This window comes from Pelobates fuscus, chromosome 11 (genome assembly GCF_036172605.1).
Source record: "Pelobates fuscus isolate aPelFus1 chromosome 11, aPelFus1.pri, whole genome shotgun sequence".
Taxonomy (NCBI): Eukaryota; Metazoa; Chordata; class Amphibia; order Anura; family Pelobatidae; genus Pelobates; species Pelobates fuscus.
In genome coordinates this window covers 66,929,499-66,998,039 of record NC_086327.1, presented here as the reverse complement: position 1 = coordinate 66,998,039, position 68,541 = coordinate 66,929,499, and positions in this window count along the sequence as shown.

Genomic DNA, 68,541 nt, shown 5'->3' with positions numbered 1-68,541 from the left:
TGCTTTTACAAAGAAAAAAAGGTTTTCAGTGTAAGCTAATAGCAGTGAGTGTCCTTAAAGCGGGTGTCAGGCCTTCAGCGTGTGCTCTGCAGACCTCTGCCAGTGTACTTTGCCAGTTGCCACTCATATCTGGTGTCTCTTTAGCATGCTTTTACAAAGAAAAAAAGGTTTTCAGTGTAAGCTAATAGCAGTCAGTGTCCTTAAATCGGGTGTCAGGCCTCCTTCAGAGTGTGCTCTGCAGACCTCTGCCAGTGTACTTTGCCAGTTGCCACTCATATCTGGTGTCTCTATAGCATGCTTTTACAAAGAAAAAAAGGTTTTCAGTGTAAGCTAATAGCAGTAAGTGTCCTTAAAGCGGGTGTCAGGCTTCCTTCAGCGTGTGCTCTGCAGACCTCTGCCCGTGTACTTTGCCACTCATATCTGGTGTCTCTATAGCGTGCTTTTACAAAGAAAAAACATTTTTCAGTGTAAGCTAATAGCAGTCAGTGTCCTTAAAGCGGGTGTCAGGCCTCCTTCAGCGTGTGCTCTGCAGATCTCTGCCCGTGTACTTTGCTAGTTGCCACTCATATCTGGTGTCTCTATAGCGTGCTTTTACAAAGAAAAAAAGTTTTTCAGTGTAAGCTAATAGCAGTCAGTGTCCTTAAAGCGGGTGTCAGGCCTCCTTCAGCGTGTGCTCTGCAGACCTCTGCCCGTGTACTTTGCCACTCATATCTGGTGTCTCTATATCGTGCTTTTACAAAGAAAAAAAGGTTTTCAGTGTAAGCTAATAGCAGTGAGTGTCCTTAAAGCGGGTGTCAGGCCTTCATCGTGTGCTCTGCAGACCTCTGCCAGTGTACTTTGCCAGTTGCCACTCATATCTGGTGTCTCTTTAGCATGCTTTTACAAAGAAAAAAAGGTTTTCAGTGTAAGCTAATAGCAGTCAGTGTCCTTAAATCGGGTGTCAGGCCTCCTTCAGAGTGTGCTCTGCAGACCTCTGCCAGTGTACTTTGCCAGTTGCCACTCATATCTGGTGTCTCTATAGCATGCTTTTACAAAGAAAAAAAGGTTTTCAGTGTAAGCTAATAGCAGTAAGTGTCCTTAAAGCGGGTGTCAGGCTTCCTTCAGCGTGTGCTCTGCAGACCTCTGCCCGTGTACTTTGCCACTCATATCTGGTGTCTCTATAGCGTGCTTTTACAAAGAAAAAACATTTTTCAGTGTAAGCTAATAGCAGTCAGTGTCCTTAAAGCGGGTGTCAGGCCTCCTTCAGCGTGTGCTCTGCAGATCTCTGCCCGTGTACTTTGCTAGTTGCCACTCATATCTGGTGTCTCTATAGCGTGCTTTTACAAAGAAAAAAAGGTTTTCAGTGTAAGCTAATAGCAGTCAGTGTCCTTAAAGCGGGTGTCAGGCCTCCTTCAGCGTGTGCTCTGCAGACCTCTGCCCGTGTACTTTGCCACTCATATCTGGTGTCTCTATAGCGTGCTTTTACAAAGAAAAAACATTTTTCAGTGTAAGCTAATAGCAGTCAGTGTCTTTAAAGCGGGTGTCAGGCCTCCTTCAGCGTGTGCTCTGCACATCTCTGCCCGTGTACTTTGCTAGTTGCCACTCATATCTGGTGTCTCTATAGCGTGCTTTTACAAAGAAAAAAAGTTTTTCGGTGTAAGCTTATAGCAGTCAGTGTCCTTAAAGCGGGTGTCAGGCCTCCTTCAGCGTGTGCTCTGCAGACCTCTGCCCGTGTACATTGCCACACATATCTGGTGCCTCTATAGCGTGGTTTTACAAATAAAAAAAGTTTTTCATTTAAGCTAATAGCAGTCAGTGTCCTTAAAGCGTGTGTCAGGCCTCCTTCAGCGTGTTCTCTGCAGACCTCTGCCCGTGTACATTGCCACTAATATCTGGTGTCTCTATAGCGTGCTTTTACAAATAAAAAAAGTTTTTCAGTGTAAGATAATAGCAGTCAGTGTCCTTAAAGCGGGTGTCAGGCCTCCTTCAGCGTGTGCTCTGCAGACCTATGCCCGTGTACTTTGCCAGTTGGCACTCATATCTGGTGTCTCTATAGCGTGCTTTTACAAAGAAAAAAAGTTTTTCAGTGTAAGCTAATAGAAGTCAGTGTCATTAAAGCGGGTGTCAGGCCTCTTTCAGCTTGTGCTCTGCAGACCTCTGCCCGTGTACTTTGCCACTCATATCTGGTGTCTCTATAGCGTGCTTTTACAAAGAAAAAAAGTTTTTCAGTGTAAGCTAATAGCAGTCAGTGTCCTTAAAGCGGGTGTCAGGCCTCCTTCAGCGTGTGCTCTGCAGACCTCTGCCCGTGTACTTTGCCACTCATATCTGGTGTCTCTATATCGTGCTTTTACGAAGAAAAAAAGGTTTTCAGTGTAAGCTAATAGCAGTGAGTGTCCTTAAAGAGGGTGTCAGGCCTTCAGCGTGTGCTCTGCAGACCTCTGCCCGTGTACTTTGCCACTCATATCTGGTGTCTCTTTAGCATGCTTTTACAAAGAAAAAAAGGTTTTCAGTGTAAGCTAATAGCAGTCAGTGTCCTTAAATCGGGTGTCAGGCCTCCTTCAGAGTGTGCTCTGCAGACCTCTGCCAGTGTACTTTGCCAGTTGCCACTCATATCTGGTGTCTCTATAGCGTGCTTTTACAAAGAAAAAAAGGTTTTCAGTGTAAGCTAATAGCAGTAAGTGTCCTTAAAGCGGGTGTCAGGCTTCCTTCAGCGTGTGCTCTGCAGACCTCTGCCCGTGTACTTTGCCAGTTGCCACTCATATCTGGTGTCTATATAGCGTGCTTTTACAGAGAAAAAAACTTTTTCAGTGTAAGCTAATAGCAGTCAGTGTCCTTAAAGCGGGTGTCAGGCCTCCTTCAGCGTGTGCTCTGCAGACCTCTGCCCGTGTACATTGCCACTCATATCTGGTGCCTCTATAGCGTGGTTTTACAAATAAAAAAAGTTTTTCAGTGTAAGCTAATAGCAGTCAGTGTCCTTAAAGCGGGTGTCAGGCCTCCTTCAGCGTGTTCTCTGCAGACCTCTGCCCGTGTACATTGCCACTAATATCTGGTGTCTCTATAGCGTGCTTTTACAAATAAAAAAAGTTTTTCAGTGTAAGCTTATAGCAGTCAGTGTCCTTAAAGCGGGTGTCAGGCCTCCTTCAGCGTGTGCTCTGCAGACCTCTGCCCGTGTACTTTGCCAGTTGCCACTCATATCTGGTGTCTCTATAGCGTGCTTTTACAAAGAAAACAAGTTTTTCAGTGTAAGATAATAGCAGTCAGTGTCCTTAAAGCGGGTGTCAGGCCTCCTTCAGCGTGTGCTCTGCAGACCTCTGCCCGTGTACTTTGCCACTCATATCTGGTGTCTCTATAGCGTGCTTTTACAAAGAAAAAAAGTTTTTCAGTGTAAGCTAATAGCAGTCAGTGTCATTAAAGCGGGTGTCAGGCCTCTTTCAGCTTGTGCTCTGCAGACCTCTGCCCGTGTACTTTGCCACTCATATCTGGTGTCTCTATAGCGTGCTTTTACAAAGAAAAAAAGTTTTTCAGTGTAAGCTAATAGCAGTCAGTGTCCTTAAAGCGGGTGTCAGGCCTCCTTCAGCGTGTGCTCTGCAGACCTCTTCCCGTGTACTTTGCCACTCATATCTGGTGTCTCTATATCATGCTTTTACAAAGAAAAAAAGGTTTTCAGTGTAAGCTAATAGCAGTGAGTGTCCTTAAAGCGGGTGTCAGGCCTTCAGCGTGTGCTCTGCAGACCTCTGCCAGTGTACTTTGCCAGTTGCCACTCATATCTGGTGTCTCTTTAGCATGCTTTTACAAAGAAAAAAAGGTTTTCAGTGTAAGCTAATAGCAGTCAGTGTCCTTAAATCGGGTGTCAGGCCTCCTTCAGAGTGTGCTCTGCAGACCTCTGCCAGTGTACTTTGCCAGTTGCCACTCATATCTGGTGTCTCTATAGCGTGCTTTTACAAAGAAAAAAAGGTTTTCAGTGTAAGCTAATAGCAGTAAGTGTCCTTAAAGCGGGTGTCAGGCTTCCTTCAGCGTGTGCTCTGCAGACCTCTGCCCGTGTACTTTGCCAGTTGCCACTCATATCTGGTGTCTCTATAGCGTGCTTTTACAGAGAAAAAAACTTTTTCAGTGTAAGCTAATAGCAGTCAGTGTCCTTAAAGCGGGTGTCAGGCCTCCTTCAGCGTGTGCTCTGCAGACCTCTGCCCGTGTACTTTGCTAGTTGCCACTCATATCTGGTGTCTCTTTAGCATGCTTTTACAAAGAAAAAAAGTTTTTCAGTGTAAGCTAATAGCAGTCAGTGTCCTTAAAGCGGGTGTCAGGCCTCCTTCAGCGTGTGCTCTGCAGACCTCTGCCAGTGTACTTTGCCTGTTGCCACTCATATCTGGTGTCTCTATAGCGTGCTTTTACAAAGAAAAAAAGGTTTTCAGTGTAAGCTAATAGCAGTCAGTGTCCTTAAAGCGGTTGTCAGGCCTCCTTCAGCGTGTGCTCTGCAGACCTCTGCCCGTGTACTTTGCCACTCATATCTGGTGTCTCTATAGCGTGCTTTTACAAAGAAAAAACATTTTTCAGTGTAAGCTAATAGCAGTCAGTGTCCTTAAAGCGGGTGTCAGGCCTCCTTCAGCGTGTGCTCTGCAGATCTCTGCCCGTGTACTTTGCTAGTTGCCACTCATATCTGGTGTCTCTATAGCGTGCTTTTACAAAGAAAAAAAGGTTTTCAGTGTAAGCTAATAGCAGTCAGTGTCCTTAAAGCGGGTGTCAGGCCTCCTTCAGCGTGTGCTCTGCAGACCTCTGCCCGTGTACTTTGCCACTCATATCTGGTGTCTCTATAGCGTGCTTTTACAAAGAAAAAACATTTTTCAGTGTAAGCTAATAGCAGTCAGTGTCTTTAAAGCGGGTGTCAGGCCTCCTTCAGCGTGTGCTCTGCACATCTCTGCCCGTGTACTTTGCTAGTTGCCACTCATATCTGGTGTCTCTATAGTGTGCTTTTACAAAGAAAAAAAGTTTTTCGGTGTAAGCTTATAGCAGTCAGTGTCCTTAAAGCGGGTGTCAGGCCTCCTTCAGCGTGTGCTCTGCAGACCTCTGCCCGTGTACATTGCCACACATATCTGGTGCCTCTATAGCGTGGTTTTACAAATAAAAAAAGTTTTTCAGTGTAAGCTAATAGCAGTCAGTGTCCTTAAAGCGGGTGTCAGGCCTCCTTCAGCGTGTTCTCTGCAGACCTCTGCCCGTGTACATTGCCACTAATATCTGGTGTCTCTATAGCGTGCTTTTACAAATAAAAAAAGTTTTTCAGTGTAAGATAATAGCAGTCAGTGTCCTTAAAGCGGGTGTCAGGCCTCCTTCAGCGTGTGCTCTGCAGACCTATGCCCGTGTACTTTGCCAGTTGGCACTCATATCTGGTGTCTCTATAGCGTGCTTTTACAAAGAAAAAAAGTTTTTCAGTGTAAGCTAATAGCAGTCAGTGTCATTAAAGCGGGTGTCAGGCCTCTTTCAGCTTGTGCTCTGCAGACCTCTGCCCGTGTACTTTGCCACTCATATCTGGTGTCTCTATAGCGTGCTTTTACAAAGAAAAAAAGTTTTTCAGTGTAAGCTAATAGCAGTCAGTGTCCTTAAAGCGGGTGTCAGGCCTCCTTCAGCGTGTGCTCTGCAGACCTCTGCCCGTGTACTTTGCCACTCATATCTGGTGTCTCTATAGCGTGCTTTTACAAAGAAAAAACATTTTTCAGTGTAAGCTAATAGCAGTCAGTGTCTTTAAAGCGGGTGTCAGGCCTCCTTCAGCGTGTGCTCTGCACATCTCTGCCCGTGTACTTTGCTAGTTGCCACTCATATCTGGTGTCTCTATAGCGTGCTTTTACAAAGAAAAAAAGTTTTTCGGTGTAAGCTTATAGCAGTCAGTGTCCTTAAAGCGGGTGTCAGGCCTCCTTCAGCGTGTGCTCTGCAGACCTCTGCCCGTGTACATTGCCACACATATCTGGTGCCTCTATAGCGTGGTTTTACAAATAAAAAAAGTTTTTCAGTGTAAGCTAATAGCAGTCAGTGTCCTTAAAGCGGGTGTCAGGCCTCCTTCAGCGTGTTCTCTGCAGACCTCTGCCCGTGTACATTGCCACTAATATCTGGTGTCTCTATAGCGTGCTTTTACAAATAAAAAAAGTTTTTCAGTGTAAGATAATAGCAGTCAGTGTCCTTAAAGCGGGTGTCAGGCCTCCTTCAGCGTGTGCTCTGCAGACCTATGCCCGTGTACTTTGCCAGTTGGCACTCATATCTGGTGTCTATATAGCGTGCTTTTACAGAGAAAAAAACTTTTTCAGTGTAAGCTAATAGCAGTCAGTGTCCTTAAAGCGGGTGTCAGGCCTCCTTCAGCGTGTGCTCTGCAGACCTCTGCCCGTGTACATTGCCACTCATATCTGGTGCCTCTATAGCGTGGTTTTACAAATAAAAAAAGTTTTTCAGTGTAAGCTAATAGCAGTCAGTGTCCTTAAAGCGGGTGTCAGGCCTCCTTCAGCGTGTTCTCTGCAGACCTCTGCCCGTGTACATTGCCACTAATATCTGGTGTCTCTATAGCGTGCTTTTACAAATAAAAAAAGTTTTTCAGTGTAAGCTTATAGCAGTCAGTGTCCTTAAAGCGGGTGTCAGGCCTCCTTCAGCGTGTGCTCTGCAGACCTCTGCCCGTGTACTTTGCCAGTTGCCACTCATATCTGGTGTCTCTATAGCGTGCTTTTACAAAGAAAACAAGTTTTTCAGTGTAAGATAATAGCAGTCAGTGTCCTTAAAGCGGGTGTCAGGCCTCCTTCAGCGTGTGCTCTGCAGACCTCTGCCCGTGTACTTTGCCACTCATATCTGGTGTCTCTATAGCGTGCTTTTACAAAGAAAAAAAGTTTTTCAGTGTAAGCTAATAGCAGTCAGTGTCATTAAAGCGGGTGTCAGGCCTCTTTCAGCTTGTGCTCTGCAGACCTCTGCCCGTGTACTTTGCCACTCATATCTGGTGTCTCTATAGCGTGCTTTTACAAAGAAAAAAAGTTTTTCAGTGTAAGCTAATAGCAGTCAGTGTCCTTAAAGCGGGTGTCAGGCCTCCTTCAGCGTGTGCTCTGCAGACCTCTTCCCGTGTACTTTGCCACTCATATCTGGTGTCTCTATATCATGCTTTTACAAAGAAAAAAAGGTTTTCAGTGTAAGCTAATAGCAGTGAGTGTCCTTAAAGCGGGTGTCAGGCCTTCAGCGTGTGCTCTGCAGACCTCTGCCAGTGTACTTTGCCAGTTGCCACTCATATCTGGTGTCTCTTTAGCATGCTTTTACAAAGAAAAAAAGGTTTTCAGTGTAAGCTAATAGCAGTCAGTGTCCTTAAATCGGGTGTCAGGCCTCCTTCAGAGTGTGCTCTGCAGACCTCTGCCAGTGTACTTTGCCAGTTGCCACTCATATCTGGTGTCTCTATAGCGTGCTTTTACAAAGAAAAAAAGGTTTTCAGTGTAAGCTAATAGCAGTAAGTGTCCTTAAAGCGGGTGTCAGGCTTCCTTCAGCGTGTGCTCTGCAGACCTCTGCCCGTGTACTTTGCCAGTTGCCACTCATATCTGGTGTCTCTATAGCGTGCTTTTACAGAGAAAAAAACTTTTTCAGTGTAAGCTAATAGCAGTCAGTGTCCTTAAAGCGGGTGTCAGGCCTCCTTCAGCGTGTGCTCTGCAGACCTCTGCCCGTGTACTTTGCTAGTTGCCACTCATATCTGGTGTCTCTTTAGCATGCTTTTACAAAGAAAAAAAGTTTTTCAGTGTAAGCTAATAGCAGTCAGTGTCCTTAAAGCGGGTGTCAGGCCTCCTTCAGCGTGTGCTCTGCAGACCTCTGCCAGTGTACTTTGCCTGTTGCCACTCATATCTGGTGTCTCTATAGCGTGCTTTTACAAAGAAAAAAAGGTTTTCAGTGTAAGCTAATAGCAGTCAGTGTCCTTAAAGCGGTTGTCAGGCCTCCTTCAGCGTGTGCTCTGCAGACCTCTGCCCGTGTACTTTGCCACTCATATCTGGTGTCTCTATAGCGTGCTTTTACAAAGAAAAAACATTTTTCAGTGTAAGCTAATAGCAGTCAGTGTCCTTAAAGCGGGTGTCAGGCCTCCTTCAGCATGTGCTCTGCAGATCTCTGCCCGTGTACTTTGCTAGTTGCCACTCATATCTGGTGTCTCTATAGCGTGCTTTTACAAAGAAAAAAAGGTTTTCAGTGTAAGCTAATAGCAGTCAGTGTCCTTAAAGCGGGTGTCAGGCCTCCTTCAGCGTGTGCTCTGCAGACCTCTGCCCGTGTACTTTGCCACTCATATCTGGTGTCTCTATAGCGTGCTTTTACAAAGAAAAAACATTTTTCAGTGTAAGCTAATAGCAGTCAGTGTCTTTAAAGCGGGTGTCAGGCCTCCTTCAGCGTGTGCTCTGCACATCTCTGCCCGTGTACTTTGCTAGTTGCCACTCATATCTGGTGTCTCTATAGTGTGCTTTTACAAAGAAAAAAAGTTTTTCGGTGTAAGCTTATAGCAGTCAGTGTCCTTAAAGCGGGTGTCAGGCCTCCTTCAGCGTGTGCTCTGCAGACCTCTGCCCGTGTACATTGCCACACATATCTGGTGCCTCTATAGCGTGGTTTTACAAATAAAAAAAGTTTTTCAGTGTAAGCTAATAGCAGTCAGTGTCCTTAAAGCGGGTGTCAGGCCTCCTTCAGCGTGTTCTCTGCAGACCTCTGCCCGTGTACATTGCCACTAATATCTGGTGTCTCTATAGCGTGCTTTTACAAATAAAAAAAGTTTTTCAGTGTAAGATAATAGCAGTCAGTGTCCTTAAAGCGGGTGTCAGGCCTCCTTCAGCGTGTGCTCTGCAGACCTATGCCCGTGTACTTTGCCAGTTGGCACTCATATCTGGTGTCTCTATAGCGTGCTTTTACAAAGAAAAAAAGTTTTTCAGTGTAAGCTAATAGCAGTCAGTGTCATTAAAGCGGGTGTCAGGCCTCTTTCAGCTTGTGCTCTGCAGACCTCTGCCCGTGTACTTTGCCACTCATATCTGGTGTCTCTATAGCGTGCTTTTACAAAGAAAAAAAGTTTTTCAGTGTAAGCTAATAGCAGTCAGTGTCCTTAAAGCGGGTGTCAGGCCTCCTTCAGCGTGTGCTCTGCAGACCTCTGCCCGTGTACTTTGCCACTCATATCTGGTGTCTCTATAGCGTGCTTTTACAAAGAAAAAACATTTTTCAGTGTAAGCTAATAGCAGTCAGTGTCTTTAAAGCGGGTGTCAGGCCTCCTTCAGCGTGTGCTCTGCACATCTCTGCCCGTGTACTTTGCTAGTTGCCACTCATATCTGGTGTCTCTATAGCGTGCTTTTACAAAGAAAAAAAGTTTTTCGGTGTAAGCTTATAGCAGTCAGTGTCCTTAAAGCGGGTGTCAGGCCTCCTTCAGCGTGTGCTCTGCAGACCTCTGCCCGTGTACATTGCCACACATATCTGGTGCCTCTATAGCGTGGTTTTACAAATAAAAAAAGTTTTTCAGTGTAAGCTAATAGCAGTCAGTGTCCTTAAAGCGGGTGTCAGGCCTCCTTCAGCGTGTTCTCTGCAGACCTCTGCCCGTGTACATTGCCACTAATATCTGGTGTCTCTATAGCGTGCTTTTACAAATAAAAAAAGTTTTTCAGTGTAAGATAATAGCAGTCAGTGTCCTTAAAGCGGGTGTCAGGCCTCCTTCAGCGTGTGCTCTGCAGACCTATGCCCGTGTACTTTGCCAGTTGGCACTCATATCTGGTGTCTCTATAGCGTGCTTTTACAAAGAAAAAAAGTTTTTCAGTGTAAGCTAATAGCAGTCAGTGTCATTAAAGCGGGTGTCAGGCCTCTTTCAGCTTGTGCTCTGCAGACCTCTGCCCGTGTACTTTGCCACTCATATCTGGTGTCTCTATAGCGTGCTTTTACAAAGAAAAAAAGTTTTTCAGTGTAAGCTAATAGCAGTCAGTGTCCTTAAAGCGGGTGTCAGGCCTCCTTCAGCGTGTGCTCTGCAGACCTCTGCCCGTGTACTTTGCCACTCATATCTGGTGTCTCTATATCGTGCTTTTACAAAGAAAAAAAGGTTTTCAGTGTAAGCTAATAGCAGTGAGTGTCCTTAAAGCGGGTGTCAGGCCTTCAGCGTGTGCTCTGCAGACCTCTGCCCGTGTACTTTGCCACTCATATCTGGTGTCTCTTTAGCATGCTTTTACAAAGAAAAAAAGATTTTCAGTGTAAGCTAATAGCAGTCAGTGTCCTTAAATCGGGTGTCAGGCCTCCTTCAGAGTGTGCTCTGCAGACCTCTGCCAGTGTACTTTGCCAGTTGCCACTCATATCTGGTGTCTCTATAGCGTGCTTTTACAAAGAAAAAAAGGTTTTCAGTGTAAGCTAATAGCAGTAAGTGTCCTTAAAGCGGGTGTCAGGCTTCCTTCAGCGTGTGCTCTGCAGACCTCTGCCCGTGTACTTTGCCAGTTGCCACTCATATCTGGTGTCTCTATAGCGTGCTTTTACAGAGAAAAAAACTTTTTCAGTGTAAGCTAATAGCAGTCAGTGTCCTTAAAGCGGGTGTCAGGCCTCCTTCAGCGTGTGCTCTGCAGACCTCTGCCCGTGTACATTGCCACTCATATCTGGTGTCTCTTTAGCATGCTTTTACAAAGAAAAAAAGTTTTTCAGTGTAAGCTAATAGCAGTCAGTGTCTTTAAAGCGGGTGTCAGGCCTCCTTCAGCGTGTGCTCTGCACATCTCTGCCCGTGTACTTTGCTAGTTGCCACTCATATCTGGTGTCTCTATAGCGTGCTTTTACAAAGAAAAAAAGTTTTTCAGTGTAAGCTAATAGCAGTAAGTGTCCTTAAAGCGGGTGTCAGGCCTCCTTCAGCGTGTGCTCTGCAGACCTCTGCCCGTGTACATTGCCACACATATCTGGTGCCTCTATAGCGTGGTTTTACAAATAAAAAAAGTTTTTCAGTGTAAGCTAATAGCAGTCAGTGTCCTTAAAGCGGGTGTCAGGCCTCCTTCAGCGTGTTCTCTGCAGACCTCTGCCCGTGTACATTGCCACTAATATCTGGTGTCTCTATAGCGTGCTTTTACAAATAAAAAAAGTTTTTCAGTGTAAGATAATAGCAGTCAGTGTCCTTAAAGCGGGTGTCAGGCCTCCTTCAGCGTGTGCTCTGCAGACCTATGCCCGTGTACTTTGCCAGTTGGCACTCATATCTATCTGGTGTCTCTATAGCGTGCTTTTACAAAGAAAAAAAGTTTTTCAGTGTAAGCTAATAGCAGTCAGTGTCATTAAAGCGGGTGTCAGGCCTCTTTCAGCTTGTGCTCTGCAGACCTCTGCCCGTGTACTTTGCCACTCATATCTGGTGTCTCTATAGCGTGCTTTTACAAAGAAAAAAAGTTTTTCAGTGTAAGCTAATAGCAGTCAGTGTCCTTAAAGCGGGTGTCAGGCCTCCTTCAGCGTGTGCTCTGCAGACCTCTGCCCGTGTACTTTGCCACTCATATCTGGTGTCTCTATATCGTGCTTTTACAAAGAAAAAAAGGTTTTCAGTGTAAGCTAATAGCAGTGAGTGTCCTTAAAGCGGGTGTCAGGCCTTCAGCGTGTGCTCTGCAGACCTCTGCCCGTGTACTTTGCCACTCATATCTGGTGTCTCTTTAGCATGCTTTTACAGAGAAAAAAACTTTTTCAGTGTAAGCTAATAGCAGTCAGTGTCCTTAAAGCGGGTGTCAGGCCTCCTTCAGCGTGTGCTCTGCAGACCTCTGCCCGTGTACATTGCCACTCATATCTGGTGTCTCTTTAGCATGCTTTTACAAAGAAAAAAAGTTTTTCAGTGTAAGCTAATAGCAGTCAGTGTCTTTAAAGCGGGTGTCAGGCCTCCTTCAGCGTGTGCTCTGCAGACCTCTGCCAGTGTACTTTGCCTGTTGCCACTCATATCTGGTGTCTCTATAGCGTGCTTTTACAAAGAAAAAAAGGTTTTCAGTGTAAGCTAATAGCAGTCAGTGTCCTTAAAGCGGGTGTCAGGCCTCCTTCAGCGTGTGCTCTGCAGACCTCTGCCCGTGTACTTTGCCACTCATATCTGGTGTCTCTATAGCGTGCTTTTACAAAGAAAAAACATTTTCAGTGTAAGCTAATAGCAGTCAGTGTCCTTAAAGCGGGTGTCAGGCCTCCTTCAGCGTGTGCTCTGCAGACCTCTGCCCGTGTACTTTGCCACTCATATCTGGTGTCTCTATAGCGTGCTTTTACAAAGAAAAAACATTTTCAGTGTAAGCTTATAGCAGTCAGTGTCCTTAAAGCGGGTGTCAGGCCTCCTTCAGCGTGTGCTCTGCAGACCTCTGCCCGTGTACATTGCCACTCATATCTGGTGCCTCTATAGCGTGGTTTTACAAATAAAAAAAGTTTTTCAGTGTAAGCTAATAGCAGTCAGTGTCCTTAAAGCGGGTGTCAGGCCTCCTTCAGCGTGTTCTCTGCAGACCTCTGCCCGTGTACATTGCCACTAATATCTGGTGTCTCTATAGCGTGCTTTTACAAATAAAAAAAGTTTTTCAGTGTAAGCTTATAGCAGTCAGTGTCCTTAAAGCGGGTGTCAGGCCTCCTTCAGCGTGTGCTCTGCAGACCTCTGCCCGTGTACTTTGCCACTCATATCTGGTGTCTCTATAGCGTGCTTTTACAAAGAAAAAAGTTTTTCAGTGTAAGATAATAGCAGTCAGTGTCCTTAAAGCGGGTGTCAGGCCTCCTTCAGCGTGTGCTCTGCAGACCTATGCCCGTGTACTTTGCCAGTTGGCACTCATATCTGGTGTCTCTATAGCGTGCTTTTACAAAGAAAAAAAGTTTTTCAGTGTAAGCTAATAGCAGTCAGTGTCATTAAAGCGGGTGTCAGGCCTCTTTCAGCTTGTGCTCTGCAGACCTCTGCCAGTGTACTTTGCCACTCATATCTGGTGTCTCTATAGCGTGCTTTTACAAAGAAAAAAAGTTTTTCAGTGTAAGCTAATAGCAGTCAGTGTCCTTAAAGCGGGTGTCAGGCCTCCTTCAGCGTGTGCTCTGCAGACCTCTGCCCGTGTACTTTGCCACTCATATCTGGTGTCTCTATATCGTGCTTTTACAAAGAAAAAAAGGTTTTCAGTGTAAGCTAATAGCAGTGAGTGTCCTTAAAGCGGGTGTCAGGCCTTCAGCGTGTGCTCTGCAGACCTCTGCCAGTGTACTTTGCCAGTTGCCACTCATATCTGGTGTCTCTTTAGCATGCTTTTACAAAGAAAAAAAGGTTTTCAGTGTAAGCTAATAGCAGTCAGTGTCCTTAAATCGGGTGTCAGGCCTCCTTCAGAGTGTGCTCTGCAGACCTCTGCCAGTGTACTTTGCCAGTTGCCACTCATATCTGGTGTCTCTATAGCGTGCTTTTACAAAGAAAAAAAGGTTTTCAGTGTAAGCTAATAGCAGTAAGTGTCCTTAAAGCGGGTGTCAGGCTTCCTTCAGCGTGTGCTCTGCAGACCTCTGCCCGTGTACTTTGCCAGTTGCCACTCATATCTGGTGTCTCTATAGCGTGCTTTTACAGAGAAAAAAAGTTTTTCAGTGTAAGCTAATAGCAGTCAGTGTCCTTAAAGCGGGTGTCAGGCCTCCTTCAGCGTGTGCTCTGCAGACCTCTGCCCGTGTACTTTGCTAGTTGCCACTCATATCTGGTGTTTCTATAGCGTGCTTTTACAAAGAAAGAAAGTTTTTCGGTGTAAGCTTATAGCAGTCAGTGTCCTTAAAGCGGGTGTCAGGCCTCCTTCAGCGTGTGCTCTGCAGACCTCTGCCAGTGTACTTTGCCAGTTGCCACTCATATCTGGTGTCTCTATCGCGTGCTTTTACAAAGAAAAAAAGTTTTTTAGTGTAAGCTAATAGCAGTCAGTGTCCTTAAAGCGGGTGTCAGGCCTCCTTCAGCGTGTGCTCTGCAGACCTCTGCCCGTGTACATTGCCACTCATATCTGGTGTCTCTATATCGTGCTTTTACAAAGAAAAAAAGGTTTTCAGTGTAAGCTAATAGCAGTGAGTGTCCTTAAAGCGGGTGTCAGGCCTTCAGCGTGTGCTCTGCAGACCTCTGCCAGTGTACTTTGCCAGTTGCCACTCATATCTGGTGTCTCTTTAGCATGCTTTTACAAAGAAAAAAAGGTTTTCAGTGTAAGCTAATAGCAGTCAGTGTCCTTAAAGCGGGTGTCAGGCCTCCTTCAGCGTGTGCTCTGCATACCTCTGCCAGTGTACTTTGCCAGTTGCCACTCATATCTGGTGTCTCTATAGCGTGCTTTTACAAAGAAAAAAAGGTTTTCAGTGTAAGCTAATAGCAGTCAGTGTCCTTAAAGCGGGTGTCAGGCCTCCTTCAGCGTGTGCTCTGCAGACCTCTGCCCGTGTACTTTGCCACTCATATCTGGTGTCTCTATAGCGTGCTTTTACAAAGAAAAAACATTTTTCAGTGTAAGCTAATAGCAGTCAGTGTCCTTAAAGCGGGTGTCAGGCCTCCTTCAGCGTGTGCTCTGCAGATCTCTGCCCGTGTACTTTGCTAGTTGCCACTCATATCTGGTGTCTCTATAGCGTGCTTTTACAAAGAAAAAAAGTTTTTCGGTGTAAGCTTATAGCAGTCAGTGTCCTTAAAGCGGGTGTCAGGCCTCCTTCAGCGTGTGCTCTGCAGACCTCTGCCAGTGTACTTTGCCAGTTGCCACTCATCTGGTGTCTCTATCGCGTGCTTTTACAAAGAAAAAAAGTTTTTTAGTGTAAGCTAATAGCAGTCAGTGTCCTTAAAGCGGGTGTCAGGCCTCCTTCAGCGTGTGCTCTGCAGACCTCTGCCCGTGTACTTTGCTAGTTGCCACTCATATCTGGTGTTTCTATAGCGTGCTTTTACAAAGAAAGAAAGTTTTTCAGTGTAAGCTTATAGCAGTCAGTGTCCTTAAAGCGGGTGTCAGGCCTCCTTCAGCATGTGCTCTGCAGACCTCTGCCAGTGTACTTTGCCAGTTGCCACTCATATCTGGTGTCTCTATAGCGTGCTTTTACAAATAAAAAAAGTTTTTCAGTGTAAGCTAATAGCAGTCAGTGTCCTTAAAGCGGGTGTCAGGCCTCCTTCAGCGTGTGCTCTGCAGACCTATGCCCGTGTACTTTGCCAGTTGGCACTCATATCCGGTGTCTCTATAGCGTGCTTTTACAAAGAAAAAAGTTTTTCAGTGTAAGCTAATAGCAGTCAGTGTCCTTAAAGCGGGTGTCAGGCCTCTTTCAGCTTGTGCTCTGCAGACCTCTGCCCGTGTACTTTGCCACTCATATCTGGTGTCTCTATAGCGTGCTTTTACAAAGAAAAAAAGTTTTTCAGTGTAAGCTAATAGCAGTGAGTGTCCTTAAAGCGGGTGTCAGGCCTTCAGCGTGTGCTCTGCAGACCTCTGCCAGTGTACTTTGCCAGTTGCCACTCATATCTGGTGTCTCTTTAGCATGCTTTTACAAAGAAAAAAAGGTTTTCAGTGTAAGCTAATAGCAGTCAGTGTCCTTAAATCGGGTGTCAGGCCTCCTTCAGAGTGTGCTCTGCAGACCTCTGCCAGTGTACTTTGCCAGTTGCCACTCATATCTGGTGTCTCTATAGCGTGCTTTTACAAAGAAAAAAAGGTTTTCAGTGTAAGCTAATAGCAGTCAGTGTCCTTAAAGCGGGTGTCAGGCCTCCTTCAGCGTGTGCTCTTCAGACCTCTGCCCGTGTACTTTGCCAGTTGCCACTCATATCTGGTGTCTCTATAGCGTGCTTTTACAGAGAAAAAAAGTTTTTCAGTGTAAGCTAATAGCAGTCAGTGTCCTTAAAGCGGGTGTCAGGCCTCCTTCAGCGTGTGCTCTGCAGACCTCTGCCCGTGTACTTTGCTAGTTGCCACTCATATCTGGTGTTTCTATAGCGTGCTTTTACAAAGAAAGAAAGTTTTTCGGTGTAAGCTTATAGCAGTCAGTGTCCTTAAAGCGGGTGTCAGGCCTCCTTCAGCGTGTGCTCTGCAGACCTCTGCCAGTGTACTTTGCCAGTTGCCACTCATATCCGGTGTCTCTATAGCGTGCTTTTACAAATAAAAAAAGTTTTTCAGTGTAAGCTTATAGCAGTCAGTGTCCTTAAAGCGGGTGTCAGGCCTCCTTCAGCGTGTGCTCTGCAGACCTATGCCCGTGTACTTTGCCAGTTGGCACTCATATCCGGTGTCTCTATAGCGTGCTTTTACAAAGAAAAAAGTTTTTCAGTGTAAGCTAATAGCAGTCAGTGTCCTTAAAGCGGGTGTCAGGCCTCTTTCAGCTTGTGCTCTGCAGACCTCTGCCCGTGTACTTTGCCACTCATATCTGGTGTCTCTATTGCGTGCTTTTACAAAGAAAAAAAGTTTTTCAGTGTAAGCTAATAGCAGTGAGTGTCTTTAAAGCGGGTGTCAGGCCTTCAGCGTGTGCTCTGCAGACCTCTGCCAGTGTACTTTGCCAGTTGCCACTCATATCTGGTGTCTCTTTAGCATGCTTTTACAAAGAAAAAAAGGTTTTCAGTGTAAGCTAATAGCAGTCAGTGTCCTTAAATCGGGTGTCAGGCCTCCTTCAGAGTGTGCTCTGCAAAGCTCTGCCAGTGTACTTTGCCAGTTGCCACTCATATCTGGTGTCTCTATAGCGTGCTTTTACAAAGAAAAAAAGGTTTTCAGTGTAAGCTAATAGCAGTCAGTGTCCTTAAAGCGGGTGTCAGGCCTCCTTCAGCGTGTGCTCTGCAGACCTCTGCCCGTGTACTTTGCCACTCATATCTGGTGTCTCTATAGCGTGCTTTTACAAAGAAAAAACATTTTCAGTGTAAGCTAATAGCAGTCAGTGTCCTTAAAGCGGGTGTCAGGCCTCCTTCAGCGTGTGCTCTGCAGACCTCTGCCCGTGTACTTTGCCACTCATATCTGGTGTCTCTATAGCGTGCTTTTACAAAGAAAAAACATTTTCAGTGTAAGCTTATAGCAGTCAGTGTCCTTAAAGCGGGTGTCAGGCCTCCTTCAGCGTGTGCTCTGCAGACCTCTGCCCGTGTACATTGCCACTCATATCTGGTGCCTCTATAGCGTGGTTTTACAAATAAAAAAAGTTTTTCAGTGTAAGCTAATAGCAGTCAGTGTCCTTAAAGCGGGTGTCAGGCCTCCTTCAGCGTGTTCTCTGCAGACCTCTGCCCGTGTACATTGCCACTAATATCTGGTGTCTCTATAGCGTGCTTTTACAAATAAAAAAAGTTTTTCAGTGTAAGCTTATAGCAGTCAGTGTCCTTAAAGCGGGTGTCAGGCCTCCTTCAGCGTGTGCTCTGCAGACCTCTGCCCGTGTACTTTGCCACTCATATCTGGTGTCTCTATAGCGTGCTTTTACAAAGAAAAAAGTTTTTCAGTGTAAGATAATAGCAGTCAGTGTCCTTAAAGCGGGTGTCAGGCCTCCTTCAGCGTGTGCTCTGCAGACCTATGCCCGTGTACTTTGCCAGTTGGCACTCATATCTGGTGTCTCTATAGCGTGCTTTTACAAAGAAAAAAAGTTTTTCAGTGTAAGCTAATAGCAGTCAGTGTCATTAAAGCGGGTGTCAGGCCTCTTTCAGCTTGTGCTCTGCAGACCTCTGCCAGTGTACTTTGCCACTCATATCTGGTGTCTCTATAGCGTGCTTTTACAAAGAAAAAAAGTTTTTCAGTGTAAGCTAATAGCAGTCAGTGTCCTTAAAGCGGGTGTCAGGCCTCCTTCAGCGTGTGCTCTGCAGACCTCTGCCCGTGTACTTTGCCACTCATATCTGGTGTCTCTATATCGTGCTTTTACAAAGAAAAAAAGGTTTTCAGTGTAAGCTAATAGCAGTGAGTGTCCTTAAAGCGGGTGTCAGGCCTTCAGCGTGTGCTCTGCAGACCTCTGCCAGTGTACTTTGCCAGTTGCCACTCATATCTGGTGTCTCTTTAGCATGCTTTTACAAAGAAAAAAAGGTTTTCAGTGTAAGCTAATAGCAGTCAGTGTCCTTAAATCGGGTGTCAGGCCTCCTTCAGAGTGTGCTCTGCAGACCTCTGCCAGTGTACTTTGCCAGTTGCCACTCATATCTGGTGTCTCTATAGCGTGCTTTTACAAAGAAAAAAAGGTTTTCAGTGTAAGCTAATAGCAGTAAGTGTCCTTAAAGCGGGTGTCAGGCTTCCTTCAGCGTGTGCTCTGCAGACCTCTGCCCGTGTACTTTGCCAGTTGCCACTCATATCTGGTGTCTCTATAGCGTGCTTTTACAGAGAAAAAAAGTTTTTCAGTGTAAGCTAATAGCAGTCAGTGTCCTTAAAGCGGGTGTCAGGCCTCCTTCAGCGTGTGCTCTGCAGACCTCTGCCCGTGTACTTTGCTAGTTGCCACTCATATCTGGTGTTTCTATAGCGTGCTTTTACAAAGAAAGAAAGTTTTTCGGTGTAAGCTTATAGCAGTCAGTGTCCTTAAAGCGGGTGTCAGGCCTCCTTCAGCGTGTGCTCTGCAGACCTCTGCCAGTGTACTTTGCCAGTTGCCACTCATATCTGGTGTCTCTATCGCGTGCTTTTACAAAGAAAAAAAGTTTTTTAGTGTAAGCTAATAGCAGTCAGTGTCCTTAAAGCGGGTGTCAGGCCTCCTTCAGCGTGTGCTCTGCAGACCTCTGCCCGTGTACATTGCCACTCATATCTGGTGTCTCTATATCGTGCTTTTACAAAGAAAAAAAGGTTTTCAGTGTAAGCTAATAGCAGTGAGTGTCCTTAAAGCGGGTGTCAGGCCTTCAGCGTGTGCTCTGCAGACCTCTGCCAGTGTACTTTGCCAGTTGCCACTCATATCTGGTGTCTCTTTAGCATGCTTTTACAAAGAAAAAAAGGTTTTCAGTGTAAGCTAATAGCAGTCAGTGTCCTTAAAGCGGGTGTCAGGCCTCCTTCAGCGTGTGCTCTGCATACCTCTGCCAGTGTACTTTGCCAGTTGCCACTCATATCTGGTGTCTCTATAGCGTGCTTTTACAAAGAAAAAAAGGTTTTCAGTGTAAGCTAATAGCAGTCAGTGTCCTTAAAGCGGGTGTCAGGCCTCCTTCAGCGTGTGCTCTGCAGACCTCTGCCCGTGTACTTTGCCACTCATATCTGGTGTCTCTATAGCGTGCTTTTACAAAGAAAAAACATTTTTCAGTGTAAGCTAATAGCAGTCAGTGTCCTTAAAGCGGGTGTCAGGCCTCCTTCAGCGTGTGCTCTGCAGATCTCTGCCCGTGTACTTTGCTAGTTGCCACTCATATCTGGTGTCTCTATAGCGTGCTTTTACAAAGAAAAAAAGTTTTTCGGTGTAAGCTTATAGCAGTCAGTGTCCTTAAAGCGGGTGTCAGGCCTCCTTCAGCGTGTGCTCTGCAGACCTCTGCCAGTGTACTTTGCCAGTTGCCACTCATCTGGTGTCTCTATCGCGTGCTTTTACAAAGAAAAAAAGTTTTTTAGTGTAAGCTAATAGCAGTCAGTGTCCTTAAAGCGGGTGTCAGGCCTCCTTCAGCGTGTGCTCTGCAGACCTCTGCCCGTGTACTTTGCTAGTTGCCACTCATATCTGGTGTTTCTATAGCGTGCTTTTACAAAGAAAGAAAGTTTTTCAGTGTAAGCTTATAGCAGTCAGTGTCCTTAAAGCGGGTGTCAGGCCTCCTTCAGCATGTGCTCTGCAGACCTCTGCCAGTGTACTTTGCCAGTTGCCACTCATATCTGGTGTCTCTATAGCGTGCTTTTACAAATAAAAAAAGTTTTTCAGTGTAAGCTAATAGCAGTCAGTGTCCTTAAAGCGGGTGTCAGGCCTCCTTCAGCGTGTGCTCTGCAGACCTATGCCCGTGTACTTTGCCAGTTGGCACTCATATCCGGTGTCTCTATAGCGTGCTTTTACAAAGAAAAAAGTTTTTCAGTGTAAGCTAATAGCAGTCAGTGTCCTTAAAGCGGGTGTCAGGCCTCTTTCAGCTTGTGCTCTGCAGACCTCTGCCCGTGTACTTTGCCACTCATATCTGGTGTCTCTATAGCGTGCTTTTACAAAGAAAAAAAGTTTTTCAGTGTAAGCTAATAGCAGTGAGTGTCCTTAAAGCGGGTGTCAGGCCTTCAGCGTGTGCTCTGCAGACCTCTGCCAGTGTACTTTGCCAGTTGCCACTCATATCTGGTGTCTCTTTAGCATGCTTTTACAAAGAAAAAAAGGTTTTCAGTGTAAGCTAATAGCAGTCAGTGTCCTTAAATCGGGTGTCAGGCCTCCTTCAGAGTGTGCTCTGCAGACCTCTGCCAGTGTACTTTGCCAGTTGCCACTCATATCTGGTGTCTCTATAGCGTGCTTTTACAAAGAAAAAAAGGTTTTCAGTGTAAGCTAATAGCAGTCAGTGTCCTTAAAGCGGGTGTCAGGCCTCCTTCAGCGTGTGCTCTTCAGACCTCTGCCCGTGTACTTTGCCAGTTGCCACTCATATCTGGTGTCTCTATAGCGTGCTTTTACAGAGAAAAAAAGTTTTTCAGTGTAAGCTAATAGCAGTCAGTGTCCTTAAAGCGGGTGTCAGGCCTCCTTCAGCGTGTGCTCTGCAGACCTCTGCCCGTGTACTTTGCTAGTTGCCACTCATATCTGGTGTTTCTATAGCGTGCTTTTACAAAGAAAGAAAGTTTTTCGGTGTAAGCTTATAGCAGTCAGTGTCCTTAAAGCGGGTGTCAGGCCTCCTTCAGCGTGTGCTCTGCAGACCTCTGCCAGTGTACTTTGCCAGTTGCCACTCATATCCGGTGTCTCTATAGCGTGCTTTTACAAATAAAAAAAGTTTTTCAGTGTAAGCTTATAGCAGTCAGTGTCCTTAAAGCGGGTGTCAGGCCTCCTTCAGCGTGTGCTCTGCAGACCTATGCCCGTGTACTTTGCCAGTTGGCACTCATATCCGGTGTCTCTATAGCGTGCTTTTACAAAGAAAAAAGTTTTTCAGTGTAAGCTAATAGCAGTCAGTGTCCTTAAAGCGGGTGTCAGGCCTCTTTCAGCTTGTGCTCTGCAGACCTCTGCCCGTGTACTTTGCCACTCATATCTGGTGTCTCTATTGCGTGCTTTTACAAAGAAAAAAAGTTTTTCAGTGTAAGCTAATAGCAGTGAGTGTCTTTAAAGCGGGTGTCAGGCCTTCAGCGTGTGCTCTGCAGACCTCTGCCAGTGTACTTTGCCAGTTGCCACTCATATCTGGTGTCTCTTTAGCATGCTTTTACAAAGAAAAAAAGGTTTTCAGTGTAAGCTAATAGCAGTCAGTGTCCTTAAATCGGGTGTCAGGCCTCCTTCAGAGTGTGCTCTGCAAAGCTCTGCCAGTGTACTTTGCCAGTTGCCACTCATATCTGGTGTCTCTATAGCGTGCTTTTACAAAGAAAAAAAGGTTTTCAGTGTAAGCTAATAGCAGTCAGTGTCCTTAAAGCGGGTGTCAGGCCTCCTTCAGCGTGTGCTCTTCAGACCTCTGCCCGTGTACTTTGCCAGTTGCCACTCATATCTGGTGTCTCTATAGCGTGCTTTTACAGAGAAAAAAAGTTTTTCAGTGTAAGCTAATAGCAGTCAGTGTCCTTAAAGCGGGTGTCAGGCCTCCTTCAGCGTGTGCTCTGCAGACCTCTGCCCGTGTACTTTGCTAGTTGCCACTCATATCTGGTGTTTCTATAGCGTGCTTTTACAAAGAAAGAAAGTTTTTCGGTGTAAGCTTATAGCAGTCAGTGTCCTTAAAGCGGGTGTCAGGCCTCCTTCAGCGTGTGCTCTGCAGACCTCTGCCAGTGTACTTTGCCAGTTGCCACTCATAACTGGTGTCTCTATAGCGTGCTTTTACAAATAAAAAAAGTTTTTCAGTGTAAGCTAATAGCAGTCAGTGTCCTTAAAGCGGGTGTCAGGCCTCCTTCAGCGTGTGCTCTGCAGACCTATGCAAGTGTACTTTGCCAGTTGGCACTCATATCCGGTGTCTCTATAGCGTGCTTTTACAAAGAAAAAAGTTTTTCAGTGTAAGCTAATAGCAGTCAGTGTCCTTAAAGCGGGTGTCAGGCCTCTTTCAGCTTGTGCTCTGCAGACCTCTGCCCGTGTACTTTGCCACTCATATCTGGTGTCTCTATAGCGTGCTTTTACAAAGAAAAAAAGTTTTTCAGTGTAAGCTAATAGCAGTGAGTGTCCTTAAAGCGGGTGTCAGGCCTTCAGCGTGTGCTCTGCAGACCTCTGCCAGTGTACTTTGCCAGTTGCCACTCATATCTGGTGTCTCTTTAGCATGCTTTTACAAAGAAAAAAAGGTTTTCAGTGTAAGCTAATAGCAGTCAGTGTCCTTAAATCGGGTGTCAGGCCTCCTTCAGAGTGTGCTCTGCAGACCTCTGCCAGTGTACTTTGCCAGTTGCCACTCATATCTGGTGTCTCTATAGCGTGCTTTTACAAAGAAAAAAAGGTTTTCAGTGTAAGCTAATAGCAGTCAGTGTCCTTAAAGCGGGTGTCAGGCCTCCTTCAGCGTGTGCTCTTCAGACCTCTGCCCGTGTACTTTGCCAGTTGCCACTCATATCTGGTGTCTCTATAGCGTGCTTTTACAGAGAAAAAAAGTTTTTCAGTGTAAGCTAATAGCAGTCAGTGTCCTTAAAGCGGGTGTCAGGCCTCCTTCAGCGTGTGCTCTGCAGACCTCTGCCCGTGTACTTTGCTAGTTGCCACTCATATCTGGTGTTTCTATAGCGTGCTTTTCCAAAGAAAGAAAGTTTTTCGGTGTAAGCTTATAGCAGTCAGTGTCCTTAAAGCGGATGTCAGGCCTCCTTCAGCGTGTGCTCTGCAGACCTCTGCCAGTGTACTTTGCCAGTTGCCACTCATATCTGGTGTCTCTATAGCGTGCTTTTACAAATAAAAAAAGTTTTTCAGTGTAAGCTAATAGCAGTCAGTGTCCTTAAAGCGGGTGTCAGGCCTCCTTCAGCGTGTGCTCTGCAGACCTATGCCCGTGTACTTTGCCAGTTGGCACTCATATCCGGTGTCTCTATAGCGTGCTTTTACAAAGAAAAAAGTTTTTCAGTGTAAGCTAATAGCAGTCAGTGTCCTTAAAGCGGGTGTCAGGCCTCTTTCAGCTTGTGCTCTGCAGACCTCTGCCCGTGTACTTTGCCACTCATATCTGGTGTCTCTATTGCGTGCTTTTACAAAGAAAAAAAGTTTTTCAGTGTAAGCTAATAGCAGTGAGTGTCTTTAAAGCGGGTGTCAGGCCTTCAGCGTGTGCTCTGCAGACCTCTGCCAGTGTACTTTTCCAGTTGCCACTCATATCTGGTGTCTCTTTAGCATGCTTTTACAAAGAAAAAAAGGTTTTCAGTGTAAGCTAATAGCAGTCAGTGTCCTTAAATCGGGTGTCAGGCCTCCTTCAGAGTGTGCTCTGCAGACCTCTGCCAGTGTACTTTGCCAGTTGCCACTCATATCTGGTGTCTCTATAGCGTGCTTTTACAAAGAAAAAAAGGTTTTCAGTGTAAGCTAATAGCAGTCAGTGTCCTTAAAGCGGGTGTCAGGCCTCCTTCAGCGTGTGCTCTTCAGACCTCTGCCCGTGTACTTTGCCAGTTGCCACTCATATCTGGTGTCTCTATAGCGTGCTTTTACAGAGAAAAAAAGTTTTTCAGTGTAAGCTAATAGCAGTCAGTGTCCTTAAAGCGGGTGTCAGGCCTCCTTCAGCGTGTGCTCTGCAGACCTCTGCCCGTGTACTTTGCTAGTTGCCACTCATATCTGGTGTTTCTATAGCGTGCTTTTACAAAGAAAGAAAGTTTTTCGGTGTAAGCTTATAGCAGTCAGTGTCCTTAAAGCGGGTGTCAGGCCTCCTTCAGCGTGTGCTCTGCAGACCTCTGCCAGTGTACTTTGCCAGTTGCCACTCATATCTGGTGTCTCTATAGCGTGCTTTTACAAATAAAAAAAGTTTTTCAGTGTAAGCTAATAGCAGTCAGTGTCCTTAAAGCGGGTGTCAGGCCTCCTTCAGAGTGTGCTCTGCAGACCTATGCAAGTGTACTTTGCCAGTTGGCACTCATATCCGGTGTCTCTATAGCGTGCTTTTACAAAGAAAAAAAGTTTTTCAGTGTAAGCTAATAGCAGTGAGTGTCCTTAAAGCGGGTGTCAGGCCTTCAGCGTGTGCTCTGCAGACCTCTGCCAGTGTACTTTGCCAGTTGCCACTCATATCTGGTGTCTCTTTAGCATGCTTTTACAAAGAAAAAAAGGTTTTCAGTGTAAGCTAATAGCAGTCAGTGTCCTTAAATCGGGTGTCAGGCCTCCTTCAGAGTGTGCTCTGCAGACCTCTGCCAGTGTACTTTGCCAGTTGCCACTCATATCTGGTGTCTCTATAGCGTGCTTTTACAAAGAAAAAAAGGTTTTCAGTGTAAGCTAATAGCAGTCAGTGTCCTTAAAGCGGGTGTCAGGCCTCCTTCAGCGTGTGCTCTTCAGACCTCTGCCCGTGTACTTTGCCAGTTGCCACTCATATCTGGTGTCTCTATAGCGTGCTTTTACAGAGAAAAAAAGTTTTTCAGTGTAAGCTAATAGCAGTCAGTGTCCTTAAAGCGGGTGTCAGGCCTCCTTCAGCGTGTGCTCTGCAGACCTCTGCCCGTGTACTTTGCTAGTTGCCACTCATATCTGGTGTTTCTATAGCGTGCTTTTCCAAGAAAGAAAGTTTTTCGGTGTAAGCTTATAGCAGTCAGTGTCCTTAAAGCGGGTGTCAGGCCTCCTTCAGCGTGTGCTCTGCAGACCTCTGCCAGTGTACTTTGCCAGTTGCCACTCATATCTGGTGTCTCTATAGCGTGCTTTTACAAATAAAAAAAGCTTTTCAGTGTAAGCTAATAGCAGTCAGTGTCCTTAAAGCGGGTGTCAGGCCTCCTTCAGCGTGTGCTCTGCAGACCTATGCCCGTGTACTTTGCCAGTTGGCACTCATATCCGGTGTCTCTATAGCGTGCTTTTACAAAGAAAAACGTTTTTCAGTGTAAGCTAATAGCAGTCAGTGTCCTTAAAGCGGGTGTCAGGCCTCTTTCAGCTTGTGCTCTGCAGACCTGTGCCCGTGTACTTTGCCACTCATATCTGGTGTCTCTATTGCGTGCTTTTACAAAGAAAAAAAGTTTTTCAGTGTAAGCTAATAGCAGTGAGTGTCCTTAAAGCGGGTGTCAGGCCTTCAGCGTGTGCTTTGCAGACCTCTGCCAGTGTACTTTGCCAGTTGACACTCATATCTGGTGTCTCTTTAGCATGCTTTTACAAAGAAAAAAAGGTTTTCAGTGTAAGCTAATAGCAGTCAGTGTCCTTAAATCGGGTGTCAGGCCTCCTTCAGAGTGTGCTCTGCAGACCTCTGCCAGTGTACTTTGCCAGTTGCCACTCATATCTGGTGTCTCTATAGCGTGCTTTTACAAAGAAAAAAAGGTTTTCAGTGTAAGCTAATAGCAGTCAGTGTCCTTAAAGCGGGTGTCAGGCCTCCTTCAGCGTGTGCTCTTCAGACCTCTGCCCGTGTACTTTGCCAGTTGCCACTCATATCTGGTGTCTCTATAGCGTGCTTTTACAGAGAAAAAAAGTTGTTCAGTGTAAGCTAATAGCAGTCAGTGTCCTTAAAGCGGGTGTCAGGCCTCCTTCAGCGTGTGCTCTGCAGTCCTCTTCCCGTGTACTTTGCTAGTTGCCACTCATATCTGGTGTTTCTATAGCGTGCTTTTACAAAGAAAGAAAGTTTTTCGGTGTAAGCTTATAGCAGTCAGTGTCCTTAAAGCGGGTGTCAGGCCTCCTTCAGCGTGTGCTCTGCAGACCTCTGCCAGTGTACTTTGCCAGTTGCCACTCATATCTGGTGTCTCTATAGCGTGCTTTTACAAATAAAAAAAGTTTTTCAGTGTAAGCTAATAGCAGTCAGTGTCCTTAAAGCGGGTGTCAGGCCTCCTTCAGCGTGTGCTCTGCAGACCTATGCAAGTGTACTTTGCCAGTTGGCACTCATATCCGGTGTCTCTATAGCGTGCTTTTACAAAGAAAAAAGTTTTTCAGTGTAAGCTAATAGCAGTCAGTGTCCTTAAAGCGGGTGTCAGGCCTCTTTCAGCTTGTGCTCTGCAGACCTCTGCCCGTGTACTTTGCCACTCATATCTGGTGTCTCTATAGCGTGCTTTTACAAAGAAAAAAAGTTTTTCAGTGTAAGCTAATAGCAGTGAGTGTCCTTAAAGCGGGTGTCAGGCCTTCAGCGTGTGCTCTGCAGACCTCTGCCAGTGTACTTTGCCAGTTGCCACTCATATCTGGTGTCTCTATAGCGTGCTTTTACAAAGAAAAAAAGTTTTTCAGTGTAAGCTAATAGCAGTCAGTGTCCTTAAAGCGGGTGTCAGGCCTCCTTCAGCGTGTGCTCTGCAGACCTCTGCCCGTGTACTTTGCTAGTTGCCACTCATATCTGGTGTTTCTATAGCGTGCTTTTACAAAGAAAGAAAGTTTTTCGGTGTAAGCTTATAGCAGTCAGTGTCCTTAAAGCGGGTTTCAGGCCTCCTTCAGCGTGTGCTCTGCAGACCTCTGCCAGTGTACTTTGCCAGTTGCCACTCATATCTGGTGTCTCTATAGCGTGCTTTTACAAATAAAAAAAGTTTTTCAGTGTAAGCTAATAGCAGTCAGTGTCCTTAAAGCGGGTGTCAGGCCTCCTTCAGCGTGTGCTCTGCAGACCTATGCAAGTGTACTTTGCCAGTTGGCACTCATATCCGGTGTCTCTATAGCGTGCTTTTACAAAGAAAAAAGTTTTTCAGTGTAAGCTAATAGCAGTCAGTGTCCTTAAAGCGGGTGTCAGGCCTCTTTCAGCTTGTGCTCTGCAGACCTCTGCCCGTGTACTTTGCCACTCATATCTGGTGTCTCTATAGCGTGCTTTTACAAAGAAAAAAAGTTTTTCAGTGTAAGCTAATAGCAGTGAGTGTCCTTAAAGCGGGTGTCAGGCCTTCAGCGTGTGCTCTGCAGACCTCTGCCAGTGTACTTTGCCAGTTGCCACTCATATCTGGTGTCTCTTTAGCATGCTTTTACAAAGAAAAAAAGGTTTTCAGTGTAAGCTAATAGCAGTCAGTGTCCTTAAATCGGGTGTCAGGCCTCCTTCAGAGTGTGCTTTGCAGACCTCTGCCCGTGTACTTTGCCAGTTGCCACTCATATCTGGTGTCTCTATAGCGTGCTTTTACAAAGAAAAAAAGTTTTTCAGTGTAAGCTAATAGCAGTCAGTGTCCTTAAAGCGGGTGTCAGGCCTCCTTCAGCGTGTGCTCTGCAGACCTATGCCCGTGTACTTTGCCAGTTGGCACTCATATCCGGTGTCTCTATAGCGTGCTTTTACAAAGAAAAAAGTTTTTCAGTGTAAGCTAATAGCAGTCAGTGTCCTTAAAGCGGGTGTCAGGCCTCCTTCAGCGTGTGCTCTGCAGACCTATGCAAGTGTACTTTGCCAGTTGCCACTCATATCTGGTGTCTCTATAGCGTGCTTTTACAAATAAAAAAAGTTTTTCAGTGTAAGCTAATAGCAGTCAGTGTCCTTAAAGCGGGTGTCAGGCCTCCTTCAGCGTGTGCTCTGCAGACCTATGCAAGTGTACTTTGCCAGTTGGCACTCATATCCGGTGTCTCTATAGCGTGCTTTTACAAAGAAAAAAGTTTTTCAGTGTAAGCTAATAGCAGTCAGTGTCCTTAAAGCGGGTGTCAGGCCTCTTTCAGCTTGTGCTCTGCAGACCTCTGCCCGTGTACTTTGCCACTCATATCTGGTGTCTCTATAGCGTGCTTTTACAAAGAAAAAAAGTTTTTCAGTGTAAGCTAATAGCAGTGAGTGTCCTTAAAGCGGGTGTCAGGCCTTCAGCGTGTGCTCTGCAGACCTCTGCCAGTGTACTTTGCCAGTTGCCACTCATATCTGGTGTCTCTATAGCGTGCTTTTACAAATAAAAAAAGTTTTTCAGTGTAAGCTAATAGCAGTCAGTGTCCTTAAAGCGGGTGTCAGGCCTCCTTCAGCGTGTGCTCTGCAGACCTCTGCCCGTGTACTTTGCTAGTTGCCACTCATATCTGGTGTTTCTATAGCGTGCTTTTACAAAGAAAGAAAGTTTTTCGGTGTAAGCTTATAGCAGTCAGTGTCCTTAAAGCGGGTTTCAGGCCTCCTTCAGCGTGTGCTCTGCAGACCTCTGCCAGTGTACTTTGCCAGTTGCCACTCATATCTGGTGTCTCTATAGCGTGCTTTTACAAAGAAAAAAAGTTTTTCAGTGTAAGCTAATAGCAGTCAGTGTCCTTAAAGCGGGTGTCAGGCCTCCTTCAGCGTGTGCTCTGCAGACCTATGCAAGTGTACTTTGCCAGTTGGCACTCATATCCGGTGTCTCTATAGCGTGCTTTTACAAGAAAAAAGTTTTTCAGTGTAAGCTAATAGCAGTCAGTGTCCTTAAAGCGGGTGTCAGGCCTCTTTCAGCTTGTGCTCTGCAGACCTCTGCCCGTGTACTTTGCCACTCATATCTGGTGTCTCTATAGCGTGCTTTTACAAAGAAAAAAAGTTTTTCAGTGTAAGCTAATAGCAGTGAGTGTCCTTAAAGCGGGTGTCAGGCCTTCAGCGTGTGCTCTGCAGACCTCTGCCAGTGTACTTTGCCAGTTGCCACTCATATCTGGTGTCTCTATAGCGTGCTTTTACAAAGAAAAAAAGTTTTTCAGTGTAAGCTAATAGCAGTCAGTGTCCTTAAAGCGGGTGTCAGGCCTCCTTCAGCGTGTGCTCTGCAGACCTCTGCCCGTGTACTTTGCTAGTTGCCACTCATATCTGGTGTTTCTATAGCGTGCTTTTACAAAGAAAGAAAGTTTTTCGGTGTAAGCTTATAGCAGTCAGTGTCCTTAAAGCGGGTTTCAGGCCTCCTTCAGCGTGTGCTCTGCAGACCTCTGCCAGTGTACTTTGCCAGTTGCCACTCATATCTGGTGTCTCTATAGCGTGCTTTTACAAATAAAAAAAGTTTTTCAGTGTAAGCTAATAGCAGTCAGTGTCCTTAAAGCGGGTGTCAGGCCTCCTTCAGCGTGTGCTCTGCAGACCTATGCAAGTGTACTTTGCCAGTTGGCACTCATATCCGGTGTCTCTATAGCGTGCTTTTACAAAGAAAAAAGTTTTTCAGTGTAAGCTAATAGCAGTCAGTGTCCTTAAAGCGGGTGTCAGGCCTCTTTCAGCTTGTGCTCTGCAGACCTCTGCCCGTGTACTTTGCCACTCATATCTGGTGTCTCTATAGCGTGCTTTTACAAAGAAAAAAAGTTTTTCAGTGTAAGCTAATAGCAGTGAGTGTCCTTAAAGCGGGTGTCAGGCCTTCAGCGTGTGCTCTGCAGACCTCTGCCAGTGTACTTTGCCAGTTGCCACTCATATCTGGTGTCTCTTTAGCATGCTTTTACAAAGAAAAAAAGGTTTTCAGTGTAAGCTAATAGCAGTCAGTGTCCTTAAATCGGGTGTCAGGCCTCCTTCAGAGTGTGCTTTGCAGACCTCTGCCCGTGTACTTTGCCAGTTGCCACTCATATCTGGTGTCTCTATAGCGTGCTTTTACAAAGAAAAAAAGTTTTTCAGTGTAAGCTAATAGCAGTCAGTGTCCTTAAAGCGGGTGTCAGGCCTCCTTCAGCGTGTGCTCTGCAGACCTATGCCCGTGTACTTTGCCAGTTGGCACTCATATCCGGTGTCTCTATAGCGTGCTTTTACAAAGAAAAAAGTTTTTCAGTGTAAGCTAATAGCAGTCAGTGTCCTTAAAGCGGGTGTCAGGCCTCCTTCAGCGTGTGCTCTGCAGACCTATGCAAGTGTACTTTGCCAGTTGCCACTCATATCTGGTGTCTCTATAGCGTGCTTTTACAAATAAAAAAAGTTTTTCAGTGTAAGCTAATAGCAGTCAGTGTCCTTAAAGCGGGTGTCAGGCCTCCTTCAGCGTGTGCTCTGCAGACCTATGCAAGTGTACTTTGCCAGTTGGCACTCATATCCGGTGTCTCTATAGCGTGCTTTTACAAAGAAAAAAGTTTTTCAGTGTAAGCTAATAGCAGTCAGTGTCCTTAAAGCGGGTGTCAGGCCTCTTTCAGCTTGTGCTCTGCAGACCTCTGCCCGTGTACTTTGCCACTCATATCTGGTGTCTCTATAGCGTGCTTTTACAAAGAAAAAAAGTTTTTCAGTGTAAGCTAATAGCAGTGAGTGTCCTTAAAGCGGGTGTCAGGCCTTCAGCGTGTGCTCTGCAGACCTCTGCCAGTGTACTTTGCCAGTTGCCACTCATATCTGGTGTCTCTATAGCGTGCTTTTACAAATAAAAAAAGTTTTTCAGTGTAAGCTAATAGCAGTCAGTGTCCTTAAAGCGGGTGTCAGGCCTCCTTCAGCGTGTGCTCTGCAGACCTCTGCCCGTGTACTTTGCTAGTTGCCACTCATATCTGGTGTTTCTATAGCGTGCTTTTACAAAGAAAGAAAGTTTTTCGGTGTAAGCTTATAGCAGTCAGTGTCCTTAAAGCGGGTTTCAGGCCTCCTTCAGCGTGTGCTCTGCAGACCTCTGCCAGTGTACTTTGCCAGTTGCCACTCATATCTGGTGTCTCTATAGCGTGCTTTTACAAAGAAAAAAAGTTTTTCAGTGTAAGCTAATAGCAGTCAGTGTCCTTAAAGCGGGTGTCAGGCCTCCTTCAGCGTGTGCTCTGCAGACCTATGCAAGTGTACTTTGCCAGTTGGCACTCATATCCGGTGTCTCTATAGCGTGCTTTTACAAGAAAAAAGTTTTTCAGTGTAAGCTAATAGCAGTCAGTGTCCTTAAAGCGGGTGTCAGGCCTCTTTCAGCTTGTGCTCTGCAGACCTCTGCCCGTGTACTTTGCCACTCATATCTGGTGTCTCTATAGCGTGCTTTTACAAAGAAAAAAAGTTTTTCAGTGTAAGCTAATAGCAGTGAGTGTCCTTAAAGCGGGTGTCAGGCCTTCAGCGTGTGCTCTGCAGACCTCTGCCAGTGTACTTTGCCAGTTGCCACTCATATCTGGTGTCTCTTTAGCATGCTTTTACAAAGAAAAAAAGGTTTTCAGTGTAAGCTAATAGCAGTCAGTGTCCTTAAATCGGGTGTCAGGCCTCCTTCAGCGTGTGCTCTTCAGACCTCTGCCCGTGTACTTTGCCAGTTGCCACTCATATCTGGTGTCTCTATAGCGTGCTTTTACAGAGAAAAAAAGTTTTTCAGTGTAAGCTAATAGCAGTCAGTGTCCTTAAAGCGGGTGTCAGGCCTCCTTCAGCGTGTGCTCTGCAGACCTCTGCCCGTGTACTTTGCTAGTTGCCACTCATATCTGGTGTTTCTATAGCGTGCTTTTCCAAAGAAAGAAAGTTTTTCGGTGTAAGCTTATAGCAGTCAGTGTCCTTAAAGCGGATGTCAGGCCTCCTTCAGCGTGTGCTCTGCAGACCTCTGCCAGTGTACTTTGCCAGTTGCCACTCATATCTGGTGTCTCTATAGCGTGCTTTTACAAATAAAAAAAGTTTTTCAGTGTAAGCTAATAGCAGTCAGTGTCCTTAAAGCGGGTGTCAGGCCTCCTTCAGCGTGTGCTCTGCAGACCTATGCCCGTGTACTTTGCCAGTTGGCACTCATATCCGGTGTCTCTATAGCGTGCTTTTACAAAGAAAAAAGTTTTTCAGTGTAAGCTAATAGCAGTCAGTGTCCTTAAATCGGGTGTCAGGCCTCCTTCAGCGTGTGCTCTGCAGACCTCTGCCCGTGTACTTTGCTAGTTGCCACTCATATCTGGTGTTTCTATAGCGTGCTTTTACAAAGAAAGAAAGTTTTTCGGTGTAAGCTTATAGCAGTCAGTGTCCTTAAAGCGGGTTTCAGGCCTCCTTCAGCGTGTGCTCTGCAGACCTCTGCCAGTGTACTTTGCCAGTTGCCACTCATATCTGGTGTCTCTATAGCGTGCTTTTACAAATAAAAAAAGTTTTTCAGTGTAAGCTAATAGCAGTCAGTGTCCTTAAAGCGGGTGTCAGGCCTCCTTCAGCGTGTGCTCTGCAGACCTATGCAAGTGTACTTTGCCAGTTGGCACTCATATCCGGTGTCTCTATAGCGTGCTTTTACAAAGAAAAAAGTTTTTCAGTGTAAGCTAATAGCAGTCAGTGTCCTTAAAGCGGGTGTCAGGCCTCTTTCAGCTTGTGCTCTGCAGACCTCTGCCCGTGTACTTTGCCACTCATATCTGGTGTCTCTATAGCGTGCTTTTACAAAGAAAAAAAGTTTTTCAGTGTAAGCTAATAGCAGTGAGTGTCCTTAAAGCGGGTGTCAGGCCTTCAGCGTGTGCTCTGCAGACCTCTGCCAGTGTACTTTGCCAGTTGCCACTCATATCTGGTGTCTCTTTAGCATGCTTTTACAAAGAAAAAAAGGTTTTCAGTGTAAGCTAATAGCAGTCAGTGTCCTTAAATCGGGTGTCAGGCCTCCTTCAGAGTGTGCTTTGCAGACCTCTGCCCGTGTACTTTGCCAGTTGCCACTCATATCTGGTGTCTCTATAGCGTGCTTTTACAAAGAAAAAAAGTTTTTCAGTGTAAGCTAATAGCAGTCAGTGTCCTTAAAGCGGGTGTCAGGCCTCCTTCAGCGTGTGCTCTGCAGACCTATGCCCGTGTACTTTGCCAGTTGGCACTCATATCCGGTGTCTCTATAGCGTGCTTTTACAAAGAAAAAAGTTTTTCAGTGTAAGCTAATAGCAGTCAGTGTCCTTAAAGCGGGTGTCAGGCCTCCTTCAGCGTGTGCTCTGCAGACCTATGCAAGTGTACTTTGCCAGTTGCCACTCATATCTGGTGTCTCTATAGCGTGCTTTTACAAATAAAAAAAGTTTTTCAGTGTAAGCTAATAGCAGTCAGTGTCCTTAAAGCGGGTGTCAGGCCTCCTTCAGCGTGTGCTCTGCAGACCTATGCAAGTGTACTTTGCCAGTTGGCACTCATATCCGGTGTCTCTATAGCGTGCTTTTACAAAGAAAAAAGTTTTTCAGTGTAAGCTAATAGCAGTCAGTGTCCTTAAAGCGGGTGTCAGGCCTCTTTCAGCTTGTGCTCTGCAGACCTCTGCCCGTGTACTTTGCCACTCATATCTGGTGTCTCTATAGCGTGCTTTTACAAAGAAAAAAAGTTTTTCAGTGTAAGCTAATAGCAGTGAGTGTCCTTAAAGCGGGTGTCAGGCCTTCAGCGTGTGCTCTGCAGACCTCTGCCAGTGTACTTTGCCAGTTGCCACTCATATCTGGTGTCTCTATAGCGTGCTTTTACAAATAAAAAAAGTTTTTCAGTGTAAGCTAATAGCAGTCAGTGTCCTTAAAGCGGGTGTCAGGCCTCCTTCAGCGTGTGCTCTGCAGACCTCTGCCCGTGTACTTTGCTAGTTGCCACTCATATCTGGTGTTTCTATAGCGTGCTTTTACAAAGAAAGAAAGTTTTTCGGTGTAAGCTTATAGCAGTCAGTGTCCTTAAAGCGGGTTTCAGGCCTCCTTCAGCGTGTGCTCTGCAGACCTCTGCCAGTGTACTTTGCCAGTTGCCACTCATATCTGGTGTCTCTATAGCGTGCTTTTACAAAGAAAAAAAGTTTTTCAGTGTAAGCTAATAGCAGTCAGTGTCCTTAAAGCGGGTGTCAGGCCTCCTTCAGCGTGTGCTCTGCAGACCTATGCAAGTGTACTTTGCCAGTTGGCACTCATATCCGGTGTCTCTATAGCGTGCTTTTACAAGAAAAAAGTTTTTCAGTGTAAGCTAATAGCAGTCAGTGTCCTTAAAGCGGGTGTCAGGCCTCTTTCAGCTTGTGCTCTGCAGACCTCTGCCCGTGTACTTTGCCACTCATATCTGGTGTCTCTATAGCGTGCTTTTACAAAGAAAAAAAGTTTTTCAGTGTAAGCTAATAGCAGTGAGTGTCCTTAAAGCGGGTGTCAGGCCTTCAGCGTGTGCTCTGCAGACCTCTGCCAGTGTACTTTGCCAGTTGCCACTCATATCTGGTGTCTCTTTAGCATGCTTTTACAAAGAAAAAAAGGTTTTCAGTGTAAGCTAATAGCAGTCAGTGTCCTTAAATCGGGTGTCAGGCCTCCTTCAGCGTGTGCTCTTCAGACCTCTGCCCGTGTACTTTGCCAGTTGCCACTCATATCTGGTGTCTCTATAGCGTGCTTTTACAGAGAAAAAAAGTTTTTCAGTGTAAGCTAATAGCAGTCAGTGTCCTTAAAGCGGGTGTCAGGCCTCCTTCAGCGTGTGCTCTGCAGACCTCTGCCCGTGTACTTTGCTAGTTGCCACTCATATCTGGTGTTTCTATAGCGTGCTTTTCCAAAGAAAGAAAGTTTTTCGGTGTAAGCTTATAGCAGTCAGTGTCCTTAAAGCGGATGTCAGGCCTCCTTCAGCGTGTGCTCTGCAGACCTCTGCCAGTGTACTTTGCCAGTTGCCACTCATATCTGGTGTCTCTATAGCGTGCTTTTACAAATAAAAAAAGTTTTTCAGTGTAAGCTAATAGCAGTCAGTGTCCTTAAAGCGGGTGTCAGGCCTCCTTCAGCGTGTGCTCTGCAGACCTATGCCCGTGTACTTTGCCAGTTGGCACTCATATCCGGTGTCTCTATAGCGTGCTTTTACAAAGAAAAAAGTTTTTCAGTGTAAGCTAATAGCAGTCAGTGTCCTTAAAGCGGGTGTCAGGCCTCTTTCAGCTTGTGCTCTGCAGACCTCTGCCCGTGTACTTTGCCACTCATATCTGGTGTCTCTATTGCGTGCTTTTACAAAGAAAAAAAGTTTTTCAGTGTAAGCTAATAGCAGTGAGTGTCTTTAAAGCGGGTGTCAGGCCTTCAGCGTGTGCTCTGCAGACCTCTGCCAGTGTACTTTTCCAGTTGCCACTCATATCTGGTGTCTCTTTAGCATGCTTTTACAAAGAAAAAAAGGTTTTCAGTGTAAGCTAATAGCAGTCAGTGTCCTTAAATCGGGTGTCAGGCCTCCTTCAGAGTGTGCTCTTCAGACCTCTGCCAGTGTACTTTGCCAGTTGCCACTCATATCTGGTGTCTCTATAGCGTGCTTTTACAAAGAAAAAAAGGTTTTCAGTGTAAGCTAATAGCAGTCAGTGTCCTTAAAGCGGGTGTCAGGCCTCCTTCAGCGTGTGCTCTTCAGACCTCTGCCCGTGTACTTTGCCAGTTGCCACTCATATCTGGTGTCTCTATAGCGTGCTTTTACAGAGAAAAAAAGTTTTTCAGTGTAAGCTAATAGCAGTCAGTGTCCTTAAAGCGGGTGTCAGGCCTCCTTCAGCGTGTGCTCTGCAGACCTCTGCCCGTGTACTTTGCTAGTTGCCACTCATATCTGGTGTTTCTATAGCGTGCTTTTACAAAGAAAGAAAGTTTTTCGGTGTAAGCTTATAGCAGTCAGTGTCCTTAAAGCGGGTGTCAGGCCTCCTTCAGCGTGTGCTCTGCAGACCTCTGCCAGTGTACTTTGCCAGTTGCCACTCATATCTGGTGTCTCTATAGCGTGCTTTTACAAATAAAAAAAGTTTTTCAGTGTAAGCTAATAGCAGTCAGTGTCCTTAAAGCGGGTGTCAGGCCTCCTTCAGAGTGTGCTCTGCAGACCTATGCAAGTGTACTTTGCCAGTTGGCACTCATATCCGGTGTCTCTATAGCGTGCTTTTACAAAGAAAAAAAGTTTTTCAGTGTAAGCTAATAGCAGTGAGTGTCCTTAAAGCGGGTGTCAGGCCTTCAGCGTGTGCTCTGCAGACCTCTGCCAGTGTACTTTGCCAGTTGCCACTCATATCTGGTGTCTCTTTAGCATGCTTTTACAAAGAAAAAAAGGTTTTCAGTGTAAGCTAATAGCAGTCAGTGTCCTTAAATCGGGTGTCAGGCCTCCTTCAGAGTGTGCTCTGCAGACCTCTGCCAGTGTACTTTGCCAGTTGCCACTCATATCTGGTGTCTCTATAGCGTGCTTTTACAAAGAAAAAAAGGTTTTCAGTGTAAGCTAATAGCAGTCAGTGTCCTTAAAGCGGGTGTCAGGCCTCCTTCAGCGTGTGCTCTTCAGACCTCTGCCCGTGTACTTTGCCAGTTGCCACTCATATCTGGTGTCTCTATAGCGTGCTTTTACAGAGAAAAAAAGTTTTTCAGTGTAAGCTAATAGCAGTCAGTGTCCTTAAAGCGGGTGTCAGGCCTCCTTCAGCGTGTGCTCTGCAGACCTCTGCCCGTGTACTTTGCTAGTTGCCACTCATATCTGGTGTTTCTATAGCGTGCTTTTCCAAGAAAGAAAGTTTTTCGGTGTAAGCTTATAGCAGTCAGTGTCCTTAAAGCGGGTGTCAGGCCTCCTTCAGCGTGTGCTCTGCAGACCTCTGCCAGTGTACTTTGCCAGTTGCCACTCATATCTGGTGTCTCTATAGCGTGCTTTTACAAATAAAAAAAGCTTTTCAGTGTAAGCTAATAGCAGTCAGTGTCCTTAAAGCGGGTGTCAGGCCTCCTTCAGCGTGTGCTCTGCAGACCTATGCCCGTGTACTTTGCCAGTTGGCACTCATATCCGGTGTCTCTATAGCGTGCTTTTACAAAGAAAAAAGTTTTTCAGTGTAAGCTAATAGCAGTCAGTGTCCTTAAAGCGGGTGTCAGGCCTCTTTCAGCTTGTGCTCTGCAGACCTCTGCCCGTGTACTTTGCCACTCATATCTGGTGTCTCTATTGCGTGCTTTTACAAAGAAAAAAAGTTTTTCAGTGTAAGCTAATAGCAGTGAGTGTCCTTAAAGCGGGTGTCAGGCCTTCAGCGTGTGCTTTGCAGACCTCTGCCAGTGTACTTTGCCAGTTGACACTCATATCTGGTGTCTCTTTAGCATGCTTTTACAAAGAAAAAAAGGTTTTCAGTGTAAGCTAATAGCAGTCAGTGTCCTTAAATCGGGTGTCAGGCCTCCTTCAGAGTGTGCTCTGCAGACCTCTGCCAGTGTACTTTGCCAGTTGCCACTCATATCTGGTGTCTCTATAGCGTGCTTTTACAAAGAAAAAAAGGTTTTCAGTGTAAGCTAATAGCAGTCAGTGTCCTTAAAGCGGGTGTCAGGCCTCCTTCAGCGTGTGCTCTTCAGACCTCTGCCCGTGTACTTTGCCAGTTGCCACTCATATCTGGTGTCTCTATAGCGTGCTTTTACAGAGAAAAAAAGTTGTTCAGTGTAAGCTAATAGCAGTCAGTGTCCTTAAAGCGGGTGTCAGGCCTCCTTCAGCGTGTGCTCTGCAGTCCTCTTCCCGTGTACTTTGCTAGTTGCCACTCATATCTGGTGTTTCTATAGCGTGCTTTTACAAAGAAAGAAAGTTTTTCGGTGTAAGCTTATAGCAGTCAGTGTCCTTAAAGCGGGTGTCAGGCCTCCTTCAGCGTGTGCTCTGCAGACCTCTGCCAGTGTACTTTGCCAGTTGCCACTCATATCTGGTGTCTCTATAGCGTGCTTTTACAAATAAAAAAAGTTTTTCAGTGTAAGCTAATAGCAGTCAGTGTCCTTAAAGCGGGTGTCAGGCCTCCTTCAGCGTGTGCTCTGCAGACCTATGCAAGTGTACTTTGCCAGTTGGCACTCATATCCGGTGTCTCTATAGCGTGCTTTTACAAAGAAAAAAGTTTTTCAGTGTAAGCTAATAGCAGTCAGTGTCCTTAAAGCGGGTGTCAGGCCTCTTTCAGCTTGTGCTCTGCAGACCTCTGCCCGTGTACTTTGCCACTCATATCTGGTGTCTCTATAGCGTGCTTTTACAAAGAAAAAAAGTTTTTCAGTGTAAGCTAATAGCAGTGAGTGTCCTTAAAGCGGGTGTCAGGCCTTCAGCGTGTGCTCTGCAGACCTCTGCCAGTGTACTTTGCCAGTTGCCACTCATATCTGGTGTCTCTATAGCGTGCTTTTACAAAGAAAAAAAGTTTTTCAGTGTAAGCTAATAGCAGTCAGTGTCCTTAAAGCGGGTGTCAGGCCTCCTTCAGCGTGTGCTCTGCAGACCTCTGCCCGTGTACTTTGCTAGTTGCCACTCATATCTGGTGTTTCTATAGCGTGCTTTTACAAAGAAAGAAAGTTTTTCGGTGTAAGCTTATAGCAGTCAGTGTCCTTAAAGCGGGTTTCAGGCCTCCTTCAGCGTGTGCTCTGCAGACCTCTGCCAGTGTACTTTGCCAGTTGCCACTCATATCTGGTGTCTCTATAGCGTGCTTTTACAAATAAAAAAAGTTTTTCAGTGTAAGCTAATAGCAGTCAGTGTCCTTAAAGCGGGTGTCAGGCCTCCTTCAGCGTGTGCTCTGCAGACCTATGCAAGTGTACTTTGCCAGTTGGCACTCATATCCGGTGTCTCTATAGCGTGCTTTTACAAAGAAAAAAGTTTTTCAGTGTAAGCTAATAGCAGTCAGTGTCCTTAAAGCGGGTGTCAGGCCTCTTTCAGCTTGTGCTCTGCAGACCTCTGCCCGTGTACTTTGCCACTCATATCTGGTGTCTCTATAGCGTGCTTTTACAAAGAAAAAAAGTTTTTCAGTGTAAGCTAATAGCAGTGAGTGTCCTTAAAGCGGGTGTCAGGCCTTCAGCGTGTGCTCTGCAGACCTCTGCCAGTGTACTTTGCCAGTTGCCACTCATATCTGGTGTCTCTTTAGCATGCTTTTACAAAGAAAAAAAGGTTTTCAGTGTAAGCTAATAGCAGTCAGTGTCCTTAAATCGGGTGTCAGGCCTCCTTCAGAGTGTGCTTTGCAGACCTCTGCCCGTGTACTTTGCCAGTTGCCACTCATATCTGGTGTCTCTATAGCGTGCTTTTACAAAGAAAAAAAGTTTTTCAGTGTAAGCTAATAGCAGTCAGTGTCCTTAAAGCGGGTGTCAGGCCTCCTTCAGCGTGTGCTCTGCAGACCTATGCCCGTGTACTTTGCCAGTTGGCACTCATATCCGGTGTCTCTATAGCGTGCTTTTACAAAGAAAAAAGTTTTTCAGTGTAAGCTAATAGCAGTCAGTGTCCTTAAAGCGGGTGTCAGGCCTCCTTCAGCGTGTGCTCTGCAGACCTATGCAAGTGTACTTTGCCAGTTGCCACTCATATCTGGTGTCTCTATAGCGTGCTTTTACAAATAAAAAAAGTTTTTCAGTGTAAGCTAATAGCAGTCAGTGTCCTTAAAGCGGGTGTCAGGCCTCCTTCAGCGTGTGCTCTGCAGACCTATGCAAGTGTACTTTGCCAGTTGGCACTCATATCCGGTGTCTCTATAGCGTGCTTTTACAAAGAAAAAAGTTTTTCAGTGTAAGCTAATAGCAGTCAGTGTCCTTAAAGCGGGTGTCAGGCCTCTTTCAGCTTGTGCTCTGCAGACCTCTGCCCGTGTACTTTGCCACTCATATCTGGTGTCTCTATAGCGTGCTTTTACAAAGAAAAAAAGTTTTTCAGTGTAAGCTAATAGCAGTGAGTGTCCTTAAAGCGGGTGTCAGGCCTTCAGCGTGTGCTCTGCAGACCTCTGCCAGTGTACTTTGCCAGTTGCCACTCATATCTGGTGTCTCTATAGCGTGCTTTTACAAATAAAAAAAGTTTTTCAGTGTAAGCTAATAGCAGTCAGTGTCCTTAAAGCGGGTGTCAGGCCTCCTTCAGAGTGTGCTTTGCAGACCTCTGCCCGTGTACTTTGCCAGTTGCCACTCATATCTGGTGTCTCTATAGCGTGCTTTTACAAAGAAAAAAAGTTTTTCAGTGTAAGCTAATAGCAGTCAGTGTCCTTAAAGCGGGTGTCAGGCCTCCTTCAGCGTGTGCTCTTCAGACCTCTGCCCGTGTACTTTGCCAGTTGCCACTCATATCTGGTGTCTCTATAGCGTGCTTTTACAGAGAAAAAAAGTTTTTCAGTGTAAGCTAATAGCAGTCAGTGTCCTTAAAGCGGGTGTCAGGCCTCCTTCAGCGTGTGCTCTGCAGACCTCTGCCCGTGTACTTTGCTAGTTGCCACTCATATCTGGTGTTTCTATAGCGTGCTTTTACAAAGAAAGAAAGTTTTTCGGTGTAAGCTTATAGCAGTCAGTGTCCTTAAAGCGGGTGTCAGGCCTCCTTCAGCGTGTGCTCTGCAGACCTCTGCCAGTGTACTTTGCCAGTTGCCACTCATATCTGGTGTCTCTATAGCGTGCTTTTACAAATAAAAAAAGTTTTTCAGTGTAAGCTAATAGCAGTCAGTGTCCTTAAAGCGGGTGTCAGGCCTCCTTCAGCGTGTGCTCTGCAGACCTATGCAAGTGTACTTTGCCAGTTGGCACTCATATCCGGTGTCTCTATAGCGTGCTTTTACAAAGAAAAAAGTTTTTCAGTGTAAGCTAATAGCAGTCAGTGTCCTTAAAGCGGGTGTCAGGCCTCTTTCAGCTTGTGCTCTGCAGACCTCTGCCCGTGTACTTTGCCACTCATATCTGGTGTCTCTATAGCGTGCTTTTACAAAGAAAAAAAGTTTTTCAGTGTAAGCTAATAGCAGTGAGTGTCCTTAAAGCGGGTGTCAGGCCTTCAGCGTGTGCTCTGCAGACCTCTGCCAGTGTACTTTGCCAGTTGCCACTCATATCTGGTGTCTCTTTAGCATGCTTTTACAAAGAAAAAAAGGTTTTCAGTGTAAGGTAATAGCAGTCAGTGTCCTTAAATCGGGTGTCAGGCCTCCTTCAGAGTGTGCTCTGCAGACCTCTGCCAGTGTACTTTGCCAGTTGCCACTCATATCTGGTGTCTCTATAGCGTGCTTTTACAAAGAAAAAAAGGTTTTCAGTGTAAGCTAATAGCAGTCAGTGTCCTTAAAGCGGGTGTCAGGCCTCCTTCAGCGTGTGCTCTTCAGACCTCTGCCCGTGTACTTTGCCAGTTGCCACTCATATCTGGTGTCTCTATAGCGTGCTTTTACAGAGAAAAAAAGTTTTTCAGTGTAAGCTAATAGCAGTCAGTGTCCTTAAAGCGGGTGTCAGGCCTCCTTCAGCGTGTGCTCTGCAGACCTCTGCCCGTGTACTTTGCTAGTTGCCACTCATATCTGGTGTTTCTATAGCGTGCTTTTACAAAGAAAGAAAGTTTTTCGGTGTAAGCTTATAGCAGTCAGTGTCCTTAAAGCGGGTGTCAGGCCTCCTTCAGCGTGTGCTCTGCAGACCTCTGCCAGTGTACTTTGCCAGTTGCCACTCATATCTGGTGTCTCTATAGCGTGCTTTTACAAATAAAAAAAGTTTTTCAGTGTAAGCTAATAGCAGTCAGTGTCCTTAAAGCGGGTGTCAGGCCTCCTTCAGCGTGTGCTCTGCAGACCTATGCCCGTGTACTTTGCCAGTTGGCACTCATATCCGGTGTCTCTATAGCGTGCTTTTACAAAGAAAAAAGTTTTTCAGTGTAAGCTAATAGCAGTCAGTGTCCTTAAAGCGGGTGTCAGGCCTCTTTCAGCTTGTGCTCTGCAGACCTCTGCCCGTGTACTTTGCCACTCATATCTGGTGTCTCTATAGCGTGCTTTTACAAAGAAAAAAAGTTTTTCAGTGTAAGCTAATAGCAGTCAGTGTCATTAAAGCAGGTGTCAGGCCTTCTTCAGCGTGTGCTCTGCAGACCTCTGCCCGTGTACTTTGCCACTCATATCTGGAGTCTCTATAGCGTGCTTTTACAAAGAAAAAAAGGTTTTCAGTGTAAGCTAATAGAAGTGAGTGTCCTCAAAGCGGGTGTCAGGCCTCCTTCAGCGTGTGCTCTGCAGACCTCTGCCCGTGTACTTTGCCAGTTGCCACTCATATCTGGTGTCTCTATAGCTTGCTTTTACAAAGAAAAAAAGTTTTTCAGTGTAAGCTAATAGCAGTCAACATACTTAAAGCGGGTGTCAGGCCTTCAGCGTGTGCTCTGCAGACCTCTGCCAGTGTACTTTGCCACTCATATCTGGTGTCTCTATAGCGTGCTTTTACAAATAAAAAAAGTTTTTCAGTGTAAGATAATAGCAGTCAGTGTCCTTAAAGCGGGTGTCAGGCCTCTTTCAGCATGTGCTCTGCAGACCTCTGCCCGTGTACTTTGCCACTCATATCTGGTGTCTCTATGGCGTGCTTTTACAAAGAAAAAAAGGTTTCAGTGTAAGCTAATAGCAGTCAGTGTCCTTAAAGCAGGTGTCAGGCCTTCAGCGTGTGCTCTGCAGACCTCTGCCAGTGTACTTTGCCACTCATATCTGGTGTCTCTATAGCGTGCTTTTACAAAGAAAAAAAGGTTTTCAGTGTAAGCTAATAGCAGTCAGTGTCCTTAAAGCGGGTGTCAGGCCTTCTTCAGCGTGTGCTCTGCAGACCTCTGCCCGTGTACTTTGCCACTCATATCTGGTGTCTCTATAGCGTGCTTTTACAAAGAAAAAAAGTTTTTCAGTGTAAGCTAATAGCAGTCAGTGTCCTTAAAGCGGGTGTCAGGCCTTCAGCTTGTGCTCTGCAGACCTCTGCCAGTGTACCTTGCTAGTTGCCACTCATATCTGGTGTCTCTATAGCATGCTTTTACAAAGAAAGAAAGTTTTTCAGTGTAAGCTAATAGCAGTCAGTGTCCTTAAAGCGGGTGTCAGGCCTTCAGCGTGTGCTCTGCAGACCTCTACCAGTGTACTCTGCCAGTTGCCACTCATATCTGGTGTCTCTATAGCGTGCTTTTACAAAGAAAAAAAGTTTTTCAGTGTAAGCTAATAGCAGTCAGTGTCCTTAAAGCGGGTGTCAGGCCTCCTTCAGCGTGTGCTCTGCAGACCTATGCAAGTGTACTTTGCCAGTTGGCACTCATATCCGGTGTCTCTATAGCGTGCTTTTACAAAGAAAAAAGTTTTTCAGTGTAAGCTAATAGCAGTCAGTGTCCTTAAAGCGGGTGTCAGGCCTCTTTCAGCTTGTGCTCTGCAGACCTCTGCCCGTGTACTTTGCCACTCATATCTGGTGTCTCTATAGCGTGCTTTTACAAAGAAAAAAAGTTTTTCAGTGTAAGCTAATAGCAGTGAGTGTCCTTAAAGCGGGTGTCAGGCCTTCAGCGTGTGCTCTGCAGACCTCTGCCAGTGTACTTTGCCAGTTGCCACTCATATCTGGTGTCTCTATAGCGTGCTTTTACAAATAAAAAAAGTTTTTCAGTGTAAGCTAATAGCAGTCAGTGTCCTTAAAGCGGGTGTCAGGCCTCCTTCAGCGTGTGCTCTGCAGACCTCTGCCCGTGTACTTTGCTAGTTGCCACTCATATCTGGTGTTTCTATAGCGTGCTTTTACAAAGAAAGAAAGTTTTTCGGTGTAAGCTTATAGCAGTCAGTGTCCTTAAAGCGGGTTTCAGGCCTCCTTCAGCGTGTGCTCTGCAGACCTCTGCCAGTGTACTTTGCCAGTTGCCACTCATATCTGGTGTCTCTATAGCGTGCTTTTACAAATAAAAAAAGTTTTTCAGTGTAAGCTAATAGCAGTCAGTGTCCTTAAAGCGGGTGTCAGGCCTCCTTCAGCGTGTGCTCTGCAGACCTATGCAAGTGTACTTTGCCAGTTGGCACTCATATCCGGTGTCTCTATAGCGTGCTTTTACAAAGAAAAAAGTTTTTCAGTGTAAGCTAATAGCAGTCAGTGTCCTTAAAGCGGGTGTCAGGCCTCTTTCAGCTTGTGCTCTGCAGACCTCTGCCCGTGTACTTTGCCACTCATATCTGGTGTCTCTATAGCGTGCTTTTACAAAGAAAAAAAGTTTTTCAGTGTAAGCTAATAGCAGTGAGTGTCCTTAAAGCGGGTGTCAGGCCTTCAGCGTGTGCTCTGCAGACCTCTGCCAGTGTACTTTGCCAGTTGCCACTCATATCTGGTGTCTCTTTAGCATGCTTTTACAAAGAAAAAAAGGTTTTCAGTGTAAGCTAATAGCAGTCAGTGTCCTTAAATCGGGTGTCAGGCCTCCTTCAGAGTGTGCTCTGCAGACCTCTGCCAGTGTACTTTGCCAGTTGCCACTCATATCTGGTGTCTCTATAGCGTGCTTTTACAAAGAAAAAAAGGTTTTCAGTATAAGCTAATAGCAGTCAGTGTCCTTAAAGCGGGTGTCAGGCCTCCTTCAGCGTGTGCTCTTCAGACCTCTGCCCGTGTACTTTGCCAGTTGCCACTCATATCTGGTGTCTCTATAGCGTGCTTTTACAGAGAAAAAAAGTTTTTCAGTGTAAGCTAATAGCAGTCAGTGTCCTTAAAGCGGGTGTCAGGCCTCCTTCAGCGTGTGCTCTGCAGACCTCTGCCCGTGTACTTTGCTAGTTGCCACTCATATCTGGTGTTTCTATAGCGTGCTTTTACAAAGAAAGAAAGTTTTTCGGTGTAAGCTTATAGCAGTCAGTGTCCTTAAAGCGGGTGTCAGGCCTCCTTCAGCGTGTGCTCTGCAGACCTCTGCCAGTGTACTTTGCCAGTTGCCACTCATATCTGGTGTCTCTATAGCGTGCTTTTACAAATAAAAAAAGTTTTTCAGTGTAAGCTAATAGCAGTCAGTGTCCTTAAAGCGGGTGTCAGGCCTCCTTCAGCGTGTGCTCTGCAGACCTATGCCCGTGTACTTTGCCAGTTGGCACTCATATCCGGTGTCTCTATAGCGTGCTTTTACAAAGAAAAAAGTTTTTCAGTGTAAGCTAATAGCAGTCAGTGTCCTTAAAGCGGGTGTCAGGCCTCTTTCAGCTTGTGCTCTGCAGACCTCTGCCCGTGTACTTTGCCACTCATATCTGGTGTCTCTATAGCGTGCTTTTACAAAGAAAAAAAGTTTTTCAGTGTAAGCTAATAGCAGTCAGTGTCATTAAAGCAGGTGTCAGGCCTTCTTCAGCGTGTGCTCTGCAGACCTCTGCCCGTGTACTTTGCCACTCATATCTGGAGTCTCTATAGCGTGCTTTTACAAAGAAAAAAAGGTTTTCAGTGTAAGCTAATAGAAGTGAGTGTCCTCAAAGCGGGTGTCAGGCCTCCTTCAGCGTGTGCTCTGCAGACCTCTGCCCGTGTACTTTGCCAGTTGCCACTCATATCTGGTGTCTCTATAGCTTGCTTTTACAAAGAAAAAAAGTTTTTCAGTGTAAGCTAATAGCAGTCAACATACTTAAAGCGGGTGTCAGGCCTTCAGCGTGTGCTCTGCAGACCTCTGCCAGTGTACTTTGCCACTCATATCTGGTGTCTCTATAGCGTGCTTTTACAAATAAAAAAAGTTTTTCAGTGTAAGATAATAGCAGTCAGTGTCCTTAAAGCGGGTGTCAGGCCTCTTTCAGCATGTGCTCTGCAGACCTCTGCCCGTGTACTTTGCCACTCATATCTGGTGTCTCTATGGCGTGCTTTTACAAAGAAAAAAAGGTTTCAGTGTAAGCTAATAGCAGTCAGTGTCCTTAAAGCAGGTGTCAGGCCTTCAGCGTGTGCTCTGCAGACCTCTGCCAGTGTATTTTGCCACTCATATCTGGTGTCTCTATAGCGTGCTTTTACAAAGAAAAAAAGGTTTTCAGTGTAAGCTAATAGCAGTCAGTGTCCTTAAAGCGGGTGTCAGGCCTTCTTCAGCGTGTGCTCTGCAGACCTCTGCCCGTGTACTTTGCCACTCATATCTGGTGTCTCTATAGCGTGCTTTTACAAAGAAAAAAAGTTTTTCAGTGTAAGCTAATAGCAGTCAGTGTCCTTAAAGCGGGTGTCAGGCCTTCAGCGTGTGCTCTGCAGACCTCTGCCAGTGTACCTTGCTAGTTGCCACTCATATCTGGTGTCTCTATAGCATGCTTTTACAAAGAAAGAAAGTTTTTCAGTGTAAGCTAATAGCAGTCAGTGTCCTTAAAGCGGGTGTCAGGCCTTCAGCGTGTGCTCTGCAGACCTCTACCAGTGTACTCTGCCAGTTGCCACTCATATCTGGTGTCTCTATAGCGTGCTTTTACAAAGAAAAAAAGTTTTTCAGTGTAAGCTAATAGCAGTCAGTGTCCTTAAAGCGGGTGTCAGGCCTCCTTCAGCGTGTGCTCTGCAGACCTCTGCCCGTGTACTTTGCCACTCATATCTGGTGTCTCTATAGCGTGCTTTTACAAAGAAAAAAAATTTTCAGTGTAAGCTAATAGCAGTCAGTGTCCTCAAAGCGGGTGTCAGGCCTTCTTCAGCGTGTGCTCTGCAGACCTCTGCCCGTGTACTTTGCTAGTTGCCACTCATATCTGGTGTTTCTATAGCGTGCTTTTCCAAAGAAAGAAAGTTTTTCGGTGTAAGCTTATAGCAGTCAGTGTCCTTAAAGCGGGTGTCAGGCCTCCTTCAGCGTGTGCTCTGCAGACCTCTGCCAGTGTACTTTGCCAGTTGCCACTCATATCTGGTGTCTCTATAGCGTGCTTTTACAAATAAAAAAAGTTTTTCAGTGTAAGCTAATAGCAGTCAGTGTCCTTAAAGCGGGTGTCAGGCCTCCTTCAGCGTGTGCTCTGCAGACCTATGCCCGTGTACTTTGCCAGTTGGCACTCATATCCGGTGTCTCTATAGCGTGCTTTTACAAAGAAAAAAGTTTTTCAGTGTAAGCTAATAGCAGTCAGTGTCCTTAAAGCCGGTGTCAGGCCTCTTTCAGCTTGTGCTCTGCAGACCTCTGCCCGTGTACTTTGCCACTCATATCTGGTGTCTCTATAGCGTGCTTTTACAAAGAAAAAAAGTTTTTCAGTGTAAGCTAATAGCAGTCAGTGTCCTTAAAGCAGGTGTTAGGCCTTCAGCGTGTGCTCTGCAGACCTCTGCCAGTGTACCTTGCTAGTTGCCACTCATATCTGGTGTCTCTATAGCGTGCTTTTACAAAGAAAGAACGTTTTTCAGTGTAAGCTAATAGCAGTCAGTGTCCTTAAAGCGGGTGTCAGGCCTCTTTCAGCGAGTGCTCTGCAGACCTCTGCCCGTGTACTTTGCCACTCATATCTGGTGTCTCTATAGCGTGCTTTTACAAAGAAAAAAAGGTTTTCAGTGTAAGCTAATAGCAGTCAGTGTCCTTAAAGCGGGTGTCAGGCCTCCTTCAGCGTGTGCTCTGCAGACCTCTGCCCGTGTACTTTGCCAGTTGCCACTCATATCTGGTGTCTCTATAGCGTGCTTTTACAGAGAAAAAATTTTTTTTTCAGTGTAAGCTAATAGCAGTCAACATACTTAAAGCGGGTGTCAGGCCTCTTTCAGCATGTGCTCTGCAGACCTCTGCCCGTGTACTTTGCCACTCATATCTGGTGTCTCTATAGCGTGCTTTTACAAAGAAAAAAAGTTTTTCAGTGTAAGCTAATAGCAGTCAGTGTCCTTAAAGCAGGTGTCAGGCCTTCAGCGTGTGCTCTGCAGACCTCTGCCAGTGTACCTTGCTAGTTGCCACTCATATCTGGTGTCTCTATAGCGTGCTTTTACAAATAAAAAAAGTTTTTCAGTGTAAGATAATAGCAGTCAGTGTCCTTAAAGCAGGTGTCAGGCCTTCAGCGTGTGCTCTGCAGACCTCTGCCAGTGTACTTTGCCACTCATATCTGGTGTCTCTATAGCGTGCTTTTACAAAGAAAAAAAGGTTTTCAGTGTAAGCTAATAGCAGTCAGTGTCCTTAAAGCGGGTGTCAGGCCTTCTTCAGCGTGTGCTCTGCAGACCTCTGCCCGTGTACTTTGCCAGTTGCCACTCATATCTGGTGTCTCTATAGCTTGCTTTTACAAAGAAAAAAAGTTTTTCAGTGTAAGCTAATAGCAGTCAACATACTTAAAGCGGGTGTCAGGCCTCTTTCAGCATGTGCTCTGCAGACCTCTGCCCGTGTACTTTGCCACTCATATCTGGTGTCTCTATGGCGTGCTTTTACAAAGAAAAAAAGGTTTCAGTGTAAGCTAATAGCAGTCAGTGTCCTTAAAGCAGGTGTCAGGCCTTCAGCGTGTGCTCTGCAGACCTCTGCCAGTGTACTTTGCCACTCATATCTGGTGTCTCTATAGCGTGCTTTTACAAAGAAAAAAAGGTTTTCAGTGTAAGCTAATAGCAGTCAGTGTCCTTAAAGCGGGTGTCAGGCCTTCTTCAGCGTGTGCTCTGCAGACCTCTGCCCGTGTACTTTGCCACTCATATCTGGTGTCTCTATAGCGTGCTTTTACAAAGAAAAAAAGTTTTTCAGTGTAAGCTAATAGCAGTCAGTGTCCTTAAAGCGGGTGTCAGGCCTTCAGCGTGTGCTCTGCAGACCTCTGCCAGTGTACCTTGCTAGTTGCCACTCATATCTGGTGTCTCTATAGCATGCTTTTGCAAAGAAAGAAAGTTTTTCAGTGTAAGCTAATAGCAGTCAGTGTCCTTAAAGCGGGTGTCAGGCCTTCAGCGTGTGCTCTGCAGACCTCTGCCCGTGTACTTTGCTAGTTGCCACTCATATCTGGTGTTTCTATAGCGTGCTTTTACAAAGAAAAACATTTTTCAGTGTAAGCTAATAGCAGTCAGTGTCCTCAAAGCGGGTGTCAGGCCTTCTTCAGCGTGTGCTCTGCAGACCTCTGCCCGTGTACTTTGCTAGTTGCCACTCATATCTGGTGTTTCTATAGCGTGCTTTTCCAAAGAAAGAAAGTTTTTCGGTGTAAGCTTATAGCAGTCAGTGTCCTTAAAGCGGGTGTCAGGCCTCCTTCAGCGTGTGCTCTGCAGACCTCTGCCAGTGTACTTTGCCAGTTGCCACTCATATCTGGTGTCTCTATAGCGTGCTTTTACAAATAAAAAAAGTTTTTCAGTGTAAGCTTATAGCAGTCAGTGTCCTTAAAGCGGGTGTCAGGCCTCCTTCAGCGTGTGCTCTGCAGACCTCTGCCAGTGTACTTTGCCAGTTGCCACTCATATCTGGTGTCTCTATAGCGTGCTTTTACAAATAAAAAAAGTTTTTCAGTGTAAGCTAATAGCAGTCAGTGTCCTTAAAGCGGGTGTCAGGCCTCCTTCAGCGTGTGCTCTGCAGACCTATGCCCGTGTACTTTGCCAGTTGGCACTCATATCCGGTGTCTCTATAGCGTGCTTTTACAAAGAAAAAAGTTTTTCAGTGTAAGCTAATAGCAGTCAGTGTCCTTAAAGCCGGTGTCAGGCCTCTTTCAGCTTGTGCTCTGCAGACCTCTGCCCGTGTACTTTGCCACTCATATCTGGTGTCTCTATAGCGTGCTTTTACAAAGAAAAAAAGTTTTTCAGTGTAAGCTAATAGCAGTCAGTGTCCTTAAAGCAGGTGTTAGGCCTTCAGCGTGTGCTCTGCAGACCTCTGCCAGTGTACCTTGCTAGTTGCCACTCATATCTGGTGTCTCTATAGCGTGCTTTTACAAAGAAAGAACGTTTTTCAGTGTAAGCTAATAGCAGTCAGTGTCCTTAAAGCGGGTGTCAGGCCTCTTTCAGCGAGTGCTCTGCAGACCTCTGCCCGTGTACTTTGCCACTCATATCTGGTGTCTCTATAGCGTGCTTTTACAAAGAAAAAAAGGTTTTCAGTGTAAGCTAATAGCAGTCAGTGTCCTTAAAGCGGGTGTCAGGCCTCCTTCAGCGTGTGCTCTGCAGACCTCTGCCCGTGTACTTTGCCAGTTGCCACTCATATCTGGTGTCTCTATAGCGTGCTTTTACAGAGAAAAAATTTTTTTTTCAGTGTAAGCTAATAGCAGTCAACATACTTAAAGCGGGTGTCAGGCCTCTTTCAGCATGTGCTCTGCAGACCTCTGCCCGTGTACTTTGCCACTCATATCTGGTGTCTCTATAGCGTGCTTTTACAAAGAAAAAAAGTTTTTCAGTGTAAGCTAATAGCAGTCAGTGTCCTTAAAGCAGGTGTCAGGCCTTCAGCGTGTGCTCTGCAGACCTCTGCCAGTGTACCTTGCTAGTTGCCACTCATATCTGGTGTCTCTATAGCGTGCTTTTACAAATAAAAAAAGTTTTTCAGTGTAAGATAATAGCAGTCAGTGTCCTTAAAGCAGGTGTCAGGCCTTCAGCGTGTGCTCTGCAGACCTCTGCCAGTGTACTTTGCCACTCATATCTGGTGTCTCTATAGCGTGCTTTTACAAAGAAAAAAAGGTTTTCAGTGTAAGCTAATAGCAGTCAGTGTCCTTAAAGCGGGTGTCAGGCCTTCTTCAGCGTGTGCTCTGCAGACCTCTGCCCGTGTACTTTGCCAGTTGCCACTCATATCTGGTGTCTCTATAGCTTGCTTTTACAAAGAAAAAAAGTTTTTCAGTGTAAGCTAATAGCAGTCAACATACTTAAAGCGGGTGTCAGGCCTCTTTCAGCATGTGCTCTGCAGACCTCTGCCCGTGTACTTTGCCACTCATATCTGGTGTCTCTATGGCGTGCTTTTACAAAGAAAAAAAGGTTTCAGTGTAAGCTAATAGCAGTCAGTGTCCTTAAAGCAGGTGTCAGGCCTTCAGCGTGTGCTCTGCAGACCTCTGCCAGTGTACTTTGCCACTCATATCTGGTGTCTCTATAGCGTGCTTTTACAAAGAAAAAAAGGTTTTCAGTGTAAGCTAATAGCAGTCAGTGTCCTTAAAGCGGGTGTCAGGCCTTCTTCAGCGTGTGCTCTGCAGACCTCTGCCCGTGTACTTTGCCACTCATATCTGGTGTCTCTATAGCGTGCTTTTACAAAGAAAAAAAGTTTTTCAGTGTAAGCTAATAGCAGTCAGTGTCCTTAAAGCGGGTGTCAGGCCTTCAGCGTGTGCTCTGCAGACCTCTGCCAGTGTACCTTGCTAGTTGCCACTCATATCTGGTGTCTCTATAGCATGCTTTTGCAAAGAAAGAAAGTTTTTCAGTGTAAGCTAATAGCAGTCAGTGTCCTTAAAGCGGGTGTCAGGCCTTCAGCGTGTGCTCTGCAGACCTCTACCAGTGTACTCTGCCAGTTGCCACTCATATCTGGTGTCTCTATAGCGTGCTTTTACAAAGAAAAAAAGTTTTTCAGTGTAAGCTAATAGCAGTCAGTGTCCTTAAAGCGGGTGTCAGGCCTCCTTCAGCGTGTGCTCTGCAGACCTCTGCCCGTGTACTTTGCCACTCATATCTGGTGTCTCTATAGCGTGCTTTTACAAAGAAAAAAAATTTTCAGTGTAAGCTAATAGCAGTCAGTGTCCTCAAAGCGGGTGTCAGGCCTTCTTCAGCGTGTGCTCTGCAGACCTCTGCCCGTGTACTTTGCTAGTTGCCACTCATATCTGGTGTTTCTATAGCGTGCTTTTACAAAGAAAAACATTTTTCAGTGTAAGCTAATAGCAGTCAGTGTCCTCAAAGCGGGTGTCAGGCCTTCTTCAGCGTGTGCTCTGCAGACCTCTGCCCGTGTACTTTGCTAGTTGCCACTCATATCTGGTGTTTCTATAGCGTGCTTTTCCAAAGAAAGAAAGTTTTTCGGTGTAAGCTTATAGCAGTCAGTGTCCTTAAAGCGGGTGTCAGGCCTCCTTCAGCGTGTGCTCTGCAGACCTCTGCCAGTGTACTTTGCCAGTTGCCACTCATATCTGGTGTCTCTATAGCGTGCTTTTACAAATAAAAAAAGTTTTTCAGTGTAAGCTAATAGCAGTCAGTGTCCTTAAAGCGGGTGTCAGGCCTCCTTCAGCGTGTGCTCTGCAGACCTATGCCCGTGTACTTTGCCAGTTGGCACTCATATCCGGTGTCTCTATAGCGTGCTTTTACAAAGAAAAAAGTTTTTCAGTGTAAGCTAATAGCAGTAAGTGTCCTTAAAGCCGGTGTCAGGCCTCTTTCAGCTTGTGCTCTGCAGACCTCTGCCCGTGTACTTTGCCACTCATATCTGGTGTCTCTATAGCGTGCTTTTACAAAGAAAAAAAGTTTTTCAGTGTAAGCTAATAGCAGTCAGTGTCCTTAAAGCAGGTGTCAGGCCTTCAGCGTGTGCTCTGCAGACCTCTGCCAGTGTACCTTGCTAGTTGCCACTCATATCTGGTGTCTCTATAGCATGCTTTTACAAAGAAAGAACGTTTTTCAGTGTAAGCTAATAGCAGTCAGTGTCCTTAAAGCGGGTGTCAGGCCTCTTTCAGCGAGTGCTCTGCAGACCTCTGCCCGTGTACTTTGCCACTCATATCTGGTGTCTCTATAGCGTGCTTTTACAAAGAAAAAAAGGTTTTCAGTGTAAGCTAATAGCAGTCAGTGTCCTTAAAGCGGGTGTCAGGCCTCCTTCAGCGTGTGCTCTGCAGACCTCTGCCCGTGTACTTTGCCAGTTGCCACTCATATCTGGTGTCTCTATAGCGTGCTTTTACAGAGAAAAAATTTTTTTTTCAGTGTAAGCTAATAGCAGTCAGTGTCCTTAAAGCGGGTGTCAGGCCTCCTTCAGCGTGTGCTCTGCAGACCTCTGCCCGTGTACTTTGCTAGTTGCCACTCATATCTGGTGTTTCTATAGCGTGCTTTTACAAAGAAAGAAAGTTTTTCGGTGTAAGCTTATAGCAGTCAGTGTCCTTAAAGCGGGTGTCAGGCCTCCTTCAGCGTGTGCTCTGCAGACCTCTGCCAGTGTACTTTGCCAGTTGCCACTCATATCTGGTGTCTCTATAGCGTGCTTTTACAAATAAAAAAAGTTTTTCAGTGTAAGCTAATAGCAGTCAGTGTCCTTAAAGCGGGTGTCAGGCCTCCTTCAGCGTGTGCTCTGCAGACCTATGCCCGTGTACTTTGCCAGTTGGCACTCATATCCGGTGTCTCTATAGCGTGCTTTTACAAAGAAAAAAAGTTTTTCAGTGTAAGCTAATAGCAGTCAGTGTCCTTAAAGCGGGTGTCAGGCCTCCTTCAGCGTGTGCTCTGCAGACCTATGCCCGTGTACTTTGCCAGTTGGCACTCATATCTGGTGTCTCTATAGCGTGCTTTTACAAAGAAAAAAAGTTTTTCAGTGTAAGCTAATAGCAGTCAGTGTCATTAAAGCAGGTGTCAGGCCTTCTTCAGCGTGTGCTCTGCAGACCTCTGCCCGTGTACTTTGCCACTCATATCTGGAGTCTCTATAGCGTGCTTTTACAAAGAAAAAAAGGTTTTCAGTGTAAGCTAATAGAAGTGAGTGTCCTCAAAGCGGGTGTCAGGCCTCCTTCAGCGTGTGCTCTGCAGACCTCTGCCCGTGTACTTTGCCAGTTGCCACTCATAACTGGTGTCTCTATAGCTTGCTTTTACAAAGAAAAAAAGTTTTTCAGTGTAAGCTAATAGCAGTCAACATACTTAAAGCGGGTGTCAGGCCTTCAGCGTGTGCTCTGCAGACCTCTGCCAGTGTACTTTGCCACTCATATCTGGTGTCTCTATAGCGTGCTTTTACAAATAAAAAAAGTTTTTCAGTGTAAGATAATAGCAGTCAGTGTCCTTAAAGCAGGTGTCAGGCCTTCAGCGTGTGCTCTGCAGACCTCTGCCAGTGTACTTTGCCACTCATATCTGGTGTCTCTATAGCGTGCTTTTACAAAGAAAAAAAGGTTTTCAGTGTAAGCTAATAGCAGTCAGTGTCCTTAAAGCGGGTGTCAGGCCTTCTTCAGCGTGTGCTCTGCAGACCTCTGCCCGTGTACTTTGCCAGTTGCCACTCATATCTGGTGTCTCTATAGCTTGCTTTTACAAAGAAAAAAAGTTTTTCAGTGTAAGCTAATAGCAGTCAACATACTTAAAGCGGGTGTCAGGCCTCTTTCAGCATGTGCTCTGCAGACCTCTGCCCGTGTACTTTGCCACTCATATCTGGTGTCTCTATGGCGTGCTTTTACAAAGAAAAAAAGGTTTCAGTGTAAGCTAATAGCAGTCAGTGTCCTTAAAGCAGGTGTCAGGCCTTCAGCGTGTGCTCTGCAGACCTCTGCCAGTGTACTTTGCCACTCATATCTGGTGTCTCTATAGCGTGCTTTTACAAAGAAAAAAAGGTTTTCAGTGTAAGCTAATAGCAGTCAGTGTCCTTAAAGCGGGTGTCAGGCCTTCTTCAGCGTGTGCTCTGCAGACCTCTGCCCGTGTACTTTGCCACTCATATCTGGTGTCTCTATAGCGTGCTTTTACAAAGAAAAAAAGTTTTTCAGTGTAAGCTAATAGCAGTCAGTGTCCTTAAAGCGGGTGTCAGGCCTTCAGCGTGTGCTCTGCAGATCTCTGCCAGTGTACCTTGCTAGTTGCCACTCATATCTGGTGTCTCTATAGCATGCTTTTGCAAAGAAAAAAAGTTTTTCAGTGTAAGCTAATAGCAGTCAGTGTCCTTAAAGCGGGTGTCAGGCCTCCTTCAGCGTGTGCTCTGCAGACCTCTGCCCGTGTACTTTGCCACTCATATCTGGTGTCTCTATAGCGTGCTTTTACAAAGAAAAAAAAATTTCAGTGTAAGCTAATAGCAGTCAGTGTCCTCAAAGCGGGTGTCAGGCCTTCTTCAGCGTGTGCTCTGCAGACCTCTGCCCGTGTACTTTGCTAGTTGCCACTCATATCTGGTGTTTCTATAGCGTGCTTTTCCAAAGAAAGAAAGTTTTTCGGTGTAAGCTTATAGCAGTCAGTGTCCTTAAAGCGGGTGTCAGGCCTCCTTCAGCGTGTGCTCTGCAGACCTCTGCCAGTGTACTTTGCCAGTTGCCACTCATATCTGGTGTCTCTATAGCGTGCTTTTACAAATAAAAAAAGTTTTTCAGTGTAAGCTAATAGCAGTCAGTGTCCTTAAAGCGGGTGTCAGGCCTCCTTCAGCGTGTGCTCTGCAGACCTATGCCCGTGTACTTTGCCAGTTGGCACTCATATCCGGTGTCTCTATAGCGTGCTTTTACAAAGAAAAAAGTTTTTCAGTGTAAGCTAATAGCAGTCAGTGTCCTTAAAGCCGGTGTCAGGCCTCTTTCAGCTTGTGCTCTGCAGACCTCTGCCCGTGTACTTTGCCACTCATATCTGGTGTCTCTATAGCGTGCTTTTACAAAGAAAAAAAGTTTTTCAGTGTAAGCTAATAGCAGTCAGTGTCCTTAAAGCAGGTGTCAGGCCTTCAGCGTGTGCTCTGCAGACCTCTGCCAGTGTACCTTGCTAGTTGCCACTCATATCTGGTGTCTCTATAGCGTGCTTTTACAAAGAAAGAACGTTTTTCAGTGTAAGCTAATAGCAGTCAGTGTCCTTAAAGCGGGTGTCAGGCCTCTTTCAGCGAGTGCTCTGCAGACCTCTGCCCGTGTACTTTGCCACTCATATCTGGTGTCTCTATAGCGTGCTTTTACAAAGAAAAAAAGGTTTTCAGTGTAAGCTAATAGCAGTCAGTGTCCTTAAAGCGGGTGTCAGGCCTCCTTCAGCGTGTGCTCTGCAGACCTCTGCCCGTGTACTTTGCCAGTTGCCACTCATATCTGGTGTCTCTATAGCGTGCTTTTACAGAGAAAAAATTTTTTTTTCAGTGTAAGCTAATAGCAGTCAGTGTCCTTAAAGCGGGTGTCAGGCCTCCTTCAGCGTGTGCTCTGCAGACCTCTGCCCGTGTACTTTGCTAGTTGCCACTCATATCTGGTGTTTCTATAGCGTGCTTTTACAAAGAAAGAAAGTTTTTCGGTGTAAGCTTATAGCAGTCAGTGTCCTTAAAGCGGGTGTCAGGCCTCCTTCAGCGTGTGCTCTGCAGACCTCTGCCAGTGTACTTTGCCAGTTGCCACTCATATCTGGTGTCTCTATAGCGTGCTTTTACAAATAAAAAAAGTTTTTCAGTGTAAGCTAATAGCAGTCAGTGTCCTTAAAGCGGGTGTCAGGCCTCCTTCAGCGTGTGCTCTGCAGACCTATGCCCGTGTACTTTGCCAGTTGGCACTCATATCCGGTGTCTCTATAGCGTGCTTTTACAAAGAAAAAAGTTTTTCAGTGTAAGCTAATAGCAGTCAGTGTCCTTAAAGCGGGTGTCAGGCCTCTTTCAGCTTGTGCTCTGCAGACCTCTGCCCGTGTACTTTGCCACTCATATCTGGTGTCTCTATAGCGTGCTTTTACAAAGAAAAAAAGTTTTTCAGTGTAAGCTAATAGCAGTCAGTGTCATTAAAGCAGGTGTCAGGCTTTCTTCAGCGTGTGCTCTGCAGACCTCTGCCCGTGTACTTTGCCACTCATATCTGGAGTCTCTATAGCGTGCTTTTACAAAGAAAAAAAGTTTTTCAGTGTAAGCTAATAGCAGTCAGTGTCCTTAAAGCGGGTGTCAGGCCTCCTTCAGCGTGTGCTCTGCAGACCTCTGCCCGTGTACTTTGCCAGTTGCCACTCATATCTGGTGTCTCTATAGCTTGCTTTTACAAAGAAAAAAAGTTTTTCAGTGTAAGCTAATAGCAGTCAACATACTTAAAGCGGGTGTCAGGCCTTCAGCGTGTGCTCTGCAGACCTCTGCCAGTGTACTTTGCCACTCATATCTGGTGTCTCTATAGCGTGCTTTTACAAATAAAAAAAGTTTTTCAGTGTAAGATAATAGCAGTCAGTGTCCTTAAAGCAGGTGTCAGGCCTTCAGCGTGTGCTCTGCAGACCTCTGCCAGTGTACTTTGCCACTCATATCTGGTGTCTCTATAGCGTGCTTTTACAAAGAAAAAAAGGTTTTCAGTGTAAGCTAATAGCAGTCAGTGTCCTTAAAGCGGGTGTCAGGCCTTCTTCAGCGTGTGCTCTGCAGACCTCTGCCCGTGTACTTTGCCAGTTGCCACTCATATCTGGTGTCTCTATAGCTTGCTTTTACAAAGAAAAAAAGTTTTTCAGTGTAAGCTAATAGCAGTCAACATACTTAAAGCGGGTGTCAGGCCTCTTTCAGCATGTGCTCTGCAGACCTCTGCCCGTGTACTTTGCCACTCATATCTGGTGTCTCTATGGCGTGCTTTTACAAAGAAAAAAAGGTTTCAGTGTAAGCTAATAGCAGTCAGTGTCCTTAAAGCAGGTGTCAGGCCTTCAGCGTGTGCTCTGCAGACCTCTGCCAGTGTACTTTGCCACGCATATCTGGTGTCTCTATAGCGTGCTTTTACAAAGAAAAAAAGGTTTTCAGTGTAAGCTAATAGCAGTCAGTGTCCTTAAAGCGGGTGTCAGGCCTTCTTCAGCGTGTGCTCTGCAGACCTCTGCCCGTGTACTTTGCCACTCATATCTGGTGTCTCTATAGCGTGCTTTTGCAAAGAAAAAAAGTTTTTCAGTGTAAGCTAATAGCAGTCAGTGTCCTCAAAGCGGGTGTCAGGCCTCCTTCAGCGTGTGCTCTGCAGACCTCTGCCAGTGTACTTTGCCAGTTGCCACTCATATCTGGTGTCTCTATAGCGTGCTTTTACAAATAAAAAAAGTTTTTCAGTGTAAGCTAATAGCAGTCAGTGTCCTTAAAGCGGGTGTCAGGCCTCCTTCAGCGTGTGCTCTGCAGACCTATGCCCGTGTACTTTGCCAGTTGGCACTCATATCCGGTGTCTCTATAGCGTGCTTTTACAAAGAAAAAAGTTTTTCCGTGTAAGCTAATAGCAGTCAGTGTCCTTAAAGCCGGTGTCAGGCCTCTTTCAGCTTGTGCTCTGCAGACCTCTGCCCGTGTACTTTGCCACTCATATCTGGTGTCTCTATAGCGTGCTTTTACAAAGAAAAAAAGTTTTTCAGTGTAAGCTAATAGCAGTCAGTGTCCTTAAAGCAGGTGTCAGGCCTTCAGCGTGTGCTCTGCAGACCTCTGCCAGTGTACCTTGCTAGTTGCCACTCATATCTGGTGTCTCTATAGCGTGCTTTTACAAAGAAAGAACGTTTTTCAGTGTAAGCTAATAGCAGTCAGTGTCCTTAAAGCGGGTGTCAGGCCTCTTTCAGCGAGTGCTCTGCAGACCTCTGCCCGTGTACTTTGCCACTCATATCTGGTGTCTCTATAGCGTGCTTTTACAAAGAAAAAAAGGTTTTCAGTGTAAGCTAATAGCAGTCAGTGTCCTTAAAGCGGGTGTCAGGCCTCCTTCAGCGTGTGCTCTGCAGACCTCTGCCCGTGTACTTTGCCAGTTGCCACTCATATCTGGTGTCTCTATAGCGTGCTTTTACAGAGAAAAAATTTTTTTTTCAGTGTAAGCTAATAGCAGTCAGTGTCCTTAAAGCGGGTGTCAGGCCTCCTTCAGCGTGTGCTCTGCAGACCTCTGCCCGTGTACTTTGCTAGTTGCCACTCATATCTGGTGTTTCTATAGCGTGCTTTTACAAAGAAAGAATGTTTTTCGGTGTAAGCTTATAGCAGTCAGTGTCCTTAAAGCGGGTGTCAGGCCTCCTTCAGCGTGTGCTCTGCAGACCTCTGCCCGTGTACTTTGCCACTCATATCTGGAGTCTCTATAGCGTGCTTTTACAAAGAAAAAAAGGTTTTCAGTGTAAGCTAATAGAAGTGAGTGTCCTCAAAGCGGGTGTCAGGCCTCCTTCAGCGTGTGCTCTGCAGACATCTGCCCGTGTACTTTGCCAGTTGCCACTCATATCTGGTGTCTCTATAGCTTGCATTTACAAAGAAAAAAAGTTTTTCAGTGTAAGCTAATAGCAGTCAACATACTTAAAGCGGGTGTCAGGCCTTCAGCGTGTGCTCTGCAGACCTCTGCCAGTGTACTTTGCCACTCATATCTGGTGTCTCTATAGCGTGCTTTTACAAATAAAAAAAGTTTTTCAGTGTAAGATAATAGCAGTCAGTGTCCTTAAAGCGGGTGTCAGGCCTCTTTCAGCATGTGCTCTGCAGACCTCTGCCCGTGTACTTTGCCACTCATATCTGGTGTCTCTATGGCATGCTTTTACAAAGAAAAAAAGGTTTCAGTGTAAGCTAATAGCAGTCAGTGTCCTTAAAGCAGGTGTCAGGCCTTCAGCGTGTGCTCTGCAGACCTCTGCCAGTGTACTTTGCCACTCATATCTGGTGTCTCTATAGCGTGCTTTTACAAAGAAAAAAAGGTTTTCAGTGTAAGCTAATAGCAGTCAGTGTCCTTAAAGCGGGTGTCAGGCCTTCTTCAGCGTGTGCTCTGCAGACCTCTGCCCGTGTACTTTGCCACTCATATCTGGTGTCTCTATAGCGTGCTTTTACAAAGAAAAAAAGTTTTTCAGTGTAAGCTAATAGCAGTCAGTGTCCTTAAAGCGGGTGTCAGGCCTTCAGCGTGTGCTCTGCAGACCTCTGCCAGTGTACCTTGCTAGTTGCCACTCATATCTGGTGTCTCTATAGCATGCTTTTACAAAGAAAGAAAGTTTTTCAGTGTAAGCTAATAGCAGTCAGTGTCCTTAAAGCGGGTGTCAGGCCTTCAGCGTGTGCTCTGCAGACCTCTACCAGTGTACTCTGCCAGTTGCCACTCATATCTGGTGTCTCTATAGCGTGCTTTTACAAAGAAAAAAAGTTTTTCAGTGTAAGCTAATAGCAGTCAGTGTCCTTAAAGCGGGTGTCAGGCCTCCTTCAGCGTGTGCTTTGCAGACCTCTGCCCGTGTACTTTGCCACTCATATCTGGTGTCTCTATAGCGTGCTTTTACAAAGAAAAACATTTTTCAGTGTAAGCTAATAGCAGTCAGTGTCCTCAAAGCGGGTGTCAGGCCTTCTTCAGCGTGTGCTCTGCAGACCTCTGCCCGTGTACTTTGCTAGTTGCCACTCATATCTGGTGTTTCTATAGCGTGCTTTTCCAAAGAAAGAAAGTTTTTCGGTGTAAGCTTATAGCAGTCAGTGTCCTTAAAGCGGGTGTCAGGCCTCCTTCAGCGTGTGCTCTGCAGACCTCTGCCAGTGTACTTTGCCAGTTGCCACTCATATCTGGTGTCTCTATAGCGTGCTTTTACAAATAAAAAAAGTTTTTCAGTGTAAGCTAATAGCAGTCAGTGTCCTTAAAGCGGGTGTCAGGCCTCCTTCAGCGTGTGCTCTGCAGACCTATGCCCGTGTACTTTGCCAGTTGGCACTCATATCCGGTGTCTCTATAGCGTGCTTTTACAAAGAAAAAAGTTTTTCAGTGTAAGCTAATAGCAGTCAGTGTCCTTAAAGCCGGTGTCAGGCCTCTTTCAGCTTGTGCTCTGCAGACCTCTGCCCGTGTACTTTGCCACTCATATCTGGTGTCTCTATAGCGTGCTTTTACAAAGAAAAAAAGTTTTTCAGTGTAAGCTAATAGCAGTCAGTGTCCTTAAAGCAGGTGTCAGGCCTTCAGCGTGTGCTCTGCAGACCTCTGCCAGTGTACCTTGCTAGTTGCCACTCATATCTGGTGTCTCTATAGCGTGCTTTTACAAAGAAAGAACGTTTTTCAGTGTAAGCTAATAGCAGTCAGTGTCCTTAAAGCGGGTGTCAGGCCTCTTTCAGCGAGTGCTCTGCAGACCTCTGCCCGTGTACTTTGCCACTCATATCTGGTGTCTCTATAGCGTGCTTTTACAAAGAAAAAAAGGTTTTCAGTGTAAGCTAATAGCAGTCAGTGTCCTTAAAGCGGGTGTCAGGCCTCCTTCAGCGTGTGCTCTGCAGACCTCTGCCCGTGTACTTTGCCAGTTGCCACTCATATCTGGTGTCTCTATAGCGTGCTTTTACAGAGAAAAAAAATTTTTTTCAGTGTAAGCTAATAGCAGTCAGTGTCCTTAAAGCGGGTGTCAGGCCTCCTTCAGCGTGTGCTCTGCAGACCTCTGCCCGTGTACTTTGCTAGTTGCCACTCATATCTGGTGTTTCTATAGCGTGCTTTTACAAAGAAAGAATGTTTTTCGGTGTAAGCTTATAGCAGTCAGTGTCCTTAAAGCGGGTGTCAGGCCTCCTTCAGCGTGTGCTCTGCAGACCTCTGCCAGTGTACTTTGCCAGTTGCCACTCATATCTGGTGTCTCTATAGCGTGCTTTTACAAATAAAAAAAGTTTTTCAGTGTAAGCTAATAGCAGTCAGTGTCCTTAAAGCGGGTGTCAGGCCTCCTTCAGCGTGTGCTCTGCAGACCTCTGCCCGTGTACTTTGCTAGTTGCCACTCATATCTGGTGACTCTATAGCGTGCTTTTACAAAGAAAAAAAGTTTTTCAGTGTAAGCTAATAGCAGTCAGTGTCCTTAAAGCGGGTGTCAAGCCTCCTTCAGCGTGTGCTCTGCAGACCTCTGCCCGTGTACTTTGCCACTCATATCTGGTGTCTCTATAGCGTGCTTTTACAAATAAAACAAGTTTTTCAGTGTAAGCTAATAGCAGTCAGTGTCCTTAAAACGCGTGTCAGGCCTCCTTCAGCGTGTGCTCTGCAGACCTCTGCCCGTGTACTTTGCCACTCATATCTGGTGTCTCTATAGCGTGCTTTTACAAAGAAAAAAAGTTTTTCAGTGTAAGCTAATAGCAGTCAGTGTCCTTAAAGCGGGTGTCAGGCCTCCTTCAGCGTGTGCTCTGCAGACCTCTGCCCGTGTAGTTTGCTAGTTGCCACTCATATCTGGTGTCTCTATAGCGTGCTTTTACAAAGAAAGAAAGTTTTTCGGTTTAAGCTTATAGAAGTCAGTGTCCTTAAAGCGGGTGTCAGGCCTCCTTCAGCGTGTGCTCTGCAGACCTCTGCCAGTGTACTTTGCCAGTTGCCACTCATATCTGGTGTCTCTATAGCGTGCTTTTACAAAGAAAAAAAGTTTTTCAGTGTAAGCTAATAGCAGTCAGTGTCCTTAAAGCAGTTGTCAGGCCTCCTTCAGCGTGTGCTCTGCAGACCTCTGCCCGTGTACTTTGCTAGTTGCCACTCATATCTGGTGTCTCTATAGCGTGCTTTTACAAAGAAAGAAAGTTTTTCAGTGTAAGCTAATAGCAGTCAGTGTCCTTAAAGCGGGTGTCAGGCCTCCTTCAGCGTGTGCTCTGCAGACCTCTGCCCGTGTACTTTGCCACTCATATCTGGTGTCTCTATAGCGTGCTTTTACAAATAAAAAAAGTTTTTCAGTGTAAGCTAATAGCAGTCAGTGTCCTTAAAGCGGGTGTCAGGCCTCCTTCAGCGTGTGCTCTGCAGACCTCTGCCCGTGTACTTTGCTAGTTGCCACTCATATCTGGTGTCTCTATAGCGTGCTTTTACAAAGAAAGAAAGTTTTTCGGTGTAAGCTTATAGAAGTCAGTGTCCTTAAAGCGGGTGTCAGGCCTCCTTCAGCGTGTGCTCTGCAGACCTCTGCCAGTGTACTTTGCCAGTTGCCACTCATATCTGGTGTCTCTATAGAGTGCTTTTACAAAGAAAAAAAGTTTTTCAGTGTAAGCTAATAGCAGTCAGTGTCCTTAAAGCAGGTGTCAGGCCTCCTTCAGCGTGTGCTCTGCAGACCTCTGCCCGTGTACTTTGCTAGTTGCCACTCATATCTGGTGTCTCTATAGCGTGCTTTTACAAAGAAAGAAAGTTTTTCAGTGTAAGCTAATAGCAGTCAGTGTCCTTAAAGCGGGTGTCAGGCCTCCTTCAGCGTGTGCTCTGCAGACCTCTGCCCGTGTACTTTGCCACTCATATCTGGTGTCTCTATAGCGTGCTTTTACAAAGAAAACAAGGTTTTCAGTGTAAGCTAATAGCAGTCAGTGTCCTTAAAGCAGGTGTCAGGCCTTCAGCGTGTGCTCTGCAGACCTCTGCCAGTGTACCTTGCTAGTTGCCACTCATATCTGGTGTCTCTATAGCGTGCTTTTACAAAGAAAGAACGTTTTTCAGTGTAAGCTAATAGCAGTCAGTGTCCTTAAAGCGGGTGTCAGGCCTCTTTCAGCGAGTGCTCTGCAGACCTCTGCCCGTGTACTTTGCCACTCATATCTGGTGTCTCTATAGCGTGCTTTTACAAAGAAAAAAAGTTTTTCAGTGTAAGCTAATAGCAGTCAGTGTCCTTAAAGTGGGTGTCAGGCCTTCAGCGTGTGCTCTGCAGACCTCTGCCAGTGTACCTTGCTAGTTGCCACTCATATCTGGTGTCTCTATAGCGTGCTTTTACAAAGAAAGAAAGTTTTTCAGTGTAAGCTAATAGCAGTCAGTGTCCTTAAAGCGGGTGTCAGGCCTTCAGCGTGTGCTCTGCAGACCTCTACCAGTGTACTTTGCCAGTTGCCACTCATATCTGGTGTCTCTATAGCGTGCTTTTACAAAGAAAAAAGTTTTTCAGTGTAAGCTAATAGCAGTCAGTGTCCTTAAAGCGGGTGTCAGGCCTCCTTCAGCGTGTGCTCTGCAGACCTCTGCCCGTGTACTTTGCCACTCATATCTGGTGTCTCTATAGCGTGCTTTTACAAAGAAAAAAAGGTTTTCAGTGTAAGCTAATAGCAGTCAGTGTCCTCAAAGCGGGTGTCAGGCCTTCTTCAGCGTGTGCTCTGCAGACCTCTGCCCGTGTACTTTGCCACTCATATCTGGAGTCTCTATAGCGTGCTTTTACAAAGAAAAAAAGGTTTTCAGTGTAAGCTAATAGAAGTGAGTGTCCTCAAAGCGGGTGTCAGGCCTCCTTCAGCGTGTGCTCTGCAGACCTCTGCCCGTGTACTTTGCCAGTTGCCACTCATATCTGGTGTCTCTATAGCTTGCTTTTACAAAGAAAAAAAGTTTTTCAGTGTAAGCTAATAGCAGTCAACATACTTAAAGCGGGTGTCAGGCCTTCAGCGTGTGCTCTGCAGACCTCTGCCAGTGTACTTTGCCACTCATATCTGGTGTCTCTATAGCGTGCTTTTACAAATAAAAAAAGTTTGTCAGTGTAAGATAATAGCAGTCAGTGTCCTTAAAGCGGGTGTCAGGCCTCTTTCAGCGTGTGCTCTGCAGACCTCTGCCCGTGTACTTTGCCACTCATATCTGGTGTCTCTATAGCGTGCTTTCACAAAGAAAAAAAGGTTTCAGTGTAAGCTAATAGCAGTCAGTGTCCTTAAAGCAGGTGTCAGTCCTCCTTCAGCGTGTGCTCTGCAGACCTCTGCCCGTGTACTTTGCTAGTTGCCACTCATATCTGGTGACTCTATAGCGTGCTTTTACAAAGAAAAAAAGTTTTTCAGTGTAAGCTAATAGCAGTCAGTGTCCTTAAAGCGGGTGTCAAGCCTCCTTCAGCGTGTGCTCTGCAGACCTCTGCCCGTGTACTTTGCCACTCATATCTGGTGTCTCTATAGCGTGCTTTTACAAATAAAAAAAAGTTTTTCAGTGTAAGCTAATAGCAGTCAGTGTCCTTAAAGCGGGTGTCAGGCCTCCTTCAGCGTGTGCTCTGCAGACCTCTGCCCGTGTACTTTGCTAGTTGCCACTCATATCTGGTGACTCTATAGCGTGCTTTTACAAAGAAAAAAAGTTTTTCAGTGTAAGCTAATAGCAGTCAGTGTCCTTAAAGCGGGTGTCAAGCATCCTTCTGCGTGTGCTCTGCAGACCTCTGCCCGTGTACTTTGCCACTCATATCTGGTGTCTCTATAGCATGCTTTTACAAATAAAACAAGTTTTTCAGTGTAAGCTAATAGCAGTCAGTGTCCTTAAAGCGGGTGTCAGGCCTCTTTCAGCGAGTGCTCTGCAGACCTCTGCCCGTGTACTTTGCCACTCATATCTGGTGTCTCTATAGCGTGCTTTTACAAAGAAAAAAAGTTTTTCAGTGTAAGCTAATAGCAGTCAGTGTCCTTAAAGTGGGTGTCAGGCCTTCAGCGTGTGCTCTGCAGACCTCTGCCAGTGTACCTTGCTAGTTGCCACTCATATCTGGTGTCTCTATAGCGTGCTTTTACAAAGAAAGAAAGTTTTTCAGTGTAAGCTAATAGCAGTCAGTGTCCTTAAAGCGGGTGTCAGGCCTTCAGCGTGTGCTCTGCAGACCTCTACCAGTGTACTTTGCCAGTTGCCACTCATATCTGGTGTCTCTATAGCGTGCTTTTACAAAGAAAAAAGTTTTTCAGTGTAAGCTAATAGCAGTCAGTGTCCTTAAAGCGGGTGTCAGGCCTCCTTCAGCGTGTGCTCTGCAGACCTCTGCCCGTGTACTTTGCCACTCATATCTGGTGTCTCTATAGCGTGCTTTTACAAAGAAAAAAAGGTTTTCAGTGTAAGCTAATAGCAGTCAGTGTCCTCAAAGCGGGTGTCAGGCCTTCTTCAGCGTGTGCTCTGCAGACCTCTGCCCGTGTACTTTGCCACTCATATCTGGAGTCTCTATAGCGTGCTTTTACAAAGAAAAAAAGGTTTTCAGTGTAAGCTAATAGAAGTGAGTGTCCTCAAAGCGGGTGTCAGGCCTCCTTCAGCGTGTGCTCTGCAGACCTCTGCCCGTGTACTTTGCCAGTTGCCACTCATATCTGGTGTCTCTATAGCTTGCTTTTACAAAGAAAAAAAGTTTTTCAGTGTAAGCTAATAGCAGTCAACATACTTAAAGCGGGTGTCAGGCCTTCAGCGTGTGCTCTGCAGACCTCTGCCAGTGTACTTTGCCACTCATATCTGGTGTCTCTATAGCGTGCTTTTACAAATAAAAAAAGTTTTTCAGTGTAAGATAATAGCAGTCAGTGTCCTTAAAGCGGGTGTCAGGCCTCTTTCAGCGTGTGCTCTGCAGACCTCTGCCCGTGTACTTTGCCACTCATATCTGGTGTCTCTATAGCGTGCTTTCACAAAGAAAAAAAGGTTTCAGTGTAAGCTAATAGCAGTCAGTGTCCTTAAAGCAGGTGTCAGTCCTCCTTCAGCGTGTGCTCTGCAGACCTCTGCCCGTGTACTTTGCTAGTTGCCACTCATATCTGGTGACTCTATAGCGTGCTTTTACAAAGAAAAAAAGTTTTTCAGTGTAAGCTAATAGCAGTCAGTGTCCTTAAAGCGGGTGTCAAGCCTCCTTCAGCGTGTGCTCTGCAGACCTCTGCCCGTGTACTTTGCCACTCATATCTGGTGTCTCTATAGCGTGCTTTTACAAATAAAACAAGTTTTTCAGTGTAAGCTAATAGCAGTCAGTGTCCTTAAAGCGCGTGTCAGGCCTCCTTCAGCATGTGCTCTGCAGACCTCTGCCCGTGTACTTTGCCACTCATATCTGGTGTCTCTATAGCGTGCTTTTACAAAGAAAAAAAGTTTTTCAGTGTAAGCTAATAGCAGTCAGTGTCCTTAAAGCGGGTGTCAGGCCTCCTTCAGCGTGTGCTCTGCAGACCTCTGCCCGTGTAGTTTGCTAGTTGCCACTCATATCTGGTGTCTCTATAGCGTGCTTTTACAAAGAAAGAAAGTTTTTCGGTTTAAGCTTATAGAAGTCAGTGTCCTTAAAGCGGGTGTCAGGCCTCCTTCAGCGTGTGCTCTGCAGACCTCTGCCAGTGTACTTTGCCAGTTGCCACTCATATCTGGTGTCTCTATAGCGTGCTTTTACAAATAAAAAAAGTTTTTCAGTGTAAGCTAATAGCAGTCAGTGTCCTTAAAGCGGGTGTCAGGCCTCCTTCAGCGTGTGCTCTGCAGACCTCTGCCCGTGTACTTTGCTAGTTGCCACTCATATCTGGTGACTCTATAGCGTGCTTTTACAAAGAAAAAAAGTTTTTCAGTGTAAGCTAATAGCAGTCAGTGTCCTTAAAGCGGGTGTCAAGCATCCTTCTGCGTGTGCTCTGCAGACCTCTGCCCGTGTACTTTGCCACTCATATCTGGTGTCTCTATAGCATGCTTTTACAAATAAAACAAGTTTTTCAGTGTAAGCTAATAGCAGTCAGTGTCCTTAAAGCGCGTGTCAGGCCTCCTTCAGCGTGTGCTCTGCAGACCTCTGCCCGTGTACTTTGCCACTCATATCTGGTGTCTCTATAGCGTGCTTTTACAAAGAAAAAAAGTTTTTCAGTGTAAGCTAATAGCAGTCAGTGTCCTTAAAGCGGGTGTCAGGCCTCCTTCAGCGTGTGCTCTGCAGACCTCTGCCCGTGTAGTTTGCTAGTTGCCACTCATATCTGGTGTCTCTATAGCGTGCTTTTACAAAGAAAGAAAGTTTTTCGGTTTAAGCTTATAGAAGTCAGTGTCCTTAAAGCGGGTGTCAGGCCTCCTTCAGCGTGTGCTCTGCAGACCTCTGCCAGTGTACTTTGCCAGTTGCCACTCATATCTGGTGTCTCTATAGCGTGCTTTTACAAAGAAAAAAAGTTTTTCAGTGTAAGCTAATAGCAGTCAGTGTCCTTAAAGCGCGTGTCAGGCCTCCTTCAGCATGTGCTCTGCAGACCTCTGCCCGTGTACTTTGCCACTCATATCTGGTGTCTCTATAGCGTGCTTTTACAAAGAAAAAAAGTTTTTCAGTGTAAGCTAATAGCAGTCAGTGTCCTTAAAGCGGGTGTCAGGCCTCCTTCAGCGTGTGCTCTGCAGACCTCTGCCCGTGTACTTTGCCACTCATATCTGGTGTCTCTATAGCGTGCTTTTACAAAGAAAAAAAGGTTTTCAGTGTAAGCTAATAGCAGTCAGTGTCCTCAAAGCGGGTGTCAGGCCTTCTTCAGCGTGTGCTCTGCAGACCTCTGCCCGTGTACTTTGCCACTCATATCTGGAGTCTCTATAGCATGCTTTTACATAGAAAAAAAGGTTTTCAGTGTAAGCTAATAGAAGTGAGTGTCCTCAAAGCGGGTGTCAGGCCTCCTTCAGCGTGTGCTCTGCAGACCTCTGCCCGTGTACTTTGCCAGTTGCCACTCATATCTGGTGTCTCTATAGCTTGCTTTTACAAAGAAAAAAAGTTTTTCAGTGTAAGCTAATAGCAGTCAACATACTTAAAGCGGGTGTCAGGCCTTCAGCGTGTGCTCTGCAGACCTCTGCCAGTGTACTTTGCCACTCATATCTGGTGTCTCTATAGCGTGCTTTTACAAATAAAAAAAGTTTTTCAGTGTAAGATAGTAGCAGTCAGTGTCCTTAAAGCGGGTGTCAGGCCTCTTTCAGCGTGTGCTCTGCAGACCTCTGCCCGTGTACTTTGCCACTCATATCTGGTGTCTCTATAGCGTGCTTTTACAAAGAAAAAAAGGTTTCAGTGTAAGCTAATAGCAGTCAGTGTCCTTAAAGCAGGTGTCAGGCCTTCAGCGTGTGCTCTGCAGACCTCTGCCAGTGTACTTTGCCACTCATATCTGGTGTCTCTATAGCGTGCTTTTACAAAGAAAAAAAGGTTTTCAGTGTAAGCTAATAGCAGTCAGTGTCCTCAAAGCGGGTGTCAGGCCTTCTTCAGCGTGTGCTCTGCAGACCTCTGCCCATGTACTTTGCCACTCATATCTGGTGTCTCTATAGCGTGCTTTTACAAAGAAAAAAAGTTTTTCAGTGTAAGCTAATAGCAGTCAGTGTCCTTAAAGCGGGTGTCAGGCCTTCAGCGTGTGCTCTGCAGACCTCTGCCAGTGTACTTTGCCAGTTGCCACTCATATCTGGTGTCTCTATAGCGTGCTTTTACAAAGAAAAAAAGTTTTTCAGTGTAAGCTAATAGCAGTCAGTGTCCTTAAAGCAGGTGTCAGGCCTCCTTCAGCGTGTGCTCTGCAGACCTCTGCCAGTGTACCTTGCTAGTTGCCACTCATATCTGGTGTCTCTATAGCATGCTTTTACAAAGAAAGAAAGTTTTTCAGTGTAAGCTAATAGCAGTCAGTGTCCTTAAAGCGGGTGTCAGGCCTTCAGCGTGTGCTCTGCAGACCTCTACCAGTGTACTCTGCCAGTTGCCACTCATATCTGGTGTCTCTATAGCGTGCTTTTACAAAGAAAAAAAGTTTTTCAGTGTAAGCTAATAGCAGTCAGTGTCCTTAAAGCGGGTGTCAGGCCTCCTTCAGCGTGTGCTCTGCAGACCTCTGCCCGTCTACTTTGCCACTCATATCTGGTGTCTCTATAGCGTGCTTTTACAAAGAAAAAAAGTTTTTCAGTGTAAGCTAATAGCAGTCAGTGTCCTCAAAGCGGGTGTCAGGCCTTCTTCAGCGTGTGCTCTGCAGACCTCTGCCCGTGTACTTTGCTAGTTGCCACTCATATCTGGTGTTTCTATAGCGTGCTTTTCCAAAGAAAGAAAGTTTTTCGGTGTAAGCTTATAGCAGTCAGTGTCCTCAAAGCGGGTGTCAGGCCTCCTTCAGCGTGTGCTCTGCAGACCTATGCCTGTGTACTTTGCCAGTTGGCACTCATATCCGGTGTCTCTATAGCGTGCTTTTACAAAGAAAAAAGTTTTTCAGTGTAAGCTAATAGCAGTCAGTGTCCTTAAAGCGGGTGTCAGGCCTCTTTCAGCTTGTGCTCTGCAGACCTCTGCCCGTGTACTTTGCCACTCATATCTGGAGTCTCTATAGCGTGCTTTTACAAAGAAAAAAAGGTTTTCAGTGTAAGCTAATAGCAGTCAGTGTCCTTAAAGCGGGTGTCAGGCCTTCAGCGTGTGCTCTGCAGACCTCTGCCAGTGTACTTTGCCAGTTGCCACTCATATCTGGTGTCTCTTTAGCATGCTTTTACAAAGAAAAAAAGGTTTTCAGTGTAA